The sequence below is a fragment of the Pinus tabuliformis genome, chromosome 4_2, assembly GCF_031772625.1.
Source record: "Pinus tabuliformis cultivar Carrire ecotype Pingquan chromosome 4_2, CPIR1, whole genome shotgun sequence".
NCBI lineage: Eukaryota > Viridiplantae > Streptophyta > Pinopsida > Pinales > Pinaceae > Pinus > Pinus tabuliformis.
Genome location: NC_142304.1, coordinates 603,573,271 through 603,645,359, shown reverse-complemented (window position 1 = coordinate 603,645,359; position 72,089 = coordinate 603,573,271). Strand labels below are relative to the sequence as shown.

Sequence of the window (72,089 nt, the reverse complement as noted above, 5' to 3'; positions counted from 1 at the left end):
TTGTACCAAGATACAACCCTAATCCAATATTGAAGTAACACCCTAAAGTACTTTTATGATCCACTGCACTACCTACCCAGTCTGCATCTATATAACCCATCAACCTAACACCATCACCTCAATTAAATTGCAACCCATACTCAACTATACCTCATAGATAATGTAGAACATGGTTTTTTTTTGTCCAATGTACCCTCTTTAGTTCAACCATGAACTGACTGAGATTGTTTACCGCAAAGCAAATGTTTGGCCTTGTGTTGACCATATACATCAGAGAGCTAGTAAGTTTTCTATACAAGCTGGGGTCCACTACATCCTACTATGAAGCATCTATTTTCCTCCAAATATTAATCATAGGAGTATACATGGGTTTTTTGTTCCATAGAGATAGTTCTTGGCTGAAAGAACTAGTTTCAAGGACATCTACAAAACTAATAAATATTTTTAGAAATAATTGTCTAGAGACAAATCACCTTTGTGTGTAATACTAACTTAAACTTGAAAAATAATCAAGACCCAACAGACTGGCCTTTCTCTTGAAGGTTATAAACTTTAAAATATCAAAATTTTAATGAAAAATAAGGAAGATGAGCAAGGCTTTTACTTCAGCCAAAGGAATCCAATGCTTGATCCCTGCGTAAGAAGTAGTGAGTGTAACAGAGAAAACAAGAGAAGATGTTTGAGCTAAAGATAATGTAGCACCTATTAAGACCTCTTAAAAAAATAAACATGTACTTTCTGTCAAAAATTGTAACATTAATAAATATGCACTTCTCTTAAGAGAAAGCCATCGCATCTTACATGAACTTCATATGAGGAACAACAAATTTTGATAAAGAACACAAGAGATAAACATAACATATTGTAACCCATCAAAGATTATGGAATCAATATGTATTTTTTTATTAATCTTCAAGGAAGATGAAGCATTACACCATAGACCAAATTTAGCAAAATCTCCAAACCCTTTTCATGTGGTGAAATTCACATTAAATAATACATCAAAACTTATTTTTCAGTTATCTTATAATTGTCAAACCCCTAACTACCATAATTGAATTCTCTTAATGAATCTTTTACATACAAAATTTTCTTGTAAATGAGAAATTTCACAGCTTTGAAATACTAATTAAAATAAAAGACAAAATTTAAATATGTTGTTTCATTGCCTAGCTCTTGGTTCCACTACTTCTAAAACTTGAGGTGTGTTCATCTTCTTGCATCTTTGTCAAATTACTCTATCTGGATGTGGATAATCACGAATCTCTTGGCAAGCTATCTTCAATTTTGAGTGCTTAATATAATTTGGCTTTGCCATGAACAAGGTCTTCACCAACCATAGAAGCTAAAAATCATGTTGCAAACAATTAAAAATTGTAAGGCATGCTAGCTTCATTTTTAAAATTTGTTAGCTCATTTTCATATGCCTCATTGGAAAGTAATTTCCCATTTCGATCCCAACAATTGGGAAATCTAGATCTCGTTCTCAGGTCAAATTTGTTGTTGAACAATGAGGATTCCCTTTGAACCTCTTTCTGTCGATTTGAGGCTTGAATCTAAAAAATATTTTTCTTAATAACTTTCCTTACTTCCACAATGATGGACGCCCTATCAACTATATCCAATGCTCTTAACTCATTTATAATTTTATCATTTAAATATGTTAGCATCTATTTTTCTTTTGGGACTTTATATTCTAGCTCATTTTGAATTATTTTTATGACTGGATCTGACTTTTCCAACAAAGATTTCTCTTCTGCAACAATACAAATATATTCCCAAATTGAGTGTGTCACCTATACGATTTCCTCCCAAATTTTCCATTTTTCTTCCAGCGAGGAGGCATTTCCCATCAATTTGGCCTTCAATTTATTGATTTCTTCTTGAGTAACTTTTTTTTCATGTTTCAATTTGTTTTCCTTTCATTTTCTAAATTGAGATGCCTCTCTTTGATATTCAATTGTTCTCTTTCTTCTACCAAAGTTCCCTGCGTTTTTCTCAATTCAACCTTTGAGAGCTTTAGATTAGCAAATATCTTAGATAGATTCTCTAAAGGACCTTGGTAATCCATGTCAAATGGAATAGGAGCAATACAAACATGGCTCTAGAGGGAGTGCTCCAAAATATGAACCTTCTTTTGTAGCTTGGTGACTTCATTGTTCCTTTGTATAAGTTATTCCAGTAATTGTTATTTCTCCTTTTCTACTTGGAAAAGTTATGTTGTTTGGACATGTTCACAACTTGGAATCTTCAGCTTTATCCTTAAGGATTTCACTTATGCTTCTCTATTTTGTAACAAAACTTTAATTTCCTCTCCATCTGAGGATCAATCCCCAATTCAAATATCAACTTCATATATTCATCTCATTGGATTTGTTTTGCTCTGGAATTTTCCCTCTCTTGTTTCAACGAGGTAGTAAATTTTTCAAGTAACTTTTCTGCTCTAATTTTTGTTAGGGAATTTTTGTTGAGATACTATAAATATTTCTCCAACTTGTCTGTGTAGATTTATTTTGTTTGCAAAGGTATTTGATTTATATCGATAGATAGGTTCATAGCTTTAAAATATGGCCCTGCTAGAATCGACTGAGCGATGGGATGAATGAATGATAGCTTTAGTTGATTCCTTTCCAGGTCCATCACTGAGAGAAATCTTGTTTGATAATCCCAAGTGGATCGCATTGACAATTGAGAGTTAATATCCTTTGCTATTTTTTTCTCTTCTTTGTAATTTGTTGATATCCTTCTTGCAAAATTTTATTTACGATGGAATCTTCCTAATAGAATGTTCTACCATTTCAAAAGAGGTTGAGAAAGAAATTATCCATTCAGGATTCTCTAATTTCATCTCAAAATCGGATTGTTATGAAGGTTTTTCCCTCAATCTAATTTCTAGATTTCTAATTTCATCTTCCCCTTGAATCTTAGCCTGTTTTCTGCTTGTTGATCTTCCATCTCTATATCTGATTGTTCTATAGATGGTCTTTTTAGAATTTTATCCTTCATTGCAGGAGTTTCAATAGTAATTTTTGTTTCCTTGAAGTTTCATTTGAAGGTTGACCCAATGGATCGCTAATCCAAACTTCTTGATTTGTTAACTTCTCTAACTTTAGCCGATTGTCATGAATGTAAGGCCCTGAGCCAAATTTCAATATTCTATTTGAAATAATATGATGGGGATCATACTGTCAAGTGTGACCTTTTGCAAAATTTAACTCCATCATTTCGTCTATCTATCCCATAGCTTGTCTAGTATTAACAATGAGGGTCCCACTGCCTTCTCAAGTTTGAACATGTACTCTTTATGCTTAGGGACAAAGTGTACTTGATGAACATTTAAACTGTGTCTTATAAATTCCAAGGAAAAGATTCTCATGGGAAAAAAAAGTACTCGGAGGTGGTAAGGTTGTACTTCTACTCCATATAACTTGATCTTTGTGTAATCTTCAAATAGAAACCATTTTCCCACTCTTGTTTCCACATTGAGTTGTAAATGTTCATTTAACTATGGAAAAATTCTAGGAATAATTTGATCATTTAGGATAATAAAGGCCACATACATAAAGGAGGACAAATAATGAGAAAAGGCTTTGTTATGCTCTTTATTTCTATTTATATGTTTCCATTTAACTATTGATTTCAGTTGCTTTTGTGTATCTAGCATACTCAAATTGAGAAGGTTGAACTTGTCAACATGCATATATAGAAATATATGAACTAGATATGAAGGATATCTAAAACATATGGTATTTTGAAAATGTTAAAACTGGAAGTTGATTGATTAATCCAAGTAATTAGGAATATATAGGGTAACTCTGAGTTGTAAAATAGACTGAGAAAACATAAATCTTTTTCATTTACAACTCTAGTATTGTCCTCTCCGAAAACAGATAGAATGACAACCAGGGCATCCTAAGCAATTTCAAAGAATAAGGTCCAAGGATGATGAGACACGGGCTAGGGAATTTGAGATCCTGAAGGAAATATCAGTTTAAATATATTTTCTTTATTTCTTTAGGGTAGAGCTCCATAAACCTGGACCATTGTTTCATCAGAGAAGGGTTGTAAATTTTCAACAATAAGGAATTGGAAAGCATTACAAATTAACTTTGGGAGTAATTTAAATGACATTTTCATCCTTTGCGGATATTATCAAAAAAAATAAAAATAAAAATATTGAGAAACAAAAAAACAAACAAAAAAACCTTAATTTAAATGACATTTTCATCCTTTGCGGATATTATCAAAAAAAAAAAAAATAAAAATATTGAGAAACAAAAAAAACAAACAAAAAAACCTCCCAACCAACTGATAAATTCAGGAAATTCATTGACAGCAGGGACAATTATATGATACAACGTTCATTGAACCAAATACAAGAGGTCATTTGACTCATTATGGCATTCTAAAGCTTATTTTTGGATAACTAGGAAGTCGAATGGAGACCATGGATCATGAATATCTGACTCTGACTCTTGATCAAATAATGGAATTGTACGGAGTTTAGGATTAGTGGACTGTGATTTCTTCATTTTAATCATTTTAGAATACACAAATAAAAACCCGATTAGGTAATAAAGTTTAAGAATACCCGACAAAATAATATATTGTGTATGAGTTGGACAACCAGGGTGGCCACGGAATGTTACAGCGAACCAAACAATTTATCAGTTCAATCCTTTGGTAGCATATGGAAAAATGACTGACATATGGGCACAAACGCTGCTTTTTGCTTTTAAATTTTGGTGGGAGTATATAACTTAACGGTCTCCAAATGATGGTAATTTGGTGTGGGAAAAACCTAAGATGCCACCTCAGCATCCAAGTGTATTGTTACATGACTGGCTTCTAACGTGGCAGGCTCGCTTGATGTAAAATGTGTTAGCATACAGGTGGATGTGACATGTGAGATGGCTTGGCACGGGCTGCATGGCTTTATTAAAACCAATTGCAACATATGTGAGGTCCCCCTGGGTAGTTTCAGATGAATAGAGGGAAGGTCCCACTTTTAATTTCATTCATAGATCTCGAGATCAGTTGTATTCCCAAACAACACAATGCAAGGCCTACCCTTTAAACTCTGAGAGGGTGAGGATCCTCGCCTCCCATCTGACAGCTATGGTTGCAAAAGTGTCCAATGATTACGCCATGAGCTTGCGCACCTTTTTAAACTTAAATATTTTGTGGACCATATCCACTTTCATATAAATTACAAGTGCGGCGAAACCTAGAACTTATGCCTTGACATAATGATACAAATTTACAAATTTTTGAAAATCATGTTTTCTATTGATTTTTTTCTTTTCTTTTCTTTTTTGGTTTTATGTAAAAAATTATTTTATTTTTTTGTTTTTTTCATTTTTTTTAAATAAATTATTAGAAATTAAATAACAAAGCAATGAAACACATAAAATATTGTGGAAAAATAAACACATAAAGACATAAAACAAGAGATACATATATACATGGTTCAACCAATTTGAGCTACGTCTATGAGAAACATTCAGTCCTTCCAATATACAACCTACAACAAATTTGTTATAATTTCATCTTCACTTTCGCACGGCCTCCTCTCTTTTTCTTGCATAGAAAAATACACGGCCACAATAAAATTTCCTAATATAAATCGAGGGTTTCCTTCTATGGAAAAAAACCCTAAACTAGCATCAATTCAACCGTCAGATATTCCACCTAATGAACAGCACAAATTGACTACAAAATTACAATATTTTACAACGTAATTTTTCATCTAATTTTTCTTCGAGGGAATTTCCCCTAGACCCCCTTAGTAGAAATTTGTGGGGGGGGAATCCCCCCACACACCCTCGTCAGGGACTGGGATCCAAACATGGTTGAAAAATTCCACTGAATTAGAAAGATAATCATGCTCCACACCTAACAATCTCCCACTTGAAGACTAATCATATCAACGCCATCAATTCTTCACTTTTTAGACAATGCTTCCACTCAGACCTAGTTTTTTCTCATCTTCATATTCACATTTGAAGATAATTGAAACTGAGCAAGAACTCAGTTTCTCCCTGGTTACAACCTTTGTTAACATATCTACAGGATTCTAGCTAGTGTGTATCTTTTCTAGCTTCAACTATCCATCTTCCAAAATTAATTGTATGAAATGGTACCTGAATTGTATATGTTTATTCTTGGAATGAAATTTTGAGTTCTTTGCTAGATGAATGGCACTCTAGATATCACTTTATAACCTTCCAATATCCAACTTCTTGCCCAATTCAGCCATAAACATTTGTAACCAAATCATTTCTTTACTAGCCTCTGTAGCAATAGCATACTTTGCTTTCGTTGTTGAAAGTGCAACAATGTTTTGAATTTTTTAAACCCGACTGACAGTTGTTCCACCTACAGTAAACACATACCCTATGGTGCTCCTCCTATTATCTCTATCACCTACCATATTTGCATCAACATATCCCTATAGAATAGTGTTTAAACCTCCAAAATAATATGGGATTATTGGTACCTCTCAAATACCTAAGAATCCACTTCACTACCATCGAGTGCTCTTTTCTTATATTGTTCATATACCTACTCACAACTCCCATTACATATGCAATATCAAGTCTTGTTCATACCATTGCATGCATTAAGCTTCCAACTATTGATGTGTATGGAACTTTAGACTTATAATCCAGCTCTTCCTAAGTCTTGGGACACATCTCCTTATTTATTTTGAAATGCCTATCCAGAGGTGTACTAACTGGTTTTTCATTCTGCATATTAAATATTTCCAACAAATTTTCTATGCACTCACTTTGAAACAATGTTGATTTTCGATTTTTCTTGTCTCTATTTATTCTCATACCAAGGATTTGTTTTGCAGCACCCAAATCCTTCATTGCAAATGAATTAGCTAGTTTTTCTTTGAACACATTTATTTCCTACATGTTAAACCCTATAACAAGCATTTCATCTACATAAACTAGTAATATAATATAGATTTCATCATTTGTTTCTCAAGATAAACACAGTGGTCTGAATGACATCTAGTATAACCTTGTTCAGACATAAACTTGTCAAATTTTAGATACCACTGTTTTGGAGCCTGTTTTAAGCCATACATACTCTTATTCAACTTGCACACTATTTTATCCTCCCCTTGGACCTCATACCCTTTTGGTTGTTTCATATAGATCTCTTCCTCCAAAGCCCCATGGAGAAAGGTTGCATTTACATCTAGTTGTTCAAGATGAAAATCTTTTGTTGCCACTAGTCTTAAAATATTTTTAATTGAAGTCATTTCAACAACAAGAGAAAATATTTCTTCAAAGTCTATACCTTTCTTTTGTGCAAACCCCTTCACCACAAGTCTATCCTTATACTTATTGTTTCCTCCATCTTCTTCCTTCAACTTGTAAACTCATTTATTCTACAATGTTTTTTACCTACAAGCAATCTGACTAAGCCCCAAGTCTGGTTATGTACCAAGGATTCCATCTCTTCTTTCATGGCTTGCTCCCACTTTTTCATGGTTTCTACCTGCATTGCTTCTTCATATTCTTCTAACTTACTAGAATCAGTGAAAAATACATAATATAATGAGGAGAATATTGTTCAAGGGATCTACTTATCTTGGTAGATCTTCTAACAGCACTAGTAAGAGTTTGAGGTGCCTATTTTTGTTGTTGTTGTTGTTGTTGTTTTTGTTGATCATTATGAATTCCTAACACCTTTACGTCATCTATGATCTCATCAAGCATTGTGTATTTTGTGTTTTTTTTTACTTGTTTCTTTCCGTGCAACTGATCTTTGTATAAGACCCTTTCATTGAATACCACATCTCTACTCCTGATGATTTTATGGTTTTCATAATCATATAAGCAATAACCAAAATCATTAACACCATATACAAAAAAATGTACACTTCTTTGATTTTTCCTTAAGATTTGTTCTATTTTCTTTATTAATGTGGACAAATTATTCACAACCAAAAGTCTTTAGGAATGAGTAGTTTACCTTATTACCTGCCCATGCCTCCTCTGGAATAGCTCCATCCAAGGAAATTGAAGGCCCCCTGTTTATTAGATAAATAACAGTATCTATAGCATCTACCCAAAAATGTAAGGACAAACATGCATGCAATATCATACACCTTGCACACTCAATTGTTTTGTTCATCCTTTCTAACACACCATTTTCTTGTGGTGTTCTTGGAACTATCTTCTCTCTACGAATTATATGGTCTGAACAGTAATTATCAAACTCCTTATTGCAGTATTCACCTCCATTTTCTAATCTAAGACACTTCAACTTCTTTCTTGTCTCATTATCAACCAAATCTTTCCATTTCTTAAAAGTATCAAAGACATCATATTTATTCTAAATACAATAAATCTAAGTTTTCCTAGTTGCATCATTAATAAAAGTAACATAATAGCAAGAGACACTAATAGATTATACCTGAGTAGGTCCCCATACATCTGTATGCACAAACTCTAATTTTTCGCTCTTCTTTTCTTTCCCAGCTCTGAGAAATATCACTCTTATGTTTCCATAAACACAATTCTCACAAAAATCCAAATCAACATACTTCAAATCTGGCAACAAATTTCTTGAGTGAAGAATTTGCATACGCTTCTCACTCATGTGCCCAAGCCTATGATGCCATGGTGTCATATATTCTCTTTTGGAGATTAAAGCATTAGCAAAATTAAAAATAAAATTGCATAAATACAAGGTGCCAACATTTTCTCCTTTTACTATTACCATGGCTCTTTAGTGACCTTCAAGGTTTTGTCTATAAATGTAGTTACATATCCTTCACCTCCCAACTGCCTTATTGAAATTATATTTTTCTATAGATATGAAACATGCCTTACCTCCTTTAGCATCCATTGGTTTTCATTTTGTTGCCTTATAAATACCTTACCCATTCCAATGATTTTGATGAACTTGTCTTAAATCTCCTTGAACATATCCATGAAAATGTTTCCTATCAGGTGTAGCATGGAATGAAGTCTCTAAATCTACCACCCAGAAATCATAAATATTTACTAAGTAAATAATTAGACCATCTTTCAACACATCACCTATTAAATTTGCTTCTTGATTTTTCACTTGATGTCCATCTCCTTCTTTTCCCTTCCAAGATTTACAGTCTTCTCTTCCCACATTCCCGGCACACTATCCCCGATCTGGATTTAGATCTACCTTTCCTTGAATTACTATGATATCTTGAGCTCTTTCCTCTCTCTATTTTTCTTCCTCTAGTCTCTACAGTAAAAGCATTACCTATTGTCTCACCTGAGATTTTCCATTGCATTTTCTTGCTAAGGATAGCAACAACAACATCATCAAGCTTTAAAGTACTAGATCCAAAGATAGAATTACTAATGTCCATTACTAAGTCATTCCAACTTTTTGTCAATGAGCACAGAAACAAAAAATCCCTAACTTCATCATCAAAATTTACCCCTATAGAATTTAACTTACTGGTAACTGTGTTAAATTCATTTAAATGATCAACAACAAATCCACCTTCTCATATCTTCATATTAAATAAAAACTTCATAATAAATACCTTGTTTGAGGCTAAGGGTTTTTCATATAGTTTGACCAATGTTGTCATTAGACCTTTTGTCATCCTTTCCTTTGAAATTTTGAAGGCAACCAACACTACTAGGCACATTCGTATTGTCCCTAGTGCCTTTCTACTAAGAATATCCCATTCTTCATCCATCAAACTTCTCGGCTTCTTTGCTTTTATGTTCAATGGTAGGTAAAGATTTTGTTAATTTTTCATAAGGTTATATTGTTCTTTTCTTTGATAATTTAATTTCTTCATTAACACATTACATTCACCCCATAACATCATAACATTATTCAGATTTACATCATTATTCAGCAGCATATGCAACTATGTAGAAAGAACAATATCATCATCATCAATGTAGCAGAACATAAAAGAACAGTAGAAGAAAATTATTCACACACAAAGACACCAGGATTGGTCAGAGACCAGGGAAAAACCCACTATGGGAAAACCCTTGTAAATTCTTCTTCTTATAGATTTTCATCAAACAATTCAACAAAAGAGAGTACAATGATCCATATCTTCATCTATGCAACTTACCAGCAAAAACAACTACAACATCCATGAAGTAAACCCAACAAAGCTTATACTCAAAATATTGATTTTAAAGTTTGTACTAAACTATCACTGGCTACAGTCAACCGTTGAACCCTGTAGTTACTGAGAAAAATCTTCAGATAACTGAGATTCCATATTTTATTTCTTGGTCACATGGAGGAGGAGTCATCCAAGTGACTATAACTATCTGGTCACCCTCTGAAACACTACAAAGAGCGACTGTGATCGGATCTACCCAGATCTGTTTCTGAGCTTCGGTTGCACCCTTCAAGATGTTATGTGAGCGACTATATCAGCCCATTTGTACCCTTAAGCCTAGTGATCGAGTGACTAGGGACGGATCTAATATGTGGCGAGCGAGCAATTGTGGTTGTGAAAACCTAACTCTCGGTCGCATGCACAGTGAGTTTTTCGTGCGACTAAAAGGATCCAAACGCACAGATGAGCTGATTTGAGAACTATTGCGGTCGAGATCCTTCTGTGTTTTTCTTAAGACTTTGGCCTAAAACCTAGATTTGAAAAGCAAGCTTCAGACCTTGAAATCTCACCTCATAGAGAACCTATTCATCCGTGGACGAGCCTCAGACCTTTGCGAGCCAAAAAAAACAAGATAGAAGAGTGACTCATGATTGTGACCAAATGAGATAGAGGGCACTTGTATTTATAACCTTCCAAGAGATTCCACTTTTTTTTAGGGGAAAAATTATCAAATATTCACATCTGGGTTTTTATTCATAATACACTTTCCCTTATTCGATTTGAATGATAATTAGGTCTATTTTGGTCCTCTTGAAAAGAGTAATTCAATTAAATTATTATCTCCATCAAGTGAGATTTCCAAAGTGGAATTTGACCACAATTTCATACTTTTAACACTCCCTCTCGATTAGGGATAATTCCACCTGCATCATGTCATGTGAATCATGTCATCAAATCATATTTAATCTCAAGTATCTCATCATCTCGTATCATCATTGATCATCTCTTGCTCATTCTTTCTTATATCTTGATTGTCCCTGCTCATATGTTGAGTATTCTCGAATCTAGAAGATTAATTTTTCATCGAAGGGGAGCTAAATCTACCACCCTCTATTCATCAGGCTACTACCCAGAATCTCTGTCAGCGGGCTACTACCTGGAATATTTGCTAGCAGGCTACTACCCATCATTTCTATCAGCATGCTACTATCCTGGAATATCAGCAGGGAGTCAGATCTACGACCCTCATCATCATCGAAGAGCATATCATCAGGGAGCACATATCAACCTGGAACCACATCGGGGAGCTACTACTCAACCCGGAATCTCATGGGTGTTAGAAAATCAGAAAGGCTGAAATATTTTCTTATACTTCACAATTAATTGTGATGTTTTTGACTTCTTATTAGGTTTCTTTATATATTATTTCTTTTAGTTCATCAAGCAGTTACAAAGCAATATCATATAAACAAAGGACACCAGATATAGGCTCACAGTCAGGGGGAAACCCATCTCTAGGGTAAAAACCAATCAATAATTATTCCTTAAATAGTTTTCTGGAGATATTCTAAGACTTTGGACTTTGACACAAACTTTCCTCCATGCCATGTCAGCCTTCCTCTTCTCTTGCAGATGATCCTACTTGACCTCACAGCAGTAGGAGGACTTTCTTGAACCTAGCAATTTCAACCTTGCTTTGGAGACTTCAATCTTCACTGAAAGACTTCAATCTTCACATAGGAACTTTGATATTGGCCCAATATAACTTCCTAAGGCAGCAACACCCAGCACCAGCAACTTCGACCTATACTTTGATCTGGTAGTAGCAACACATGGCAACTAGCTACGACATCAACAAGAGAAATTTGATCTTCCAAACCAGGGCATAAGATGGAGAGATAGATGCACCAAACCTTCGATCTTCCTCCTTTCCTTCTCCTAGAACAAACTCTCACTTCCTTTTCTTCCTTCCTTTATTTCGCACTTTTTCCAACTTCAAGAGATATCGAACGAGCTTTTGAGTGTGTGTGCTTCAAATGGAGTTTGAACTGCTTCATTTATAGTCCTTTGATGATGTCGAATAGCCCTCTTGAAGCCGACTTGATCATCTTAAGGCCAACTTTGTGTGGAGACAACATAATTCATATTTGACTCAATACTTAATCTTTTTACATGATTCAAAATCCCAAGAAGGGTCTCTTTAAAATTAAAATGACTATATTAACTAAGAATAAATCCTAGAAGTCCTCAATTGGGACTTTGACTTAAAACATGATGACCCAAGCATGAAACCCATGCTTTAATACGACATAATAATAATTATTGTTATTATTATTTTCTTTATTATTTTGACAAGTACATTACATGATGACTCAAATACATTAATGAAGACCGAACCTAGTTACATTTTCCAACACTCCCTCTTAACTAGGGAGGTATTCATTATATAAAAGTACAAGGATGATCTCAACTATATGAACCATGAAGAACTTTAGGCACCACAATTCCATGGACTAGATTCCTGACCAGGGAAATCTACCCATAATTCTGTCAACAATTTATGCACTACAATGGCATGGACTAGATTCCTAACCAGGGTAATCTATCCATAGGACTCTCAACATTTTAGATATCGCAATGCCATGGACTAGATTCCTAACAAGGGTAATCTATCCAAATGGGACTAAGATGGACTCAAGTTTTCAACCTTTCTAGGTACCATCGAGATTACCTGCTAACCATCAACCCATAGATCCAGGTGTGTATCAAAAACAGAGCTCTGTAACCAACACCACATTTTCCAACTTCGAGACCTAGACATCAGCACGAAGTGTCAGCCAGATGTCCTCCCAGGCAATGATTCACTCACAAAGCCTTAACACTCCTTAATCCAGCAGATCAAGGATAACTAATCTCTCCCAATCAAATTAATTGGTAACCAACATGTTATCAAAACTTTCGAGAGCTTCACTTGTACAAACACAACCTCAATCAATAATATAATTTCACATGTACATAATCAAATACAAACCTTTGGGATCTTTCTGAAAACAAATGTTGCTTCTCAACACAATAGGACTATCAATCAAATCTTTGACAGAAGATTCCTTAATCATAAAATTTCCTTTCCTACTTCACATGCAGCAAGATATCCTTCAAAATTCATTCTCCAATCAAAACTATACTCTCCCTCTCAACCAAGGAGATTTCCTTTATCCAAGCTCCCTCTTAACTCAGAGATATTTCTTCTATATAGGCTCCCTCTTAATTTAGGGAGATCAACTTCTTATTTTCATCATCGGAGAATCTTTCATGGCTTCCAACCATCTCACCAAACTTATCATTACCATCACTATTCACATCATGCTTATCACACCAACGAATATCATCACCATCTTGAAGATTGTGTACCTACACAACTTCGGTAGCAAGTAACACCAAATATATAGAAGCATGAAGTTATCCATATCAAAATCTTATAATAACATAATCATTTCAATCAGATACCCAAACAAGAGACATATACTCTTTAACATCTTGCTATGGACTTTGTCATAAACCCTATACTACTTCATAACGATTTTCATTATATATAGTGTTTTAATGTTTCTTCCAAAGGTATGACATACCTTACTACAACACATAGCAAACCCTAGAAGCAATTCAAACAAATATAGATCAACAAAGTATCTAACAACTTTCAGAATTCATATGTCATATTTCCTACTAGGGTTTCATACAAATCCTATATTTCATTCATGAGAATTAATCAATCAAAAACCAATCACAACTTAGCCATCAACATGGACAACTTCCACTAGGGCTAGTTGCAAACCCTAAATTTTTCAATCAAACATCAATTCACAACTAAAAGACAGATTTCAAAAGTCTCACACAAATCTCAAATTATCACATTGTCATCATACATCAAAGATTTTTACTTCTACTAAGGTTTAACTCCAAAAACTTTGAATTTCACAAATATTGTCATCCTAGAGAAACAAACTTTGACTAGGGCTTAGTTCCAAACCCTAGGATTCAATAAGCAGGTCAACTCATACATCTAGGATTTCATCATCATGCCTAGGCATTTCATATGATGTGTTAGTCAAACACAACTTCACAAATATCAGTAAGAGTTATACAACAAAATAGGGTTTGGTCGAACAAACACACATTTCCAATGAAATAACTTCTAAGGCATTATAAGGGTCTTGGTTACACATTCCACCAAACCCTAATAAGTTAGGGTTTCAATATAAGAACATAGAAAACCCAAAATTACCAATTCTTCAAAGGTCCGGGATTTTAGACTTTATCATTTAACCCTAACAAGTTAGGTTTTCTTGATCATACCAAAATCCCAAACATGACATCATCAATAAAAAATTCAAATAGAATTTCTCAATAACCCTAAGAATTTTAGGGTTTCAGACACTAACATTAGCATACCCCTAGGTTAGGGTTTTCCAAAGAACCTGTCTAGGTTCTATAAAATCAGTGAAAGTATGAGTTGACTAGATTTATCAAGTGATGAATCACCCAAAATAAGAATCATTATGATTCAATATAGATAGACATAACAATGTCAGTAATATATTGCCAAATGAATAAACATTTAAATAATATATAAAGAAATCAATGTTTTGTATTTTAAGGCATACCTTTGTTTCTTGACAAACCTTATCTTGGGTGACTCTCTTCCATACTCCTTGAGGATATAGCAGATGTTTTCATAATCAAGACAATAGAGGGATAATGGTGATTAGTATTTAATATAATCAAAACTTAAATAAGTACATGAAACCAAAAACTCAAAGGAAATGAGTTACTTATATTTGGGAAATGTTGGGGCTCCCTCCAAAACTTGAGGGATACCTATAAACTTATAAAAACAAAAAGAATGTATTTTCCAAAAACATGATAAAAACCTATAAAATTTAAAACATCAAAAACACAAAATAGGTTATCTAAGACCACAAGCAAAGGACTTAGTAGTGTAAGTCCCTTATGTCAGATACTTTGCATTCGGATTTCTTTGGATCTTATTCTTCAATAATCTTATAATGATCTCTATCTCTCTTCTTATTCTTTGGATTATCAAGACATTCACTCTTGTAATGACCCTTCTTATGACATTGATAGCACTCTACCTTGGACATATCAACTTTATTCCTTGTTCCTTTCGATTTCTTTCCTTTGTGTTGAGCAGTGTAGGCATTTGAAACTCCTTCAGGATTAGCAACTAGTGAGATCCTTAATTCTTCTTGACTGCATATAGTCCATATTTCTTCAAAAGTGGGAGATTCCTTCCAAATGTTAGGGTCATTGAAACCAACTCTAATTCTCTAAACTTCACTTTATCAGCATCAGTGGAGTCATTTGTAGGCTTCCTTACTTTTCCTTTGACCAAGTCTAAAACCTTGTTCTTTCCAGGTTGAGATCAATCGTCTAATTCCAAGACTTGTATTTAGACATTCTCCTTGAAGATAATAGACTTCTTCCTTTGAATAATCTTTTGAATGATTCCTTGATCAAGTGCTTGAGACTTCCTTTTTCTTTTTCTTCACCAAAGCTCTAATACCATGTTAGAAAATCAGAAAGGCAAAAATATTTTCTTATTCTTGATAATTACTTGTGATGTTCTTGACTTCTTATTAGGTTTATTTATATCTTCTTTCTTTTAGTTCATCAAGCAATTACCAAAGCAATAGAACATAAAACAAAGGACACCAAATATAGGCTCACAGACAGGGGGAAACCCCTCTCAAGGGGAAAAACCAGTTAGTAATTCTTCCTTCAATAGATTTTCAGAGATATTTCAAGACTCTAGACCTTGACACAAACTTTCCTCCACACCAATTCATCCTTCTTCTTCTCTTGCATATGATCCTGTTTGACTTAGAAGCAGCAATAGTAGCAACACTTTCTTCAACCTAGCAACTTCGACCTTCGTTTGGAGACTTCAATCTTCACTGAAAGACTTTGATCTTCACATAGGAACTTTGATTGGACCAATACAACTTCCTGAGGCAGCAGCACCCAACACTAGCAACTTCAACCTATGCTTTGATCTGGCAGCAGCAACACACGACAACTAGCTACAACATCAACAAGAGAACTTTGATCTTCCAAATCAGGGCAGGAGAGAGAGAGATAGATGCACCAAAACTTCGATATTCCTCATTTCCTTCTCCTAGACCAAACTCGCACTTCCTTTTCTTCCTTCCTCTATTTCACACTTTTTCCAGCTTCAAGAGATATCAAACTAGCTTGTTGAGTGTGTGTGCTTCAAATGGAGTTCGAACTACTTCATTTATAGTCCTTTAGTGAGGCCAACTTGATAGTCTTAAGGTCGACTTGGTGTGGAGACAACATAATTCATATTTGACTCAATACTTAACCTTTTTACATGATACAAAAGCCCAAGAAGGGTCCCTTTAAAAGTACAATGACTCTATTAACTTAGAATAAATCTTATAAGTCCTCAATGGGGACTTTTATCTAAAACATAATGACCCAAGCATGAAACCCATGCTTTAATAAGTCATAATAATAATTATTATTATTTTATTTATTTCGTTGACAAGTACATTACATGATGACTCAAATACATTAATGAAGACCGAACCTAGTTACATTTTCTAGTGCTATGGGAGATATACATCTATAACCCCATATCGATCAATAGGATATCCAAACACATAGGGGAGTACATCTCAACCCTGGAATCACATCGGGATCTCATTCTCAACCTAAAGCCACAAATGGTTATCTCAACCCAATCTTATTGCCTACTAATCTTCCCATCAATGACTCTAAGTAATCATGTGGTAGAACACCTACATCATAATTGACTTGGGTTATACACCCCAAGTACACTCTCAACCTGTCTACTAAATGGGGCGCGGTACTCCCAAAAATCCCTAATTGTGGGTATGATGCCAAATGGGGTATACTCTACATAGTCCAGATAGGGGAGAATCATCTCCGACCCTATGAAGATATGGGAGCATCATCTCCAACCCTATGGGAAACAGATAGGGGTGATACCTTATTTTCCAGATTTACCTCAACCACAGGAGCCCTCTATCTTGATTCCACACCCTAGGAGCTTAAACAGGGGAGGAAGAGTTGGCTCAATGTCCTCAATCAGCGATGCTCTCATCATACTTATATCTGGTATCATCTTGATCATCATGTAGTAATGGAAGTTATATCTTGTCTCATACAGTTGCACTGTCTCAATATATGAAAGTATCTCAGTCCCAACCATATATGGATTCTCTGCCAATCGGATCCCACTCCTTTTCATCGCAATGTATCCATGTCATATCCAGATCATGCTCTGCTAGCTCTCTAAGGAGCTTCTTCATCCTGCCTGACATCTAGCCATGCTAGCAACATCGTACTCAACCTCGGTCGTGCTATGGACCTCTCATCCAAGATATCATGGAAGATCTCATACTAAAGTAGCATCCAAATGTGCTCATCAATAATAATCTCAAACATCATCAGTACATTCATGCAGCCACATATTGTAGGATGAATATCTCAGATCAAAATTGATCGCATCATGAAAGTATCTCGAAGGGTGCTTAGTGGAAACTCAATGTGTATGAAGCAGCTCAATCGACTCAGGTTCTATGCACATCATATCTATATATATATATATATATGGATGGATGTTCAAAACAGAACATCAATTTTTCAATCAACTATCAGTTTCAAAGTTAAATTCAATCGAAGTGTCCAAGGATTTGCATTTCCACTTTCCAATACTTCTTCAATAGATTCACAATATAGATTATCTTTTACCAACTTTAGAAATCGATTCATCATGCCATGATTCAATATTTCGAGCTTCAGAATCCATCTCCCTCTTACTTAGATCATCAGAGGCTCATTACCTACCAAGAGTAGACCATCAGTATATAAAACCAAATTCAAAATCAAATTTGTACCTTGGAACACTTCTAAAGTAGAGGTTTGGATCAACACATCAATTTAGCTTCACCATATAACTGTCAATGCGGACATATCTGGATCGAGGAGCTTGCTTCATACAATTCTCTCTAGAAACGTCACACTTTTCCAAACCAATATACTCAGACTCATAATATTGTACAATCAAATCAGCTAAGTCATCTCATCAAATTTTAGAAGCCATATCAAAACTAATATCGAAGTAACCAATATCACGATATCAATTCTTTAGACTAGTTGATAAGTAGAGCTTTCATCAAGTCATGACATCATCTATTGTCATGCAAACAAGTTGTCATCTATCGTGTACTATTAATCCAAACTGCATCCAGTCATTCTCATTAAAATAATACAATTCATTTTTGTCACTAGATGCAAATCCATACACCAAGGATAAGTCATGCGGGTTCCATCTTCATACTTAATCACAACTATCAATACTTCAACCATTGTGCTAGGAACAAGGAGGCCAATACAAAACCATCCATATAAGCCATTGGAAGTCACTATGCTCATATATCATTGTCATCAAGGAAAATCATCAGTATTCAAATCAAATCATATGTCATCAGGTCAAATCCCAAATTTGTTATCATAGAGAGGTATATAGCCCAAAACATTTTTCAACGTCAAGTCAAAGTTATAAGTCATTATCAAGAGTCATGTCAAAACTCAAAACACTACTCATATATATCAGTTGAATCATGTCAAACTCTTGTAGCACAAACTTTAATCATAATGACACATATATGCATTTCCCAGTCTCCTGCAAGCACAAATTCAGTCTACATATTCATATTATAGTAAACATTCAAACTTTATTGATCAAATATCTTTCTATTATATACACTTCTATAGAACTGACATCCTTTAGGAGAACATCTGATATCATGCACAAAAATTCATTTTTTATGTCCAACAAGCGTAGTTGTACCCATAGGCCTTCCTCTAAGCAGTTGGGAGATTACAGTCACACTCTTCAAGATGTTATGTGATCGATTGTGGCTTTCCAACTTCCAAACCCTAGCTCAGAACTGACACAGTGCCTTGGTCAACACCCTTAAGCTTACATCCGTGCGGCTAGGATTCTATAGTCACACCTGTGAACTTGATTTTGTGGGTAAAGGGAAACTCTCTCTTCTCATATCAGAACTTTGTTTCAGTTCAACAATGTTAGATATTTGTCTATTCATGCCCATAAATCATACTTTAATAATAAAGGATCTACATATAATGTAAATGATAATAGGATAAGATATCTTATGGAGAGATTCTCCCTCTGAATGGGAATCCACTTCAGTCATCTTCATTTATGGCATCAACATGTCTATAATGTTATCATGCATCAACAAATTTGTTAAATCATAAGGTCAGACACATCCATCATGGCCATATATGTTAGCATTCGCTACTTCACCATTACATCATGACATCAATTTTTTATCAAGGGTTAGTGTCAAATAGCTAATAGGAGCATACTTCAAAAGTCATGATCACAACATTACTTATTCGCCACGTAACTCAATCCATCAAGTTAGGGCATTCAATTTTACCATATGCCATAATTACTAATCACATCAAAAAATAACCATGGCCAACAAGAGATATTTAATATCAATCTCATTGTTAGACTTTTATCATCATGACTACCATGCATTTCACAAACAAATAGTGTCTAGATACCATCTATTAGAATCAAGGTACTAACCTTCTCAAAATGATATATGTTAGCCAAACATCAAGTATGCCACTATATCAAATATCAACATTAAGTAGCCTCATAGAATCAAGAAGTTCATTATGTAAGATACTTTTTCAACATTAAGTGCACCATTTCATCATAAGAATCATGAATTCAAATCACTTTCATATGAATGCATGAACCATTTGAGAATGAGACATTATCATCATACCTTAGCGCTTACCTTACCGTAACATTGAAACAATTACACCATGCATTCCTTGTAGTATTCTAATACATGTGCATCCTTTCATTTGACATACGAAGCTTGTAGCACTTTTTCCTCTTTTCATCGGGTGCCTCCTTATCTTTTCCAGCTCTAGATTTTCTTTCCTGCATCTCAAATGATTCTCAAGAAGGATCATGTTATTACATCTCATCAAGTAGGTTAGAAACATCCAAATACTCAAATATACATGCAGGTAGTAAAGTAATGATCAAAACAATAATCATATCTATAAGTCTAAACAAAAGTAAATACATAAAGGAGCATCATAAGTCAAGAGATACTTATCGTCAATGAGAGGTGATCCTCTCCCTATTGAACCAACATTCAAGAGCCATCACTGTCCATTGTCCATATAAAAATGTTGCCTTCAATATTTCAACCAACTTTATCAACAACCAGACCTACTAGAGACTATCCCATCTAGGGCTTCATCAAATCTGTCACAAGTGCTTGAGCATCTTCACATTGACCATGCTACATTTCATATCTCATATTTTGTCCATAAACTGGGGTTTCCTCAAACCCTAATATCCATCAAACCTAATACACATATTTCCTAAGGCTATCTTCAAACCCTAGAATTCTTTTAGGTCTCCACCATCCTCTTCTTGCTTACATCTATGGTGTCATCATAGGCGTGATCTCCATGACTTTTCTTCAGCCCATCTCTGATACCATGTTAATTTTTCATAAGGATATATTGTTATTTGCTTTGATAATTGCATTTATTCATTAACACATTACATTCACCCCATAACATCATAAAATTATTCATATTTACATCATTATTCAGCAGCATATGCAACTATGTGGAAAGAACGATATCATCATCATCAATGCAGGGAAACATAAAGGAATAGTAGAAGAAAAGCATTCACACATAGAGACACCAGGATTGGTCAGAGACCAGGGGAAAACCCTTGCAAATTCTTCTTCTTATAGATTGTCATCAAATGATTCAGCAAAAGAGAGTACAATGATCCATATCTTCATCTATGCAACTAACCAGCAAAACCAACTACAACATCCATGAAATAAACCCAACAAAGATTATACTGAAAATATTGATTCTAAAGTTTGTATTGAACTGTCATTGATTGTTTTCAACTGTCGAACCATGTGGTTACTATGTGAAATCTTCGAACAACTGATATTTCATATTTTAGTTCTCAGTCACATGGAGGAGGAGTCATCCAAGCTACTATAGTTGCATGGTCGATCTTTGAAGCATTGCAAGCGAGCGACAGTGGTCAGATCTACCCCTATCTTTCTCTAAGTTGTGGTCGCACCCTTAAGCCTGGAAAGTGAGCAACTAGGGTTGGATCTAATTTTTGGCAAGCGAGTGACTGTGACTGTGAAAATTCTAACTCCCAATCGCATGCACAGTGAGTTGGTCGTGCGACTCGAAGGCTCCAATCACATGCATGAGCCTATGTGAGATTGATTGTGGTAGAGATCCTTCTATGTTGTTACCACAACTGTGGCCCAAAACCCTAGATCTAAAATGTGATCTTTGGACCCTACAATTTCACCTCACAGCGAACCTATTCCTCTGCGAATAGGCCTCAGATCTGTGCAAGCCAAAAAAACTAAGATAGAAGAGTGTCTCATGGTTGTGACAAAATGAGGTAGAGGGAACTTATATTTATAGCCTTCCAAGATGGTCCACTTTTCTTTAGGGCCGACCTTATCAAATATGCACATGTGGGTTTTTATTCATAAATACACTTTCCCTTATCTAATTTGAGTGATATTTAGGTCAATTTTTGTCATCTCAAAAAGAGGAATTCAATGAAATTCCAAAGTAGAACTATCTGCAACTGCATATTTTTATCTATTTTTTTAATTCAAATAATCCTCCATTTGCATCTTCCATAGCGCAGTTTTTGCCATTGAATTTCTCAACCCTAAACCTACCATCTTCCACCATTTCTCCCACTCGAACCAGGAACCCTTCTTTCCTTTGAGTTTATCAACCAAATAGACCTTTAGCTTTGATACCGATTGTTAGAAATTAAATAACAAAGCATTTGAACACATAAAATATTGCAGAAAAATAAATGCAGAAAAGCATAAAACAAGACAAACATAGATATACGTAATTCACCCAATTTGGGCTATGTCCACGAAGAAACAACTAGTCCTTTTTTTATTATCCATCAAAATGAAGAGATACAACCTACAAAAAATTCATTGTAATTTTCTCTTCTCTCTCACACAGTCTCCTCTCTTTTTCTCGCACAGAAAAAAACACAGCTACAATAAGTCCCCTCATATAAATCGAGGGTTTCCTTCTAGGGAAAAAAATCCTAAATTAACATAACTTCTATTGTCAGATCTTCCACCTAATGAATGGCCTAGATTGACTATGAAATTACAATATTTTACAAGGCAAATTTTCTTCTAATTTTTGCTTTAGGGGTGCTGCCCCTGGTGCCCCCCCCCCCCCCCCCCATTAAGGAATAGCATCCAAACACGGTTGAAACAAGACATTTGAATCAAGAAGATAATCAGCCTTCACACTTAACAAAAATATAGTGCCACAACCCAGCATCCTAAATTTCTTCAAAATCTCCATAACATATCTCCCTTGACTAAAGAAAATCTCCCCATATGTATTCCATACCTCCAGACCTAGAAGATAATGCATCAACTAAAAATCCTTCATCTTGAACTCTACTTCTAAGTATCTCTTGAAGTTTTATATGAGCCTCAGTGGCCCTGTTATAAATAGATCATCCACATATAAAACGAGAATGAGAATCTCACCTCCTACCATCAAATAGTAGAGGTTTGAGTTTGCCTTAATCTTCACGAAGTCCATCTACTGCAAGTAGCCATCGATCTGACCATACTATGCTCTAGGATTTTGTTGGAGTTCATATAACACTCTCTTCAGTATGCATACATGGGTATCCTTCCCATGCATATCAAATCCCTCTAGTTGTCTTATGTATATCTCTTCTATCACTCCATTTAGAAAATCCATCATGACATCCATTTAATGAATCTACCATTCCACTTGTGCTGCTATAGAGATCATGGCCTTGATGGAAGTGCATTTGACCACTGTAGTGAAAGTATCCTCAGCATTTATGCCCTCGTTTTGAGTAAAACCCTTGGCCATGAACCTAGCCTTGTACTTCTCCACATTATCATCTGCAGCGTGTTTGATCTTGTATAACCAACGGAACCAACCACTGCCCTATCCAACTGTCTTGGTACAACCTCCCACACATAACTCAACATGATGGAGTTGTACTCCTACACCATCTCATCCTGCCACACCTGATGTTGTGCAGCCTCTTGATAACTGGAAGGCTCACTGTCAATGAGCTTGCTCATCAATGCCTTATGCCTTAAATCTATTTCTAGAGATCATATGTCCTCGGTGCTCGATCTAGGAGCTCCCACAAACTATTGTGCATCTCTCAACTTCTGAAGCACCTCTTTGTTCCTTCTTGCACTGGTGGTGGGTGGAGCCCTATGCTCCTATGCCTGTTTTTATTGTTCCACTTATTGTGAACTCTCCTCTACACCTCTACCAGTCACTGTACTCAAACTAGTGCTTTGAACCTGAGATCCATGTTCATGTTAGTTTTTCAAGCATCGGGTGTGTTCTAGCAATGAAATTTTTTGGAGAGGCTAGAATACATGAGATCTCCAAAACTCAGAAACTGTTTCTAGATATTCCACCTAGAAACGACTTAATTAGATTATTAGTCGTTTTTTAAATATTTCCCAAGTCTAAACTTAGGGAATATGACTAATTAGTCATAATTAATTAATTCATTGTGAGAATGTTCTAGAAAAGTACATGGATCGATTTCTAGTTAATCCTAGCCATCGATTACAATTTAATCTTTGTCATTAAAGTCTCAATAGAGGGTTATAAGAAGAAAGTCGATGGGGCTTGGAGAACACACTTGCAGAGTTCGATTTTGCTGAGAAATCGATTTCCAGAGTAGCAATTGTGTGTTGCTAGAAGTGATTCAGTGAGGTCGAAGCAGTGAGAGAGGGGCAGAGACAGTGAAGTCAGAGGAAGATTTTTCAGTTTCGGTGAGTACATTACAAAGAGGCAGCGCAGAGCCCTCTTGGGGATATTTCTTTTTTGCTAGGGAGAAGTCGAGACTATGAGCCAGAAGCTGGGTAGAGGGTCCAGAGGCAAAGAGTATCAGTTTCCCAGACAACAGTTAACGAGACAGTGAGAGGAGATGTAATTCTAAACTTGTGGGACACAATAACTGCGTAGGTTGACACAGTGACTGCGCAGAGGGAGCAAGGAGCAGCTCAATTCGAGTTGAGGTCAATGTGGGATCACCTATGGAGTGAGAATTTTTTCTCACTAGTTATTATTGCCAGTTATTTCTCTGTTTGGATTGCTAGTTTAAGCATCCATAGTTTGTACTCATATTTTCACTACTGCATAATATTAAAACCCTGAGTTTCTGCACCAGTTTTCCCGAGTTTGGTTTTTCCGGGGACTTAGTCCAAAAATAATGGTGTATTTTGTGTGCGTGCATCAATTTCTTCCAACGTTTTTTTTCTTCCATAATATTTTATTTGTGAAGATTGAAGTGTATTTAATTCGATATTTGTCGTAGAACACAACAAGTAAATTGTTTAATTGAATTAACATTAGTTGTTGCAATAGGATTCGGGGTTAGACGAAATTGCACATGGTACCAGAGTGAAGATTATAAGCGTGATGAATATGGCCTGAAGCCATTCATAGATGCAGTGGTAGTTACCCCCACAGATGCATATCAGTTGAAGGAATATCGAAAGTAGATAGTGAGGAAATAGAGGTTGATTCTTGACAGTGTTCTATATGACATTGTATCACACATATCGAGCCAGGGAATTCCCAAGGAGATGTAGGATACACTTTCCACGCTATACCAAGGCACTTCTGAGTAGCGAAAGATGTACTTGGAGGAAAAGTTGAGATGCACCAGGATGCAGAAGGGGGAACGCATAGACCCCTACCTCACCAGGATTTAGGAGATCTGGGATCATCTATCAGCTATTGGAGCAGCACCTGAAGCCACATAGCTAGTACGATTGGCACTCAACAATGTCTCTGAGGAGTGGCAGGTATTCGTCCAAAGCATTTTGGGTAGAGAAACCTTGCCAAGGTGGGATAGGATGTGGGTCGATTTGCAGCAGGAGGATTTGAGGCGAGGCTTAGTGAAGAGCTCCATCAGTGACAGCATCAGTGGATTGAAGCAGGTGAAGGAGGAGGAGAATGTGGCCCTCTCAATGAAGGGTCCTAGTCAGGGACAGGTGTTATAGACATATTTGGGCACTGCAACCCCAATCACATATGTCCATAAACCAAGGGCTTATAAAACCCTAAAATTGTTGTTTCATACCCTAAAGGATCAAGGTCAACTGATTACATCATTTCCCAGAAGTTCTCCTTGAAAAATTGCTCAAAACTGGTCAAAACTGGACCATCTCACCTGCTCCATGTTGAGGGTGCGATGCATCTCACCTATTACACACGGGGGGTGCGATGCATACTGAAAAGTCCTTCTATAGGGTGCGATGAGCAAGAGTAGACAAATGGCAGAGGCATTTTGCTAGGTGGAAACTCAGAGAATCTTCTAAAAACTGCTCATGTGACACTTGCCTCTCTAGATTCGCCCAGGGATGAGTAAGAGATCATGAAATCTCCAATTGGAACCAAGAACTATCAGTGAAATGACACTAATAAAAAACCCAGAAGCTGACTCACCTCTCCGCAAATATCTATATATGGATCCCTCATCCTAGAGATCCAAAGGCTGGAATTTTGTAATTTGTAAGGAAGTGTTGTTGGTTTCTCTTTGAAGACATTGTATTGTTGGGTGATCTTGCTTTGTATGAGGTGAAAAGGGATTTCATGCTGGGAGGATGATGCTGGATCAAACAGCTTGGTTGTAATCCTCTCTTCTACTACTTCTATCAATAAAGCTATTTGAGTTTTCCTCCATATACTTGTGTATCTCTCAATCTTGTATTTGTACATGCATTTGTATGGTTAATGTACATATGATCCTACATTTTTTATGGTTATAGATCTCTATGCTTTGATGGTATTTTGCTTCTTTGACTCTACAAGTGTTCTTTGAAGCGGGACAAGTGAGAAAGGAGTGGAAAAAGCTCTATCAAGGGAGAGAGGAAACAAGCAAGGAGACTAGAGAAAGACTAAGGTTGGTACTCTCTGCTTCTCTCTCATCTATCTCTCATAAAGGAAAACACAAGTAACTTTAGTTTGTTTGTTTCTAAGATAGCTACCCGTCTTAGTGGGACTAGAAACTCTGAATGGGCACTAGTTTTCCCGCTAACAACAGGGGGAGCAGAGGAGAAAGAATGACCTGTCGAAGGTCAAGTGTTTTAGATGTGGTGAGTTTGGCCACTACAGCACCCAGTGTCCTCTCAAGAAGAAGGACAAGGAGGAGAAGCAGTACCAATAGGCAACATTAGCAGATATCGATAGGCTTTCCTCCAGGCTGGAGGAAGACTTCGCCATGTTTTTTGACATGCCCCCAGAAGTTAAATGGGGTGATTTGGTTTTGTAGCCCCACAGTGCTACAAATGGGCAGGATTCTTGAGGAGGTCAACCTCTTGAATCATAACCTTTCTACAGGAGCCCACATTATTTCAATAGCAGGATAGATCAGTAGCAGTAGATGCAGTCAGATGCTAGAGTGACAAATTCAGAGTCTAGTTGCATGTCATATGCTGGGGAGCGCAGTGAAAAGTTGGCAGCAGTGCAGTTGGCATAGTGCAGATTCAATAGCAGCGTAGATGCCTCGGTGATAGCGCAGATATTAGTAGCAGTCAGATACTCAGGTGACAGATGTATCATACTTATCACAGTTGATTCAGTATTTTGGGTGCTTTTCAGTTGTAGATGTTGTCGTTGCAGCAACAGCATATGGAGATGGAGTTGCAGTGTTGGAATTAGTTCGACAGGGTTAGAAGAAGCACAGATGCAGCATATATCAGATTTGTGCAGTAGTTGGTGGGCAGAATCAGCGAGACATCAGTAGTGTGACAGGAGATGACGCAGAGACAAGGTGTTTCTACAGAGGGCAACAACATTAGAACACATTCCCCACTAAGAGAGAATGTTATCTTTTGTAGAAGCGGATGTGTTCTAGCCAAAAAAAAATTGTGGAGAGGCTAGAAAACATGATATCTCCAAAACCCAGAAATCGTTTCTGGAAATTCCACCTAGAGATGATTTAATTAGTTTATTAGTCGTGGAATATGACTAATTAATCAGCATTAATTAATTCATGGTGAGAATGTTATAGAAAATTACATGGATAAATTTCTAGTTAATCATAGCCATCAATTACGATTTAATCTTGGTCGTTGAAGTGTCAACAAAGGGTTCTAAGAAGAAAGTTGATGGGGCTTGGAGAACACACTTGTAGAGTTCGATTTTGCTGAGAAATTGATTTCCAGAGTAGCAACTGTGTGTTGTCAGAAGTGATTTAGTGAGGTTGAAGCAGTGAGAGAGGGGTAGAGATAGTGAGGTCGGAGGAATATTTTCCAGTTCGGATGAGTACATTGCAAAGAGGAAGTGATTTCCACAGAGAGGCGACGTGGAGCCCTCTTGGGGAGATTTCCGTTTTGCTGGGGAGAAGTTGAGATTCTGAGTCAGGAGCTCGGCAGAGGGTCCAGAGGCAAAGAGTATCAGTTTCCCAAACAACAGTTGACGAGATAGTGAGAGGAGATGCAATCCCGAGCTTGTGGGACGTAGTAACTATGTATGATGACGCAGTTACTGCGTAGAGGAAGCAAGGAGTAGCTCAAGTCAAGTTGAGGTCAGTGTGGGATTGCCTGTCGAGTGAGAAATTTTTCTCACTAGTTATTATTGCTAGTTCTTTCTCTGTTTGGATTGATAATTTAAGTATCAAAGTTTGTACTCAGATTTTCACTACTGCATAATATTAAAACCCTCACCTGCTACCCCGGCTTTCCCAATTTGGGTTTTTCGGGGACTTAGTCCAAAAATAACAGTGTATTTTGTGTGTGTGCATCTATTTCTTCCACCGTTCTTATTTATTCTACAGTATTTTATTTGTGAAGGTTGCAGTATATTTAATTTTATATTTGTCGTAGCACACATCAAATAAATTGTTTAATTGAATCAACAAATTATAAGAATTAACATCAATTGTTGCAATAGGATTTGGGGTTAGCCAAATTTTCACAGTTCATCCCGTAGAGCTTCTGCTGGCTCACTTTGACATTAGAGAAATTTGGAAGTCAAAAATGGGCCTCAAAACAAAAATGTACAACAAAAATAAAATTTATAAGAACCAATAGGATTCAATATGATTATTTCAACCATGGAGGATGATTCACCATTTTTGGAGTAAAAAGGTTAAAAAAAAAAAAAAAAAAACTATTTTTTCAACTCGTATTTTCAACTTATCTCCCTATGATTTTACTCAAATTTCGAGTGGGAGCACTCATTCGTTGCAAAATTTAATTTTGCATCCAAGTAATAGCCATGTTGCATACTTTTGATGGAACCTACTACACAAAAAAATGTGAAATACATGAAAAAATGTGATTGCAATCACATTTTTTCATGTATTTCTCTTTTTTGTGTAGTAATCACATTTTTTCATGTATTTCACATTTTTTGTGTAGCGGGATCCATCAGAGGTATGAAACATGGGGAATCCTTGGATGAGGAATTAAATTCCACATCCAATGAGTGCTCCCGCTATAAATTTGAGTAAAACCATAGAGAGATAAGTTGAAAAAATAGTTTTTTCCCTCCAAACTTAATGAGGTAATCTAATCTTATTTTATTATTTCCGTTATTATTTTATAATATTCCTTATGAGGCCCATTTTAGACCTCAAAATTTCTCTAATTTCGACTGCGGACAACTCATGAAATCTCCTTAAAGCTTTCCCCTCTTGGAATTCCACATCCCATCTAACGATAATCTTCCTACTACTTGGAATATAGATCCTCTATGCCATGGATGTTTCATTGTAGCCAACAAAATAATCCTTCTCAGTAGTCGAATCCAACTTGGTGTGTTTTTCATCTAGCACGTGACAATAAGTTATGTTGTCAAAAATCCTAAAGTTCCCAACTTCTAACTTCTATCCTGAAAATGCCTCCTCGAGTGTCATCTTCCCCAATGCCTTGTGAGGAATCATGTTCTAAATATATAATGTTGTACTACATGCCTCTACCCATAGAAATATAGGCATGTCCTAGTCATACAACATTGGCCTTGTTGGTTCAACTATCAACCTGTTCTTCCTCTCAGCAACCCCATTTTGTTGTGGGTTATATGGAGTTTCCCATTCTCTCTTGATGCCCTCCTTTGCAGAGAACTCCTTGAATTTTTCCCCACATACTCGCCTCCATTATCTATACGAAGCACCTTTATCTGATTTCCTGTCATGTTCTCCACAAGAGCCTTAAACTCTTGGAGACAAATCAAAACTTTGTTTGTTGTCTTCAATAACTATATCCAAGTCTTCCTGGAGTGGTCATCAATGAAATTCATGAAATACTCATAACCCCTTAGATATTTCGTAGTCAATGGGCCACATATATCAGAACGTATTAACTCAAGCACACCCTTGGCTCTACTGTCACTCCTTGGAAATGTCTCTTTCGCAGACTTCCCAAGCATGCACCCTCTTCACAAATCATCATGTTCTATGCTTATTTCTAGAACTCTTATCACAGTCTCCCTGAGCAATTTGAGCGATCCAAGATGGATGTGTCTCATCCTCCTATGCCACAATTCTACCGAGTCTTTTCTACTATTGTTCCTCGCTAGTTCCTTTGGAGCATCCAACTACAATTTGTATAATTTGTTGCTCCTTACCCCAAAAATTTTCACTGATTTTCAATCTCGGTGCTTAATTTACACCTTCGGTCCTTGAAAGTATACATCATATCCCTTATCTTGAAGAGAATAAATTGAAATTATGTTCATGCATAAACTTGGCACATTCAACACTCCTGTAACATTAGTAATATTCCCTGACTCCCTCTGAAAGGTAACTATCCCTCTCCCAATTGGCCCTGCACTTGGAATTATTTCCCATTTGAATCTGGAAGCCAATCTCCTCTTCCTGGTAACTGGAGAAGTATTCTCTAACCCCCATCATGTGACATGAAGCTCCATTGTTAACATACCAGACGCTTATGGATGTAAAGCTAGAGAGGCAGGTTATGAGAGTGAACTCATTTCTAGTCTTGAAGATAGCTCGTCAATATTATATGAAGTTGTTGTTTGTTGCTTACCTTTCTTCTTCTCTTCATTCTTCTTTTTTTTTGGACATTGACTAACATAGTGACCATTATGACTACAACCAAAGCACTTGATTTTATTCAAGTCCTTTTTCTTCTCTACTCCCTTGGACCCTTTGTTAGATCCCTTCTTGGTCTTTCCCTTTCCTATTAGGGCCACAATCTCATCATCCTCACACTTTTAGGGCTTACTTCTATTGTTGCCACTAACAAGACTCAGTGTAAGTTCCTCTTGTGAGAAATATCCCCACAGTCGATCCCAACTCGGTAGTGTATCTTTTCCATTGATCACCTGAGCGAACATATCCCACTACTTTGAGAACCCATTCAAGGACATTCTCACAAGTTCATCATGAGATAATTGATCTCTAACAGTTTCTAACTCATCCTTGGCAAGTTTGAGCCTAGTGAGATAGCTAACAACGTCTTCACCTTTATTCATCCAAGTATTTCTCAACCTCTCCCTTAGAATCAGCTTCATATTTACAGTAGTGTTCCGGAACAAATTTAGAATAGAATCCCACATCTTCTTCATTGTATCCAAGTTTGTAATATGTGGAACAATATGATCCTTAATCGGCTCAAGGATTATTCTCCTTACCTTAGCATCTTCCTTCCAGTATGCAAGAAGTTGTCTTGGATCTGTCGATACAACTACAACACTAGTCAAATAATATTTGAGATGATTCTCTTCCAGAACAAAGAAATTTTGGCTTTCTAAACACCAAAGTTAGAAGCTCCATCCAATTTGTCCTAACATCTCAATCCAGCTAAAGCCATTTCTAAAATCCGTCAAAAAATAGACAAAACACAAATAAATTTGGAGTTCAAATTAGGTTCTACAAAACCTCGATTTATCTTCTTGTGCCCTGCGTTGATCCCCTTCTTCCCTCAAATTTGCGCTTCACTAACCTTGCTCTAATACCATGTGAAACTTTGATTACAGTCATTGGTTATTGATCTTCTATCTTTGCATATTATTTTTCTTCTAGAAATTCACGGCAAACACTGAAAATAACACCACTGCAATTTTACAAATAAATAATCATAGGGACTGAGAAAATAACACACAAAATTTAGCACCAATATTTTTGGACAAATTGTCCCTGGAAAAATCCCAAAGGGAAAACCAGTTTTGTAGATGAGGGTTTATATCGAACCACCGAAAGTAAGTTGGCCCTTCTAATTCAATCCGACCTCTCTTTGTGACCTTGAATCGATCCAACTGGTGTGTTCTAGCAAATAACTCAACCTATCTAGAAACTCGCACTAACTGGGAAATTAACTCAGCCTCCACTGGAATTTCAAACTTCACTGGAAAACTTGGATTCTCTTATGCAAATCGATCCCTCTGGAAATTCCACACTTTCTTTGGAAATTTTGCCTCACTAAATCAATTTGCATTCGCTAGATAAAATTGGCCTCTGTAGATAAATCTATCTCCCTCTGTCACTGAGAAGCTGGAAATCTCTTGAAGAATCCTTCTCTAGAAAAACAATCTCAATCATTGTTGATCCCTAGTACTAGTGTCTCCCATGCTATCATTGCGCCCTTTCTAACACTACAAATATGTTCTTCTAAACTCTTTTGAATAATCTCCAAAGGCCCCATCGATCTCCTCTTATAATCTCTTGTTGACGAATCAACGGCCATGATATAACTCCAATCAATGGCTAAGATCACCTCAACTTCTAAAAAAACACTTTTCTAGAAGTCTCTAGAGAAAAATTGATTTGTCTCAATTAATCTTGATTGATTAACCCAGTTCCCGAAGTAAGAATTAGGGAAATAATAAAAATTAGCTAATTAAGACAATTTCACTTGGAAATTTTTTCTGGGTATTGGAGATAATTAATCCACTTGTGTTCCTTAGTCTCATGGACACCATTTAAGACTAGAACACCTATTTGAGCTACAAAAACTAACAAAACAAAGGATTTGAGGTAAAAAGTAACTTAGATTGTAGCAATGTGGTAGGAAAGGTGGGCTTAAGAGGAAATTCTATGGAAATATAAATCAAGGGTTAAATGGTTAAAAGGGGAAAGGAACTCCAAATTTTTCCATACATCCATGGTTCAGTGTAGACAACCAAATTGAATCTCTTTTATTATTTATTATAAATGGAATCAGTTGGGAAACCATCATAGTATTGAAGAGGAGCTTAGATCCTTCTATAAGAAGCTTCTTTCATAACCTATCTTGGATTGAATACCATCAATCGGGAAAACAACGCAAAACATTCCAACCTTAATTACACCTTAACAAAAAGCTTACCTAGCTAGAAAAATATCTATGGCAAAGGTGGAGCAAGTAGTAATAGAAATGAAAAAAGAAAGGCTCCAAGTCCAAATGATTTCACAATTGATTTTTTCAAGTATGTTGGCCAATTATTAAGAAAGATGTATGGGAGCTCGTGTAAAAACCAAGGACAGCCTCAATATTTTCAACCTTGGACATAACCTTCATCACCTTGGTTCCTAAAGACAACAAAGGTGAAAATTATTCCTCGTATAGACCCGTAGCTCTATGTAACATTATTTATAAAATTATTTCCAAGGTTATTGCTAACATATTGAAGCCTATGTTGCCCAATATCATATCCCCTAAGAAAATTGGGTATGTCAAAGGTAGACAAATTCTTAATAGCATTATTTGAACCCATTAGTTGATGCACTCCTTAAATACCACTAAAAATCTTGGCATGTTTAGCAAACTTGACCTTTCTAAAGCCTTTGATTGCCTTAGCTAGCAATATATGTTTCAGGCTTTATTTGCCTTTGGATTTGCAAAGAAATGGACCTTTTGGGTCATGACTCTTAATCCTTCTTCCCTCTTATGATCAATGGCTCACCCTCTACCACCTTTTCACTCTCAAGATACACCCCACAGGGAGATCCTCTTTCCCCATTCTTTTTCTTTCCGTGAAAGAAGTACTAGAACATGCCATTAAAGTTGTTGTGGCCAATTGTAAAAGTTGAGGTCTCAATATTCACAATGAGGATTTAGCTACCTATCATTATAAATTTGTGGATGATACCGTGTTTCTATGGAATCCTTCGGCAAGAGAGGTATTAATTGTCAAGAAAATTATGGACGAACTTCAAGTTGCGTCGGGCATGGAAATTGACTTCGATAAGTCACATATATTTTAGTTCAATACTCCATTGCCTATTAAACTACACATTTCTAGAATTATCGACACCCAAAGGGGTTCCCTTTCATCTAAATATCTTGGTGCCCCTCTTTTATAAAATTCCCCCTATCATGTATCATGGTGAAGAACTCTTGATCAAGGTTGAAAATAAACTTTCAAGCTAGACTTTTAGATCTTTAAACATTGTGAAATGGCCAACTCTTTTTAGCATTTGTAGTTCCCAACACTATAATTAAAAAAATCAAGGACATCCAAAGATCCTTTTCTTCAGGAAGGATCGAAATTGGAAAGGAAGTGAGAATTCATCACCTGGGACAAAATTTGCAGGACTAGGCTTAAGGGACCCTGAAGTTCTAAGTAAAATTTTAGCCACTAGAACTTGGTGGTGGCTTCATTCTCCTAAGGGGCTCTAGAGTAAACAATGGATAAGGAAGTACACACCTGGAATAGAGGATCACAACCTCTTAAGACTAGAGGGGGGGGGGGGGGGGAGGGGGGGGGGGGGGGGGGGGGGGGTGTTCTTGGAATCATATTCCTAAACCTCAAAATGAAGAGCATCTTTATGAGCTCAAAAATTGGTTAATTCAGTAGGGATAAATCAAGGTTGTAGAGTATTGGAAATTTTATGATGAACAATAGGGGTGGAGACAATGGTTTCCCACATATTAGTGGATGTTTATAAGGAATAGAGACAAATCAGGGATCATGTGGCCAAAACTTCAGGGAAGACATATCAAATTCCAATTAGGTCTGGAAAAATTACGATGGGGCTATAAATCTAGTGGGAACTACAACCTAAAATAAGCTTACAACCTATTCATGAATTACTTTGAGCTTCTAGATGATCAAATTTCGAATAAATTTCGGAATCTAGAGATTTGGTTGAATGTATTTATCTTCTTATGACAAGTTTCCCATGGCGAAATTCTTCCTAGTGATAGAATGCAGAAGTGTGGTTTTCAAGGCCCCTCCTTTTGCCACCTATGCAGAGGTGAAGAGGAGTTTGCAGAATATTTGCTTAACTCTTGTTCCTTTGTGTCGGTGCTTTTGGGTAAGAGGGACTCCACATTTAGGAAGTATAATACAGTAAGAAGTAGTGATCCTTCCACCATTTCAGAATGGAGGGGTTTTGCATTCTCTCATGCCATAGTTAACGGGGCCTAGAAATTGCTCCCAAGATTTCTCCTTTCAGAAAAATTGAAAGAGTGTAATAGGAGAATCTTCAAGAATTCCTAGAAGTTTATGGAGGAAGTTTAGCTTAGAATCCTCAATTGCATTGGGGAATCCATCGTACCCAACAATTGGTCCCCCCAACACTAGAATTGCAATGCGGAGGAAATATAATTCTTCACTCTTTAAATATCTCCCTAACTCAACAATTTCACTTTTTTTTACCCCCTCCTCAGAAATGTAGTATCCATACTAGTTGGTCACCCTCGCATGTGTTGAATTTTGTAGCTATATTTGATATTCGTAATCTATATTTTAGCATTTGTAATGTATAAAGAATTTGTATGACATGTTCTTCATGTCATTTTATTATTTATCCTTTGAAAGAATTATTATAAGACATGCTTTTCATGTCGGATCTAAAAGAGAAAAATTTGAAATTTGAATTTTGAATTTTGGGCTCCAAAATAATCAAGTTGACCCTCCCTCAAGACAAGTCGGCCCAATGAAGGGACACACCCATTCATGAAGGCAAAACACTATGTAAAGGCATTTGACCTCCTCCACGCAAGCCACGAGAGCTACATTCGACCTCACACAAGTAATATATCTTCTAGGAATCCAAGCAAAGGACAGGAAGGATTAAAAGGATGAAGGGCAAAGCTCATCTTAGTCGCTCTCCCTTTCCTAGCTTGCACGTGTGTTTATGGGCAGCATATTCTAGGCAAGCCGAATTTCTGGGCCGAATAGGAGGCTGAATTTCTGGGTTTCTGGGCAATTTCAGGGAGACCGAACTTCAGCCTAGGGCAAATTAGATCAGGACGAGTTGTTGGATTTATTGGAGGCTTGACTTGAGGGTTGTGGACTAGGTTTGACCATTAGCTTGTTAGCATAGTTTACTATCAGCATTAGATGTATCTATTGTTGAACTGAAGAATTATCTAAGGAAAAGGTTGTTGGGATTTTCACCCAAGCGGGTTTTCCCAGGTTAAATCTTTTGTTCTTTTTTTGCATTGTGATCTCCACTGTCTTTATGGTTATATGGTTGAATTTCTGGTGTAATTGCTAAATTATAAACTGGAATTGTTAAAAGAAGATCTATATCATTCGAAGTAATTATCAGTGTTTCATAAATATTGTGCTTGTATATATTGCACTTGAAAAATCAATAACCTGTAAGGGTTAAAAGTTAAATTTCAATGGACCTTCCAAAGGCAATCCTGGGCCAACAAGCTTTGGCCAAAATTTTTGAGATGTCAATGGAAACACTATAAGAGTTCACACAAGGCCTCTCAACACAGATAGCAACAACATGGTTGAGTTATTTGTTCTAGAATATGGTCACTCACTTTAGTTATAACAATTTGAGATTCATCAAAGGGGACTCACAAATGATAATAGTTATGGTAAAAAAATTACAGAATGGTTCACCCTCTTAAAAAATTGCTTAGTGTTGGAGATTGGAAAGATGTGACTCAGTTTCACTATAAAAATTTGATCATCGAAGGGACTCACCACTGATAATAGCTATGGTCAAAAAATTGCATAATGGCTCACCTTCATCAAAAATTCCTAAGAGTTGGAGATTGGAAAGATGCTTGGAGTGAGTTCTCTCTTTTCTATTAAATATCTCTATCACAATCCCTTCACATATTCACAAATCTGTTGACACCTAATCCTCTGCGATTGGGTGAATTTGTGTAAATAGTTAAATTAGGAATGTGAACAGTCATCAGGAGATGAACTGAGCAGTCACATCCTTTGTATATAACAATAGCTACCTAATGAAATAAATCGAATCAGTTTTCTGCCAAACTGGAGTTACTCCTGGCCTGACATGGTATCAGAGCCAGCTCCTTGTTTTAGCTATTATGCTCCTGTAACTCCTTTGTCCTGGCCTCTGCCTCTGCCTCTGCCTTATTCCCCTCAGTCCTGAAATAACCTGCCTCTGCCAACGCTGCACATCTGTCCATACTGTCCAGACAGAAGCGTTGTACATTAAATTTTTTATAGCGTTGTCATTACTTTGATTCCTTAGCAATCGATGTTTCCTTGAATCTGCGTTGAATGTTGAATGGTGTATGTTGAATGAATCTGCGTTGAATGCGGTATTGAATCATATTAACACTTGGTATCAACGTTGTCCCAATTAATGTTGCGTTTCCATTTGAATGTGATAATAGTAACACTGTCCCATCTCTGTTGAATCATAGTAACGTTGTCCCATAGCATGACTGTTCATCTCCCGATGCGAGTAACGATGTCCCATATGTTGAACCATTTTAATGCTGCATTAAAATTTTTTGTGAACACCTTTGTCTTCATGAATAGCTTGAACGCCTCTGTCCAGAGCGATTAATGTCCAGATCGATTGGTATGCGGTGTGATATGAACGCCCCATTGATACAATGTGAGATGATATGAACAGTATAGAACCAGTTGTGAACATTGTGGGTCTGCGGCTATTATTTGTGCGACCAGTTCCGGAGGTATTCTGAAACTGTTCAACGAAGCATTTACAACGTTGAATGCGGTATATGGTATATACCGTTGAATGCGGTATATGGTATATGGTAATAAAATATGGTATATTGAATGCAGTATATTGAATACGGAAGGGTTTTTGCATTCCCATTTGAATACGGTATATTGAATGGTATATATTGATTGGCATATGGTTGGACAGCGCATTTTTTAAGTATGTCTTTAAAACGTCTTTAATGTTGTCCCATATTTTTTAACGCTGCCATATTTTTATTAGTGGCTTCAAAGTCTAGAGAATCAAAGGGATTTATGGTGATTTTTTAGTCTTTTCAGTGAGCTTTGAAATTGTGATGTCGTTGTTGCACCAACTTTGTAGAGCTCGCGGTTGATTCCGTTGCTGCTCCAACTTTGTAGAGCTCGTGGTGAATGATTGATTATTGACTGTGATATGAATTAAACAACCAAAATTATTTCCCACAGAAATTTTTGAGTACAATTTCACTGTATATCAGCAGAAGTATTTTTTTACAGAATGCATTCAATCATCTCTATGGTAGGAATAGTTCTCACTGGCAAGGAGAACTATCCTGAATGGTCCTGGATGATAAAACACACCCTCATCTTCAATGAGTTGTGGAAAGGAGTGTGTGTCGGAGAAGGAGACAATGACCCAGTACAGCCTACATTAGACAAAGAGCTCGTCATTTGGGAAAACAAGAACAACAAAGCCTATGCATTAATCGCAACATCTGTAAATGAAGAGGTGAGTCGCCATATTTCATCATATTCAACTGCCTTTGAAGCTTTACAAAAGCTGAAAGAACTCTATGACTCACATTCTGCACTTGAAGTTGTTCAGCTCATGATTAAACTCTTCACTCTTGAACTGAAAAATAATGATCCTCTTGCTCTTGCATCTGAAGTAAAGTCTATAATGCATGATATCAAATCCACTAAGGTTGAGCTGGATATCCCTCTTATTGCTTTTCTCAAGGCACTCTATCCTACTTACTCCAATTATCTTGAGTCTTTACAAGCAAATGGAAATCTTAAAGATATAACCTTTGACTCTCTTGTGAAAAAGTTTGTTGAAAGAGAGAAAGCCTTTGGAAAGAAGACAGCCCCTGAATCTTCTGAAGAGACTGTGTTCCTTGCTCATAAAGAAAAGCATCATGCTCAAGATTCTACAAGAGGAAGAGGTGGACGAAGAGGAAAAGGAAGATATTTCAGAGGCAGGGGGGGCAGACATTCTCAAGGAGAAAAGGCAGACTTACACTGCATTCGTTGCAAAAGAAATGGATCACATGATGCCTCTACATGCAAGCTACCATGGGACAAAATTGAGCAGAAAAGAAACCAACAGAAAGGTAAAACTGATGATACAGACAAAGGTAAAGCACCTGAATCCGCTCACTATATTGAGGCACAATGTAACATTGGAGTAAATGAAGATTTGTTTAATGCTTCACTTGCTTCTTCGAAAAATGATTGGTTGCTTGATTCAGGAGCAACCTGTCACATGACTCATAGAAAAGATTTTTTTGAAGATTTCACTGACAATGTTGATGGAGCAGTATACTTTGCAGATCAGTCAAAAATCAAGCGATCAGGGCTTGGCACAATCAGGCTTAAACTGCCTGGTCTTCCAGACTTTCTTCTGGATCATGTTCTATATCTCCCACAACTCAAAAGGAACTTGTTGTCCTTGGTCCACATCCGCCAGCAAGGTCACTCCATTCATATGTTTGATGGCAAGCTTGAGGTAAGAAAAGCATCTGACCACTCACTTGTCATGAGGGGAATAGAAGAAGAAAGGTTTCTCAAACTGCAAGGAACCTCTGCTCATGCACAACATTTCTCATATATTTCTCATCATGAAGAAGGTACACTTCCATCAATTTTATTATGGCATGCTAGATTTGGACATTTAAACTATGACAGTCTCCGCTTATTGAAGAAAAATGGTGTTGCTGGTTTGCCTACAATTCCTAGGAAACATAAGCAATGTGATGCTTGCATTCTAGGAAAGCATAGCAAACAGTGTTTTCATGATTCACATTCAAGAGCACATAGGAAGCTTGAACTCATTCATTCAGATTTATGTGGTCCAATGCCTGTTCCTTCTGCAAATGGAAATAAATATATCATGACATTTATTGATGATTACACCAGAATGTGTTGGGTTTATTTATTGAAGAACAAATCTGATGCTTTTCAAACATTCAAGAATTTTCATAAATGGATTGAAAATGATGCACAATCTCATATTGGGTCTATTCGCACTGATAATGGAAAAGAATATACATCAAATGAATTTGAAAACTATCTTCGCCAACATGGGATCAAACATCAAACAATTGTGCCTTATAATCCCCAACAGAATGGTGTAGCTGAAAGAATGAATAGAACAATCTTGAATATGGTACGATCCATGCTTTTCTTCAAAAATGTAAAGGTAATGTTTTGGGCTGATGTTGTTCTATGTGCTGCATATATAAAGAATAGATGTCCATCTAATGCTATAAGAAACAAGACTCCTTATGAATTGTGGTATGGACATGTTCCTTCGGTAAAACATCTCAGGATCTTTGGTTCCACCTGTTATGCTTTGATACCAAAGGTACATAGAAACAAACTTGGTGCTAGAAGTCGTAAGTGTATCTTACTGGGGTATTCAAACACCTCCAAAGCATACCGCCTCTATGATGAAGTAAATAAAAAGTTTGTTGTATCTAGAGATGTAATTTTTCTTGAATCATCCAAATCTGACAATGTTGTTGAGCGGCAACTTGATCGCTTGGATAGATTCGCTAAAACAAAATCATTTCAAGAATTTGATAATCAGATTCCACATCTTGAAGGGGGGGTTCCTATTCTAGATCAACATGTGGAATCTTCTTCTGAAGAACACTCTCCCCGAATGAAACTCCAACAACGGATGATGCTTTAAGTGATGTAATTGATAGAATTGGGAGACTCAATCTTGATTCAGTCCCGACTCAATCTTGATTCAGTCCCAACTCAATCAACAGAGCAGCCTGGACCATCTCAGAAAGGTCCCCAAAGTGGCTGACAAAGACACTTGAAAGTGTTCATCCTGATGAAATTTGAAAAACAGGAACCAGAAATTCAAACCGACAAAATGGAGGTGATGTAGATGACTCTAATTCACCTGTTGATATGGATGTTTCTTATGATTGTGAATTAAACTTGTCTACAGATTTTGAACCAACTTCCTTCAAAGAAGCTGCTTCTCATGATAAATGGAAAGAAGCGATGCAAAAGGAGTATGATGCCCTCATAAAGAACGGCACTTGGAAGCTGGTTGATCCTCCATTTGGAACCAAACCAATTGGCTGCAAGTGGGTCTACAAGAACAAGTACAAAGCTGACGGCTCACTTGACAAGCACAAAGCTAGGGTTGTGGCAAAAGGTTTTGCACAAAAGGAAGGGGTCGATTATGAGGAAACTTTTGCCCCCACAGCAAAATGGGCCACCATCCGGACACTCTTTGCACTAGCAGCTCAGAACGGTTGGAAAGTCCATCAAATGGATGTAAAAACTGCCTTCTTGAATGGAGATCTAAAAGAGAATGTTTTTATGTCCCAGCCTGAAGGATTTGCTGTGAAAGGACATGAACATAAAGTATGCAAACTTGTGAAGTCCTTGTATGGCCTCAAACAAGCACCGCGAGCCTGGTATGAAAAACTAACTGAGCATCTTCTGAAACTCAACTTCAATCATTTTGATCTTGATGATGCAACTTTATTTGTCAAGAAAGTTGGCAAAACAGTTGTATATCTTGTGGTATATGTAGATGATCTTTTAATGACAGGGAACAATGAAAGCTACATTGCATCCATAAAGAAGGAATTGGGGAAAAGTTTTGAAATGACTGATTTGGGCTATGTTCATTACTATCTTGGCATTGAAGTAACCCAACATCCAAAATCCATATTTCTTTCTCAAAAGAAATACATTGGAGATTTGTTAAACAAATTTGGCATGACAGAGTGCAATCCTCTTTCTACTCCAATGGAACAAAACTTAAAGCTCACATCTATTGAAGGAAAGGAATTTGAGGATGCAACAAAGTATAGACAGCTTGTAGGAAGTCTCATCTACCTCACTACTACTAGACCAGACATTTCATTTGCTGTTGGAATCCTCTCCAGGTTTATGCAAAAGCCTTGTAAGGGACATTGGTCTGCTACAAAAAGGGTTCTAAGGTACTTGAAGGGAACTCAAGACCTTGGAATCAAGTATACACAGGTGGACGACTTCAGCTTGATTGGATACTCTGATTCAGACTTCGATGGAGACAAAGAAACTGGGGTATCTACTTCAGGATATGCTATGAGTCTTGGATCAGGAGCTGTCTCCTGGAGATCACGCAAACAATCAGTTCCAGCAGATTCCACAACAGAAGCAGAATACGTGGCAGCAGCTGAAGCAACAAAAGAAATTGTGTGGCTCAGGAAAATTCTTGAATATTTGCAGGTAAAACAAGTACAATCAACTCCACTCATGATTGACAATACCTCTGCAATAAAGTTGGCCAAGAACCCAAAGTTCCATGATCGTACAAAGCACATCAATACTAAATATCATCTGATCCGACATCATGTTGAGGCCAAAACAATCCATCTCCGTCATTGTTCCACAAATGAGCAAATTGCAAACATCTTCACCAAAGCGCTTGGAAGAGAAAAGCTTGAAAGATTCAGAACGATGCTTGGACTCACCAACATCCCTTTAGATTAAGGGGGGGAATGTTGACACCTAATCCTCTGCGATTGGGTGAATTCGTGTAAATAGTTAAATTAGGAATGTGAACAGTGATCAGGAGATGAACTGAGCAGTCACATCCTTTGTATATAACAATAGCTACCTAATGAAATAAATCGAATCAGTTTTCTGCCAAAGTGGAGTTACTCCTGGCCTGACAAATTCTAGGAATAAGGTGATGGATAAATTGGCCAATGTTGGGGGTTCTTTGGAAAATGAAGCATTGGATCTCCCATGGACTAAATTTAATAAGAAGCCACTTAGGTCACAATGCATGGAGTTGGTGCACATCGATATATCACCCACGATGGGTGCCCATTAATGCCTCATTATTGTATATAGTGTGTCATTTATACAGAGCACAAGAGAGGACTAGCAATCCTTCCACCTACCATACAAGGTATCACGCTTAACACTCAAACTATGAATTAGTTTATGGTTCTAACATATGTTTATTACCTTTGTATTTTTTAAACATTCAGTGTCTTGTGACATATGGAAAGACATTCATTCCAATGGATAATTGTTGAATGGAATTTCCAATCCTCGTATGGAGTTGGCATGCAAATGTTACCATTTATCAGTGGATTCTAGGAATCCTTACAAGCACCACAAGGCATTATTATATCTAGTTGCTAAATTTCCTCTAGTTTTTGCAAAAAGTAAAATTTATAAATGGAAAGGCTTCCATCAGACCATCCTCTGCTTCAGGCTTTGTTGTCAATTAGGGCAATTATTTTATAGTTTTTTCTTTGTATGTCCATGTATGTCAATCTATTGGCAATTTCTTCCCCCAATGAGTTTTGATTTTGTTTGGGGAAGTATTGGGTTATCAATGGGTTGATGGGCTCTAGTTTTCTCTCATTCTAGTGGTTTGGTTAGTTTTTATACTCATCACAATCTAGGGCAAGTGTTCTATTCCACTAGTCAAATCTACCTGAAGTTCTTTTCTTATTGCACAGTGTTATGTTTCATCGTCATTTTGAGTCTTGGTTAGGGTTCATATTTTGAATTCTTGGTTATCTATTATCTTACCGGGTATTTCCTTTCACTTTCAAGGTGTGTTTCTTGGTCGAGGGAGATATTTGGGACCCTTCTACTCCCCGTGGTCGGAGGTCTAAGTCTATCACTTGTATTCCTTGCATTGATCATGCTTTTGTCGCTTGGGTGCAGAAAGCCCTACAGGGATGTTCTTTTGCCTTCATGTTAGTCGATGTTCTAGTCTCTTTAGGCATTGATGGTGCCTCCTAGCTCGGTTGAAAAGGAGAGGCCCTCATTGGAAGATCCACCTTCTCGTTCCATTCAAAGGTTTTTAGCTCAACTATGCAATCACTTCCTTGCTCCTTATAATCCTTGGTGGATGTGCTCTTATAATCGAGAGAATCCCTAGATTACCATCTACCTCTCGCACTCAACAGGGTATAGAGCACTCAGCTACGATTTATTACAAGAACAATGTATTATATGAATAACCCACCTCATATCCACAAGGAAATTGAAGAAGTAAAAGAGGGAGCTCATTTAGAACATCGTTTTATACCTAATGTAGATGTGGTAGAACAAGTAGGCTATTGAGTTCTGGATATTGGTTATATGAGGACCAAGAAGACTTGTTATTTCCAAGCAGTTGATGTGTACTAGCAGATTAAGACAATAACGGATAAGGTTCTAATTGAGAGCTTTGAGTAGTAGCAAGAACATTGGAAGAATTGTAGAGGCAATTTGAGAAATTAGAGCACAAAGTCACAATGTAAGCAAAGAAGCTGCTCGATATCGAATTTTTAGATCCTAAGGAGGATGTTCGTCCGCCATAAACCATCCAAGTGAACCCTACCACTACATAGATGTTGGGCAATCAATTTTTATTGTTTTCTTTTAATCATGTATACAATCTTGTTATTCAACTAGATATACTAGGCTCTCAACCCTGACGCAATAAGCATAGTCTCTATGATTGTAATTTTTGGTATCTAAGAGATTTGCAACTCAATTTCAAGTTTTTGAATGGCCCAAAGACAATGATGTGCTACTAGTCTAGTTTTCCTTGTGGCAGGCCAGTAGGGACAGAAAGACATACCTATTTAGTATCTCTATGATCTTTTATTAATACAAGTTGCCCAACTTACACAGATAAAAAAAGCATTAAAAAATGAAAATTACACCAAATTCCAATGAAAAACACCAATAAGTCACTCATTAAACCATGCCCTTATCTAATATCAAATAAGTCAAATGTTCTTTGCGGAAATTCCAAATAGGACATAAGTGCATTAAATTTTCAAAGGGGTTCTTGGTGTGTTGATGCTTGACTCAGTTTATTTAAAGACACTCAAATATCTTTCTTCCTCATTCATTCTTTTACAGGTGATTATTATCTCATCATGGAGTCTCTTGTCCCTCTGGTACTTTTCCTCCACAATATTATCTCCAATATTGCAAATTTCTGTTGCAACAATATTGAGCAACCAGGAGAGTAATGCAGAGGTAAATGGTAAATTCTCAAAATTCCACAACATAATTTGAAAAGAAGAAAATCCTCAAAAAGCAAGGTGAAACAAATGCCCAAACCTCAAGGCCATTGACCTATATGTCGGTACCCAATGGAGCAGCAACCTAACCTTTCCATTCCACTTGATATTAAGTTTTACTTGTCTTTATTTTCCAGCATTCTCAGTGTTGCATTGTCATCCCTATGGGGATCTTATAATCATTAGCCTTTTCAGACACTTTGATAATCGCCTTTATTTAGAATCACTTTTTCATAGTCGATCATCAAACCAATGACCTTTATGGCAAGTTATTAGTTGTTCGGTCCCATCTCTTTCACACAACATCTCCCAATATTATTGCAACTCTCTTTGAAAATATGAACTTGATTCCCTCAGAACACCTAAACCTTTATTCATTTAAAACATCAAATAAAAAGTAAATTTACATATAAGTTTGTATTAAAATTTATTTGAATAAACTAAACTAAAACAAAACAAAAACCCTCTTCTCCATCATCATTTCCATCCTCATTTCCAAGGATATTGGTGACTTTCTTAGAAAGAGTCCCCCTACCACCCTTAAACAATGCCTCAATGCAGGACTTTTTATAAAGCCATGAGATTGGTAATGATAGAACATTAGGTTTCACCCAAAGTTATTATATGAGATAATCATGTGTCTCACACCAGTGTAAGTAGGAAACTTTGTTTTCGTGTTTCTTGTTCTCTCTAATTACAACAATTGTAATATAGTGAGACAACTTGGAGTGGTTGTTTTTATCTAGCTAAGTACTGACAGCTAAATTATCTCAAATTACATCAATTGTAATATAGTGAGACAACTTAGAGTGGTTGTTTTTATCTAGCTAAATTCTGACAGCTAAATTATCTTTGTTAGTTGACATGTAATATGTATATATTTTTTAGCTTCATACCAGCTTCTATTTACAAAATTAAAAAAGCTCACCAGATAATATTCAGGTTGTTTGAATCTAGTTAAAATTTAACAGCTGAAATGTCTTAGTTAAGTGACATAAATGCTAAAAATTAAAAATCAATACAAAAAATTTTAGATAATAAACAATAGAGAACCTTTCGATTCTATCAAGTATCACAAGTCTCTGCATTAGAGAGCAAACTATTCACAATATTTTCTCATTTTCTCACCTCATCTTCACTGGAAAGAATGAAAAGAGAATGAACAAACTCCCACCCTCATCCTCACTAAAGAGAATGAACAAATATGTACCCTCAAACTCGCACCTTCTAAGAGTGGGCAAGAAGGGAGAGTAAATATTATTTATAACATTTGCTCACTCTTCGCTCATTTTATTAAAATGCGCACAACTCTACCCTCTAATGCTCCCTCTCTCCTCTCAACCCTGTCCTTTAGATGATATGCTCCCTCTCTCCTCTCAACCCTGTCCTTTAGATGATGATTAAAGGAAGAGGGGATGATAATTAAAAGAAGAAGTGAGGATATGCTCCCTCTCTGCTCTCAACCTTATCCTTTATCCTTTAGATATTTAGATGGTGATTAAAGGAAGGGTGAGGATATGATTTGAAATAGATTAATAGGTTTTTAGACGGTGATTAAAGGAAGACGTGAGGATATGATTTGAAATAGATTAATAAGTTTATAGATCTTTAGATGATGATTAGAGAAAAAGAGGTGAGGATATGACTTGAAATAGATTAATAGGTTTATGGGCTAGTAAACGCATGATTTGAGAAAGATTCATAAATTTGCAATGTTATAGAAGAGCTCAATAATGAGGATACCTCTCTCCTCTCAACCCTATCCTTCAGATATTTAGATGGTGATTAAAGGAAGAGGTGAGGATATGATTTGAAATAGATGAATAGGTTTTTAGACTGTGATTAAAGGAAGACGTGAGGATATGATTTGAAATAGATTAATAGGTATGATTTGAAATAGATTAATAGGTTTATAGATCTTTAGATGATGATTAGAGGAAGAGGTGAGGATATGACTTGAAATAGATTAATAGGAAGAGGTGAGGATATGACTTGAAATAGATTAATAGGTTTATGGACTAGTTAAGCATGATTTGAGAATGTTATAGAAGAGCTCAATAATGAGGATATGATTTTTGATGTTAGAGAAGAGTTCAATGATGAGGATATGATGGATATGATTTTAAATGTTATAGAAGAGCTCAATGATGAGGATATGATTTTAGATGGACAATTTAGATGGATTCATAGGTTCTTAGTCTGCAATCGATTCAGAGGTCAAAGGGTAAAAATAAAGGTAAATAGGTTCATAGGCAATTGCGAGATTCGTTTGTCTGGAGATACGTTTGTCTGGAATATTGTGGGGAACTCGATGAAATCAAACAAATTTGGTCGTTTACTCCAACAATAATCCGTCATCATTTGGCCTATGAGCATGAGTATTGGATGTTCATGATGAGTGATTCGACGTATAAACGAAATGTTTCATTGAGGAGAATTTGCACAAAAGCACATATCGAGCCATTTTAGATAATTAAAATATAAATGCCCCTGTATAGATGATGGATGACGTCACTTATTTTATAGTCGTATATAAAGCAACCGTCTTAATATGTCTACCAAGGAGTTCCCCCACACAGATCAACTCAGATAATGTTCATAATAAGGTTTAATGTAGATTATAGAGCTTTGCTTTCTTGGCTTGATCGATGTTTGGAATGATGGTGTGTATTCATACATTTTCATCACACATCACTGACAGTAAAAGGGATTCGCAAATCTATTCAAACACGCACACACCAATAACTCTCGCACATATCCCTGGGAATTCAAATCTTATCAACTCTTAATCTTGGCTTGATGTAAAACAAAATACACTGATGTTTTCAACGTTTGAATACCTTATAACTACATTTCAGTCAGACTGATTTTTAAAAAGTAGGCACACAAGATATTATATTTTAAATTAAACGAGGTTAAACTGCAGAGACAACCATAGCACGTTCAAAGAAAAATCATCCCAAGAAAACAACATACTCAGAATATTAGTTGTATTGCAAAATCTTCAAATCTTTTTCTTCTACAGAACCTAAAAATCTATCATCCAGCGAATGCACTTGCAGAGATGAAATTTAATAAGCTGTGCATTTCTGTACATATGCAAAAATTGCCACTAAACAGGAAACATGAGATATAAAACAGTAGTACATAAAATACTATCCTTCGCCAAATGTACTTACAAAGATATGAAATTCTATAACCTGTGCAGTTCTGTATATACAAAAATTGGATACTAAATAGTTAAAGACGTCTTTGAGCATCTAAGACGTAACACAATAGTTGTACTATTTTAGGATGCATAAAATGCAAACTGCCACTATGGTAGAAAATATAGCTAAACATCTAACTTTGCTTGGCTTTCACTGAGCTTGATGGAGGACTGCCAGATACCGATTTCCTGAATTCTTCGTCAAACGCATCTAACATCTGCCACCCATCATCGGAGCCTGTCTTCACATACTGTTGCTTCTCTGCTTCTACAGGATAGTTTGAGATTTGGGGACTTGCACCCTGGCATTCTGTATCTGTTTCAGCCATACATCTTTCCACTCCACTTGTGAGGTAATCCATTTCATCATTATTAATACGTAATAAAGGGAAACCTGTGCAAGGGACAAACTCTGCTAATCTAGCAGAACTTGTAGTAGGAATTAGGTTGGCAACATTATCAATGGACTGATACAGACTGCTACGCAGAGACTGTGCATCTTGTGAATCAAGGCTGCAACTTCGCATGCTGAACTTTGACATATTGATATCATCATTCCCACCATGTGTCCTTAAAGAAAAAGATCCAAAAGTATGATCACTGGAAGCTGTCCAATGCCCATCCATGTTCTGACATCTGGGAGGTGCAGCCAGGTTTATATTCAAAAATCCATTTGCAAATTTAGTTATACCTCCATCCATCTGTTCTTTTAACACTTTGACATCTTCAGATAGAACAGATACTTCCCCTCTACAAAAATCAGCAGAACCATCTTAATCAAAACCATTATAGACACAAGTTTGTCTATTAGAAATAATAAAGTACGCCTAAACTGGATTGACAAAGAACCACAGCACCATAACTTCAGCACACCAACGTGCAAGAGAAAATGAAAACACAGGCAGCAGAAATACTCTAAAGAATAACAAAACTTAAAAGCGTTGATGAAAAAATCACTTACTGCAATGCATCGACCATGTGGCCACAATCAATTAGGGACTCCCTTAACTGCACCACACACATCCAGATTAGTGAAAAACAGATGCAAAAATTGCGTTAGAATTTGAAACCACTAAAGGTGCCACACACCTTGGTGTTAGTTTCTGCTTCTTGCTCAAGTTCCCTAGAATCCTGTGCTACTTTAGCCATCAGGGCTTCTTCCATGGAAAGCACCTTTCTGGCATTTTCTTCCTTCCTCATTTTCTCCTCCTCAGCCGCTTCTCTCTCTTTTCTTGCAGCACCAATTCTTGCTTGCAGATTTTCCTGAATCTGCTGTTTTGTATCTCTGTTAGCATATCAGAAAACTTGGAACATACTTGGAAGCATTAGATTAAATGCAATAAACATGTTTATGTTAACTGAGATTCTAAACTTATAAATCAAAAGCAGACCTAACGACGCTATTTGCCTATAGATACGATGGACATGTACTTTTACCATGTGCAAAACTTAAGTTCTATAAAACCCACTCCAAAAAATTGCAGAGAGTATCAAGCAGAAATCAAAATCATTTTACCAATAGGTGGTTTTTTTCTATTTGAAAACATAAATTAATTTTCACTGTACACTGTCTTGAAGGATTCATTTTAAGCTTAGAATACAAGTTTGCCTGATCATACATGTTGCAGGGCTGGAATTAGAGTAACCATCGAGGCCTACTTTTCCTAGTTGGGTTTAACTTAGGTTTTTGGGTTCTAGACAAAGATCATAGCAGATTTTAACAGGCTTTAGCCCACAAAGGAACGAACATTTTTGGCCTTTCTATATGGCTTAATTTTTTATTATACATTTATAGGCACGCACAGATCCAGGACAGCTACGCATGAGGCAGAATTATAATTTCTCATAAAATTCTTTGGAAAAACAGAATGATGGAAATCACGACCAGCAATTGCTAGGTTACCAAATATAATCAATGCCCGAGTCAAAAATTTCTTTGAGGTGACAAAATGGGGTGTCTTCTCGCAGCTAAGCTACCAGCAATGTGAAATGCATCCAAACTTTTCTAGGCATATGGTAGAACAATTTATCAAGCAAAGTTGAGAACCTTTTCAAATGCATGAGCGGCACACACAACCCATCTCGCTAAAGGGGCTTATATTTGAGAGAAGAAAGAAATTTGAAAATTGTATCAAATTAACAAAATCTAAAAAAAGAAAGCAATGTACATATGGTAGGGTTGGCACCTCGTCAATCATACTAAATGCTTTATCTTTGTCAGCTGACAGTTGTGCCAGACGAGATCGAAGTTCTCGTGCTTCTGTGGCTAGAATTGCTCTCTCTCCATACACCTCTCCCGCATGCTGTGAATTCATAAAAAACAATTATCAAACCATGGTCATTAAAGTGCTTACTTAAGTGGAAAAGGTTTGACAACTAGAAACATGTGAACCACCATATCATTGGTTTCTTTTGCACGTGACAGCATTTTCCTCAACTCCACGACCTTGGACAAAATGTCCACACCACCTTTTGCTGCCTCTTCCTTAGCACGTTGAGCTGCAGCCTCTTCACGGTCTGCTTCTGCCCTCAAGGAGCGAATTAATTCCATAGCTTCCACCAGCATTTCCTGTATCAAGCACCATTGTTCCGCTATGATTCCTTATTAATGCTTATGCAGCCAGTAATTAATTTGAAATATTCAGTCACAATATGAACAAGACATAAACAGAAAAATGGATAGGTTATAGGTCAACAGTTCTATTTATGTTTCAATGTGTTGTTCACAGTGTTCTAAATGTCAGAACCAGTGGTGAACCAGCCAATTCACAACAGAAAAGTTCAAGGCCTAGTTTCATGCTTGAGACATTGAACCTACTGAAATGACCAGTTGATAACACACTGGTTGTCCATCAACGTGTGGTCATATTTGGAAGGTCAGGACATCTAAAGGTCAAAAAATAAAAGAGCCTTTTCACTATCTGCGCTTGATTTTCTGCCATTTTTACGTGAAGCTGCACAATGATTTATAGTTTACTCGTAAAGCGAGGAAAGGAAATTCCTCACATACTTAGAAAGGGTATAGAAAGTGGAATAGTTTACAATAGATGTGCACTGGTTTATGTTTAGTGAAAGGGAAGTCAGCAAGGGTATAGAGTACAATAGTTTACAATATATAGTCAAGTCAATCACCAGCAAAAGATTGCATACCTTCTCTTTCTTAGCCTCAGAAACAAAACCTTCCAGTGTATCAACAGTTACAATCTGGCTGGAGCTGGAAGTCCGACTGCAAGAAAGTGACTCATGTTCAACAAAACCTTCCAGTGTATCAATATTTACGATTTCACTGGAGCTGGAAGCCTGACTGCACGAAAGTGAACCATCTTCAACACTGATAAATGAGCCTGTATCTAGCTCCACATTCAGGGTATTGTCATTTTTGAACCCACCCGAGCCAACAGAATCATGAGTTATCAAAATAAGAGGAAGACTGTCCATACTTTCTTTATAGAAGGACTCAGCTGTATTAAGAGATTTGATTAGTCCCTCGACAACTGAAAAGTTCAGTTGGGACTCACTTGTCCTTACCACCACTTCTTCAGTGCATTGATTTGCTTCTTCATAACTGCTAACATTTGTGGCATCAGTACAAGGAGGTTGTTCTATTGGAGTATCTGAAACAAATGTACTACTAGCTGCAGAGTTTATTGCCACTAAGTTAACCTCAGTACTTTTTGAATCGCTGCCACATTTGTCAACATTGACATCTTCAAGGATGTTCCCATCCTCAAACTGTATTAAAGATTTTTCATTGCAAGACAGCTGGTCACCTTTAATTTCACCCATATCATCCAAATGAGGACTGAATCCTTTGTTTTCAATTCTAGTTTGAGATTGACTAGAGTTGAACTGACTTGATGAACCAGAGGTTTGGTTGGTGTTTTCGTCACAGGACTGATTAGGTAGATGTGAAAACATTGACGCAAGAAAAGCACTCTTTTCCATGCTATCAATAGTTTCCTGGTCAGTCAAAGAATTAACTGACAATAAAGAGCTCGCATGTTCTTCATTAATTTTAGTTTGCATTAGATGAGCAACAATGCGTTCACTATCTGATCTTCTATCTGCACAGTAAAAATCAAAATAAGCCTAATGTGACTAAATAAACCTCCCTACATAGTACAAATATCATTCACAGTCAGAGAATAAAGCATGCAAGACTATTGAAAATAAAACCCACTTTTGCAGTAGTATCACGTCAAACATTTCTTAAATGCAAAGACAAAACAGAAAATGAATGTCAGCATATATATATATATATAAAACAAGAGACAGCACAGGAGCAACAATTAGAATACAGATCATTGTTAGTAAACAAATTAAGTTCATAAAGAACAAAATCAGTGCAACTAAGTAGTGAAGATATCATCTAAAAGCATTTAATATACAGTATCATGAAAAACAAAAAACCAGTGCCAACCTGTCAATATAATTTCATCATACACCTCTGACCATCTAAAAACATATAAGAGACAATATCATGAAAAACAGAAAACCAGTCCCAACCTGTCAATATGATTTCATCAGACACCTCAGACGCATCATCATCAGATATAGAGCCGCAAACAGATAAATGAGATGAAATTGGTGCCAATTGCTCAGAACCTGAATGATAGTCATGCTCAGTAATTGGACCATCCACAATTCCACGCTCACTATCAAGTTCCGCATCAGCTATTTGGTCATTTTGGTTAGGAACCACCTCATTAAGGATAAATTCCACAGCTGAATCAACATCATTGCGGTGCTCCAGGGCAACTGCCTTGATAATACGTTCATCAACCTACAAACACACATGAAAGCATTAAACGTCAACATTCAAAATACACAAGAAAGATATAGATTCTGTTTGAATAAGATAAGGAAAGATTTTCCAGTGCACCATGAATAAGCAAGCCGTCAATTACTGTTTGGATTTTTAATCAGAAAATGTAGGAACTGGAAAGAATGTGGCTTATATTAGAAAAAATAAATGAAAAAGATGATCTTTATCAGAGGCCTCAAAAAGGTATTACTATGCAAAAGAACATATATCCTTTTGAAACTAGACAATGGGTGCATATTAGATGCTAGGAATTTAGAATAGTCCACACATAGAATGGCATGCTCCAGATCCATATTGCCGTCAATGAAGCTACACAGAATAAAATATCCCAGGAGAAAAACTGCAACTAAAATGGAAAAGAGAAGGAATATGCTATTGCAAGGAACCACAAGACATGTAGAATCACTTTGTGACAACCAAAAAAGGAGATGATGACAAAGAAGTGAAAATGTGAAAAACTGGGCATGCAACAAAAAAGCTCTACGCCGCCTAGCAAGACTTGGAAAGTACTACCATCAAACTCTTCTGCAGAATATAATATCAAATTTTTGTGCATAAGCAAGTCATCTTTTTTCTTCTGTGCAGAGAACATCACTTATGAGCCTAGAACCCTAGATCTCAGAATTGAGGTTTTACAGGGAATGAAAGGGGCAACTCCTATGCATAGGATTGTGATTTGGAGCTTATCCATATGATTCATTTATATACTTTACACTGCCACACACACAGAAAAAATCTTTATCTCCAGAGGTAAAGTTTAAGCTTTTCTTGATGAAAGCAATTATAAACAAATTGGCATGCTTATAAACAAATAACATTGACTTTATTTCTCAGCACCATGCCTATAGGGAGGCTCATTGCCAAATCGTGTTAAATTGACATTGATAGCAGACTGCAGTATTTAACAAATTACAAGAAAGTTTTAGACTTACCTGTGGGAAAACTTCACGAAGAGAGATGAAAGATGCCTTCCAATCCATCACTCCTCCTGAATGTACTCTTGCTGTAACAACATATAAATCCATTACCTTTTAACAATATATTCCATTTCTCTGATTAGAATGGATAAACAATCCGTGCATTCAAAAGTATGGCATGCCTGTATATTCTTGGAACAAAATAACTAAAATTGATAAATATCATTTAGAATTGGGTTCGTACCTATGGACTATTAAAGATATCCTAGTTCAAAACATGTACTATTGTGGTCCAGTTTACATTAAGCCCATACATATGAGATCCAGGATACTGTATTCCTCATCTTCCATGCATAAATTCCAATCAACACACTGTCAAGCTTCGAGATTTACCGAGCTGTCAAACTGAATAATTCAAAAAGTCCAATGTGCTTTTCCACACTGGACAATCCCACACCCATCATTATAAAAACTACAGTCCCTGATATGTTGACATTAATGAGAAAGAAAAGATACAACCATGCAAGAGCTACTATGACGTATCCATCTGAATTTGAACATGCTTAGGATGCATTAGCAAACAATATAACTTATATCAAGTAGCAAATTATGTGGACCAAGCATTCAATGCCTGATTTCAGATAAGGAATGAAGAATATCAAATATTAGAAATGGATAAACATGCATACAGGGCTGAAACAGAAATCAAATCCCACTAAGCGGTCAAGTGATTTGATAGCAATTAAGTTATTTGATCCCAAACGAAAATGACACCATGCCAGTGCAGTAAAAGAATTATTTGACTGCTTTTCTCACAATTCAAGGTTGGTCAATATTTGAATTGAAATTCCTTGTGGGTTTTTCATATTATGTTTAGAGTTGCTTCTTTTTAAATCTCAATGTATAAAATTTAAGTATTACTCATTTCATGAAAATGAATTATTTGTCATTTTTCAAATAATGTCAGTTAGACTTGGTATTTGGCCCAAACTGCCTTATATTTAGCATAATGTTGCTATAGATCTCGCTTGTTTGGCTCTTGGCATGGTGTGTAAAGCAGAAAAGTTGTTAGTTTTCACAAAACCTGGAATACTTGACATTTACATGTTCTGCTAAGGACAAAAATCTTTAGCAGCTACTTGAATTGCAAGTCCATCCATTAACCTATGGAGCACAAAACTTCAACATGAACTCTTGCTACCTTAAAAAATATATGTACAACTGTGATTTTTGCAGAAAAAGTACAGCACTAAAAAGCTTTTGCACTGAAAGGGTTATTGCAAGTCCCACGGTATCACCCACATAGTTGTAAAATATGTAATATGCTATGTTGCACTGGTTTTGGGGATGGGAGAACAGGGGGGACGAGGGAACACGTCCCCAAAACGGCTAGAGCACACCCCCAAATTTTCAGGGGACGACAGGTTGGGGACAATATATATATATATATATATATATATATATATATATATATATATTAACATTTGTATCAAGCTTGTAAGTATAACAAGCTATAGTTTATAGTATTATGCACAACCCTTACACTCGCCAATTAAAATCTCAAACAATTTAAAAAAGGGTTGAGTGATATTCCATTATTGGCCACCAGACATGAGCTTTAGCTTTAGGAAACTTAACTGTAACTACTTTCAATTTGTAATGAGGTCCATGAACAATATATCAAAGAGAACTGTCTTTATAGCAGCTTTTTCTCCTCATATATCTTGTTAACGCTGACTATGTTAAACATAAAAGGCATTCCCTTTTCAATAGGTTTTGCAAATTTTTAACAGTTGTGTTGAAAACCACTTTAAAACACTTTGGTTTTTTAAAGATAGTTAATCCTTCTAGTCGGCCTCATGGAGACAATTCGACCACATCGAAACACTATATATAAGCTAGACACTCGGCCTATTGGGATGTGAGAGATCACCATTCAATCTGCAATCTTCTAATGAAAAACAAAGTACAAAGAGAAGTCTTTAAGTTGAAAAGAAGATATAGATCTTTATCTAGAAAAGAGCCAAATTTCTATATTATTCTGCCACACATGTGAAGAGGCTATTACAGGAACAAGCTATTGAAGGACGTGAATCCCTGGAGCAGGAAAGAGACCAAAAATCTTTGAAGCTGATAGAAGACCAAAATCTTTGTGTTTCCCTATCACATGTGTTACCTTGAAAATAATTGCAGGGACCAAAGATGATAGATCAAATTGCAGAAGCTACAGGAAAGAAGTGACGAAATTCTTGATGCCTACTTCAGTTAATGGCTGACTTGGTGGATGGAGGAAGTCTATGTCTCTGGTAAAAAAGGTCAAGTTTCTCTCATTTTGTTTTGAATCTACTAGTGGAAGTGTTTGACTGGGTTTTCCCCTTCATAGGGGTTTTGCCATGGCTGAGTGCCTACATCTTGTGTTATTTTCTTGTGTTTGTGAACTTCATTTGTTTGGAAATTATCTTGATGATCAAGGAACATAATAATATCAAAAATAAGTAATATGACCTCACAAGAAATTATCAAAGTAAGAGGACTCTAGTTATTAGAAGACCTAATCAAGCTGCCCTAGATTTCTCAACATGGTATTAGAGCTAAGGACAATGGAACAAGGCAGCTAATAGATCACTTGTATGGAAAAGGAAAGGGGTTTTAAGTCAAACCTTGAAGACCGAGATACTTAAGAGAAGAACAAATTTTAAATTACTCAAGTCTAGGCTTGTTTATGAATCAATACCTCAGTAATTAGGCCGCAAGCCTAAGCCAGAAAACCGAAATAGTAAAGGGAGCCAAAAAGCACAATATTGAAAATCAAAGGAACCAAGCAACAAGCCTAAACAAGGTTGAATCTCTCAAGAAGAAGAGCAAGTGTCTGGGCATACATCTAAAGGGTTTGAAATTTCCACTAAAATCTGAGTTCTGTGCATCGATTTTTTAGATCATCTCAGAAGTCCAAACTTTGTGAAGGTCTTTACGCAATTATAAGGAGATCAAATTTACATAAGTGAGGTGTCTTTGTGGCCAGCAAAGGAGTTTTAGGAACCATACAAAATCATTCTCAAGCCCTAGTAAAGAAAAGGACTAGATCTATTGTTGAAATAGAGAAAGGGAAGATTTCTATTTTGAAGATCTATTTAGATCCACCTTGAAGCCACAGTCATCCTTTGAAGGAGCCAAGTTTCTAGGAAAGAAGGATGAAGACCTGTGCACCTATATATATAGAAAGGATGAATCCCTATCAGAGATATTGAAGCTGACCTTGAAAGGTGAAGAGAATTTCTACTTTGACAAACATATCGGATTTAATTGACAAGTTGATGGAGACCTAGTCAAAGCGTCACATTCAAAATTTTATATCAACCCTTATCAAGGACCTGTAGCAGCTCACTAAGTTGTAACACACCAAGGAAGTGTCCAAACAGCATCTACTGAAAGAAGTATCCAAACCCTTTCTTAAGGAAGGCTGCAGGCATATCAGTGGTCTAGATCTATTCTGTGACCAGCTTGATACAAGCCTATTATAAGAAGTCTATTAAAGAGGAACCTAATCCACAATCCTTGTCTCAAGAAGATGCTACAATTGGTCCAATGATGACATTGACTTCAACATGGCAAATGAAACATCAATCCTTCAAGACAGAGGTCTGTATAACACACTCAACTGTTACAATTCTAGCATGAAAAAGTTATAGGGTTCAGCTGCTTCTAGGGTTTGCAAGTTTTATTTTATGATAAAGATTGAACATATGAAAAAACCTTACCCTTATATTCTAACTCATGATATACCCGAGACTTATAGGTATTTGACAATTCTTTATGAAAAGAAATATTGAACGTTGTTTTGACATAAAGCCCTAGAACTAATTAAGGGTTCATACTCAAAATTCCTTGAGATTCATTCAAGGTAATGAAAAACCTAGATAGTCACTGTGCTATTGTACAAGGTGATGAAAACCTTAGATAGTTACTATGCTATTGTACTTGTATATTTTAGATATGCTTGTCAATAAAGACTGCAAGGATATATTGAAGGAAGCAAAAGTTGGATCCTTGGGCACAAACTGACCCATATGGTAATAGACCATGCTAAAAGGGAGTCCTTCAATAAGGAAACCCTACAAGGTTTGTAAAAAGAGCAACTCAAGGTACGTTCAAAGTTCACATGATTTATAGCTAGTCTTCCTCACATAAAAAGGTACAATTATTTTTGGAATTTACTATACATTACTAACTCTCTCATGTCCAAGTTTTTGAATCATAAGGATTCTTGTTTGGGTGATTAATCTTTAGATTAAATCTACCCTTGTCATATTATCTCTTACCATTTGTTCTTGTTGATAAAACCCTATCCTTTAGGGTTCTCTGTAAAACCCTAACCTTTCAATGCTTAGGGTATGCTAATAATGAAACCCTAGTCTTCTTAAGGTTTGTTGATAAAGTCGAGAACATATAATGATATCCTACTCTGTTGATGTTTATGATTTTAATAATGTTCTAATGAAACCCTAGCCTTTGAGGGTTTGTCAATGATATCTAGGTTATTTGATTGAAACCCTAGCTTGGTAAAAAAATTGTTAAATGACTAACATTAAAGTTTTGATGTTTGAATCTAGGGTTCACTACAAAAATCTAGTAGTGATTTGTATCAAAATTCTAGGGCATGATAATGGAACCCTAGATGTAAAATGTTTTAGTTGTTTAGTATCTGTAACAAAACCCTACCTAAGGTTGTTGTAAGAAGGTTAATGCATGAGGAATAACTTTTGTTGATTGTAAACCTAACTAGATTTAGGTTTTGGATATCTAAAGTTTAATTGATTTAATAAAGTTGACTCCATGCTCTTGTACATACATATTTGTGCTTGGTTATACTTGTTGTTGAAGGCTTGCAAGTACATAGCCTTCAAGATGGTGAAGACGCTTACCTCATTTTTTATAATAATTTGATGATGATATTAAGCATGATGGAAAGAGGGAGGTATGAGAACCTCAATGACATTAAAGTTTACATTAAATTTCAATAGATGACCTTGTTTCCATGTGAAGGAATAATGAAGTTTTGAAAGGTCTAAATTCTCCAATGAATTGTTGATGCAAAAGGAATGTGTGACTAGAAGAATAAGATAGTTGATGGACTTGTCCCCAAGTGACTTGGATAAAGGAAAGTGTATATCTCCCTAATTGAGAGGGGGCTTGAAAAAAATGAATGACTTGATGAAAAGGCCATGAGGATGTTTGAAATAGGAAAATAGTTGAAGCACTACTGACGGTTATTCATGATTGATAAAGTTGTGAACAAGGCTTGGATGTTTTTGGAAGAAAGTGTTGAGTCTGAGTTTGGTGTTGTTGTAGAAGAAGAAAGCTCCTAACGAAGATGTATTTAATATTATGATGACCTAAGCAACATCAAGGCTTGGATGTTTTTGGAAGAAAGTGTTGAGGCGGAGTTTGGTGTTGTAGTAGAAGAAGAAAGCTCCTAACGAAGATGTGTTTAATATTATGATGACTTAAGCAGCATCAGTATATTTGAGAAACCTCGAAGATATATATACATATATATATATTAAAAATGTATTAGTAATTGGGGTTGTGATCACACAGGATCTCTCCATAAAGAAAGTTGAATATTGTTGGAAGCATGCTTGGACTAGTGGATATATCTGATTTAGTTTATGGGGAGAGATGAAGCTTCTTGGGCCGACAATACGCTTGCGAGAACAACTGGCCAACCTGTGATGATACCTAGATCCTGAAGTAGGGAGGGTAGCGTTGGTCTTGGAGCTTTGACCTTGGGTGCATGCCTAGATCCCTAGGTTGGTGTTAGAGCTAAGGCTTGATGGTACCTATAGTGGCTAAAGCTTGGAACACACCTTAGTCCCACTTGACTAGATACCTTGATCAAGCATCTAATCTGTAGCACTGCGTGTGTCGTGACTCTTCGTGGAACATATCAATGTGAGATCATCCTTGTACCTATGTATATATGTAATTATGAATACCTCCCTAGTTAAGAGTGTTGAAGAATGTAACTAGTGTCGATCTTCATAATTGTATTTGTCAAAAGAAAGAAAGAAATTTTTATTGTTAAAAGAAATTAACTTATTAAAGCATGGGTTTCATGCGTAGGTCAATGGTTAATAGGTCAAACCTCTATTAGAAGCTTCTAGGATTATGTCTTCAGTCATTGTCATTATTATTTTATTCTAGGCCCCTTTTGGGATCTTTGTGTCAAGAAAGAAAAATCATTTTTTATACATATTCTCCTCCTCCACCAAGTTGGCTTCTTAATCCTTCTAGTTGGCCTCTAAAAAAGTGGCAAGTCGGCCTCATGGAGACAATTCGACCACATGGGAAGACTATATATAAGCTAGACACTCTACCTACTGGGATGTGAAGGTTCACAATTTGATCTGCAACGTTCTAATGAAAAACGAAGTCTGAAGAGAAGTCTTTAGTATTTACGTTGAAAAGAAGAGAAAGATCTCCATCTAGAAAAGAGCTGAATTTCTTTATTATTCTGCCACACATGTGAAGAGGCTATTATAGACAGAGCTATTGAAGAACGAGAAACCCCAAAGCAGGAAAGAGACTGAAAATCTCTGATAGAAGACTGAAATCTTGGTGTTTTCCTGTCACACATGTTACCTTGAAAATAATTGCAAGAACCAAAGATGATAGATCAAATTGCAGAAGCCACGGGAAAGAAGTGATGAAATTCTTGATGAGTACTTCAGTTAAGGGCTAACTTGGTGGATGGAGGAAGTCTCAGTGTCTGGTCAAAAAGGCAAGTTTCTCTCAATTTGTTTTGAATCTACTAGTGGAAGTGTTTGATTGGGTTTTCCCCTTCATAGGGGGCTTTGCCCTGGATGAGTGCCTACATCTTGTGTTTGTGATCTTGATGATAAAGGAACATAATAATATCAAAGCACAGTAATATGACCTCACAAGAAATTGTCAAAGTAAAAGAGATCAAGTTATTAGAAGACCTAATCAAGCTGCCTTAGATTTCTCAACAGATGGTGGAAGCACCAAACTTGAATGACACCTTGAAACCCAGGTACAATATGTAAAAGTTGCGATATCCAAAAACTGAGAGAGAACAAGAAAAATAACCACAAGGATTAGGCTTTTAAAACATTGTATTCTCTGTTTTCTTGAAATGGAGGTTGTTTCTTGTAATTTTACCATTGAAAATACAATATCCAAATCACCAGAAATCCAAATTGAAACCCATCATACAAAACCCATGTTTTGAGCTGCAATTTGTACAAAAAAAATTAGATTCAATGCATTCGAAAAATAATGAAATAGGAAAAAGGATCATATTGTTCAATCATCAATGTCCATAATTGTCAAAAATGACGCTATATGCTTAATTTATCCTTGAAACCTTCCAAAAACATCCCTCAAAATCTGACCAGAAAACCCATTAAATCTGCCAAAAACATCCATGAAATTTGTCCAGAACATCCCTGAAATCTGTCTAGAATGTTTTGGGGACAGCCAGCAAGTCCCCGAGTCCCTCATGAAGTTCTCAGTAGTCTGGGGACGTTTCCTAAGGGTCCAAAAGTCCCCAGAACAGGGGAACGCAGGATACATGAGTGTTTGTGGGGGGGACAAGTCCCCGTGCAACATAGGTAATATGTATTATTTTTATATTGTATGTGCATTGTAAAATATAAAAATATTTATTTTAACTATCTCTAGCATGCTAAGGACAAAAATATTTAGAAGCTACTTGAATTGCAAGTCCATTCATTAACCTACGAAACACAACTTCAACATGAACTCTTGCTAGCTTCAAAAATATATTTACAATTGCATTTTTTGCACAAAAAGTACAGCACTAAAAAACTTTTACCAAATTACCATGGTTTTTGCAAGTCCTGCACTATTATCAGCATAGTTGTACATCGCAGAGATTGTTCTCATATTCTTGTGAGCCTAGTATTTCGTAATTACTGTCTAAAATTATAGGATGAAAAAGGCAGCCTAAAAATCAACAGTCAAAAAACCAACCTCAATAGGCATATATATCTGATTCCGATTAGGCTAGATAAAATTCCAATGTTAAAACAATTTATGCATTGAACAAAAGCGTGCTGACCATGAAGACTGTGACAGAGCATGATTCCATGGATGAGAATGACTGCATGAGACAATGAATCATTCAATTTTTTGGATAGTGAAGATAAAAGTGCGGTTTGATCATGGATGGATAGTAGCTACGAGTCATAACATTTTTCCTTTGAAATTCTGCAATGCTCTCCACTTACAGAAAACTGTGAAACCCTGATTTTAACTCTTTGCTAGTGGAATACAACCAGACAATAAGGCTAGATCAGTGAAAAAATTGTGAAGACGCCGCATTGGCATCATCAAAACCACTCCAAAGATCAAAGAAATGTGTAATGGGTGCATCATAAGATGGGAGCGACAAGGTCATTTAGGTACTCAACTAATTGGGCATTCCTAGTTCCAGATAACACATTCAAAGTCAAACCCTTCCTCGTCCCAGAACTGTGATGACCCTGCCATCTGGCCCGATAACTGCTTTCTGCTTTTTCACAAATTATAATGTCTAGAATTATAAAATACGATTTCAATTTGTTTATCAAAGGCGTCTAATCAATCAAGTCTGTCACTGTATCTCCCCCCCTCTCGTACACAGGAAAATATTATATATACCCATACCGAGTTAGCCCGTCTATTCTTCATACAACAATTGTCATTTTCGATAGAAAGCATGCTAACCATCGAGACTGTCAGACAACTTACATTCAAAGAGAGAGATAGACCCAGTTTGGTAAACACGAGATCTCAATCACCTACAGGGCTCACTGTCAGGGTTTGATTTCGTTTAATTTTCAATCCACCGAGGAAATTCAAGAAAAAAAACACCACTGCCCAACGACATGTACAAATACAGAAACAATGAGCATAGCACGTTATCCTATTAGAGCATAAAGGCCACAAAAACCCTAAACTTACAAGAAAGAGATAACTCAACGATTTAAAAACCCAAATTCAGCTAGACCTGGCCGCTAAAAGCCCTAGACCAAGGGTTTCCAGATCGCAATCGAAAACTATGCATAGAATTTCACCATCCAAATCCAATGAATTACGAAGTTCCCAACAAAAACAGATCAAAATCCATGATCAACAGTCCATAAAATCAGTCATACTTCACCGCTCAAAACCCTGACTCGAGAACTTACACTTTCAAAAGCAAAATAACGCACAATTCACAGATTCACCAACCAAATTTCACGAAATTCAACCATTCCAGAACAGATCCAACGACATATCAAAATCTGAACTAAAGTGAACATGGTAAGAAGAAGAAAACTTACAGAATAGCTGGGGTTTATTAAAAGAACGAGAGACAGCCTAGCAGGAACAAACAATGTGCATATATCGACTATAGGCGTCCAATCCGTCTGAAACATGAGGCTTCACGTTAGCAAATGACAAAAAAAACCAGCGTTCTTCATGCTCCAATTGAGCATTTGGATGGTGAGTAAAGACAGTCCACATTTATCGTGTACTTATATTTTTCCATTTTTCCTACCACCGTCAATAGATAAATCGACGGTAGATAAATACCCTAGTGTTTATCTTTGAATTCTTGACAATCAAAAGTTTCCTCCGTGGAAGCCGCATGCCTTCAAGAGAGGGCAACCTGACATTAGATCGGGATGGTGGATATTGTTTATTTTAGGGTTTATTATTGTTATTGGATAATGTGTCATGATTGTGATTTATTTTGGACATGCTCCCTAATTTAGTTATTTTTTGGCATTTTTATTTTTTTATTTTAAAGAGTGAGAAAAATCTAGATTTTAAGTAACTTAATTTAATATTAATCGGTTTTTTTGTTTTTTTCGAAGGTGGCAAAACCTATCAAACTCAGGTGTCAAACAACAGTGAGGACAGCCATCTCTGGCTGCTATCCGCAAATGTCGGTTTGACTCATCACTGTTATCAAGGAAAACCAACCTGTAATAACCCGCTGGTGGTCCGTAAGGGAGCAGGCTTTCACTCCTGCCAGATGCCTCTGGGTCTTGGGCCGTTAACCTGTTTCCTTACGTCGAGGAAGACGAGCTCTTAGCCAAGCAGAAGCAGTTTTGGGTAAAAACTTAATAATTTAGATATTATTAAAAGTATTAACAAAAATGTGTAATTTAAATATGAGATGTTTTTTATTTTTTTTCCAAATATGGCGATATGAAAAAATTATGAATCTAAATTGTTTAAAATGTTTTTCGATTGTGCCAATAGATTTGGCGTCCTTTGGCTATGGTTTTGCATAAGAAACTATATAAAGTTTGATTAAAAAACTATATAAAGTTCGATTAAAAAACTATATAAAGTTCGATTGTAAAAGTGGATATATTTGGAGTAACTTAATCAATAAAGGTTTTTTTTTCTTAATTTCATATATATATATAAAATTTAAAAGTCAACTAGGTTTATTCGGGAGGAATGTGGCATAAACACGCTCAATTACTCAGAAAGAATCATATTTATTATTATTAAAGATAGAAGATGATTACAAATTGAGGGAGGCCCCTGGCTTTATACCGCCCTGGGTGCCTCTTGGTGAATGGGCATGATCTTTGATCATGCCCTTTGCCTAATAACTACTTAACTAACTAATTTTTATATAACATTGCCTTCCTCCTAGAAAATGCTTTGTCCTCAAAGCATACGTAACGACGGATGTTGTTGACGAAATGCTTCAGTCTCCCAAGAAGCTTCTTCTTCTGGTAAGTCCTTCCACTTGATCAAGTATTCCTTGATTACACGAGATCGAAGCTTCTTTTCTCTGGTGGATATGATTACTTTTGGTTCTAAAATGACCCTTCTTTCATCATCTAAAGATGGAATCGTTGTTTGTGCTAATTGATGGTCGTCCAATGCCCTTTTAAGGCAGGGTATATGGAAGACATTGTGAACGGCTTTTATCCGGAAGGCTTAAACTATATGCAACTTGGCTAATCTTTTTGTTGATCTGGTATGGTCCATAGAACTTCAGTGCCAATTTATTTTTTCCTTTTTGTTTCAAGGACAACTGCTTGTATGGATGGAGCTTGACAAATACCCATTCTCCAACTTCAAATTCTCTTTCAGTTCTGTTTCGGTCAGCTTGTTGCTTCATATGGTTTCTTGCATTATTTAAATTTTCTTTTAGGATTTGGACGATTTTTTGGGTTTCTTCTAGTTGGTTTTTAACAGCTGGTAGATTTATCTGGACGATAGTGAGATCCTTCCATTTTGGAGGTTCTTACCCATACAAAGCCTGGAATGGAGTCATTTTTGCTGACGTATGATAAGTAGAATTATACCACCATTTAGCGAGATGCAACCACTAAGCCCACTTATTTTGTTTTTATGTAGCGTAACAACGTAGGTAGCCTTCCAAACATTTATTGACAACCTCCGTTTGTCCATTTGTTTGAGGGTGGTAAGCACTACTAATATTTAGGTAGGTTCCTATATGGTTGAACAACTCTTTCCAAAAGTTACCCTTAAATTGGCATCTTTATCACTCACAATGACTTTCAGAAAACCGTGTAATTTATAAATATTTTTGTAGAATATCTCAGCGATTTGTTTAGCTCAGTTTGATTTCTTCATTGCAATAAAGTGAGCATATTTGGTGAGTTTGTTGACTACTATGAAAATCTTATCCTTGCCTTCAGATACAGGTAATCCCTCAATAAAGTCCATTGATATTTCTTCCCATTTCTAATTCGAAATGTTTAAGGGATGAAGTAATCCAAAGTGTCATAATATTTTCACTTTTATTTCTTTGACATGTGTCACATTCCGCTACATACTTCTGAATATCACGACTCATCCCATTCCAAAAGAATGATTGATGTGCATTGCAGTAAGTTTTAAAGAATCCTACATGTTCGGCTGGTGGTGAATCATGTGACTCCTTAAGTATCTTGGATTTAAACTTGGAGTTTGAATTCAGATAGATTCTTCCTTTGTACCATAGAATTTCATTCTTCCATTCAAATTTTGAGTTGTCTAGAAGGTTATTGATTATCGCAATTATTTCTGGATCCTTAGCATACTCACTTCGAATCTCATTAAGCCATTCAGGAACAACAACCGAGACTGCAAGTAGTGTTGGTTCTTCGTCTTTCCTAGACAGGGCATCTGCTACTACATTGTCTTTTCCCCTTTTATGTAGTATCTCCATGTCAAAGGTGGCAATTTTTTCAATCCATTTTTGTTGTTCTTCAGAAAGTGTTTTTTGTTGAAGGAGGTGTTGGAGACTATTATGGTCTATTCGAATGGAGAACTTACTTCCCAAAAGATATTGTCTCCACTTAGCCAGTGTGTGCATAATAGCAAGCATTTCCTTGTTGTATGTGGACTTAAGATGTTCTCTTTTATTGAGCTTCCTACTTTCAAAAGCTATTGGATGCCCTTCTTGCATTAACACTACACCTATAACGAATCTGGAAGCATCACACTCGATGATAAATGGTTTAGAGAAATTTGGAGTTGCCAATACCGGGGCATTAGACATAACTTCTTTCAGTTCTTCAAAACGCCTTCCTACTTCCTTATTCCATTGAAATGAATTCTTCTTTAAAAGGTTTGTTAGAGGTGTAGTTATATGTGCATAGTTTTTAATAAATCTTCGGTAATATCCAGTCAATCCTAAGAACCCTCTTAGCTTGGATATATTAACTGGTTTGGTCCATTCCTTTATAGTTTTGATTTTATTAGGGTCCACTTTTACTCCTTCATGGGATATAATGTGTCTGAGATATTCTACTTCTTCCTTTCCAAAGGTGCATTTAGATTTCTTGGCGTAGAACTAATGATCTTTCAGTAGTTTAAGAACTTTATCCAGATGTTGTAGGTGCTCCTTCTAAGTTTTATTGTAAATTAAAATATCATCAAAGAATATTAATACAAACTTCCTAAGATATGGACAGAATAACTCGTTCATAGTGGCTTGGAATGTTGTTGGTGCATTGGTTAACCCAAAGGGCATCACCTTAAATTCATAATGACCTTCATCTGTTTGAAATGTCGTTTTTGGTATGTCTTCCAACCTGATTCTGATTTGTTAATAGCCTGACCTTAAGTCCAATTTTGAGAAGTATTTTGTGCCATGTAGTTCATCCAACATTTCGTCGATAAAGGGAATTGTGAATTTGTTTTTAATCGTTATTTTGTTTAATCCTCTATAATCAATGCATAGCCTGAATGATCTGTCCTTCTTCCTTGCCAATACCACTGGAGCAGCATACGGACTCTTACTTTTCGATATGATCCCACATTTTAAAAGGTCTTGGATTAATCTCTCAATTTTAGTCTTTTGGTGATGTGGATATCGATATGGTTTGATGTTGACAGGGTCTGATCCTGCTTTGACTTCTATTGTATGCTCAATTTCCCTGTTAGGAGGCATTTTCATGGGCAGGTCTTGGAATACCTTTCCATGCTTCTGAATTAGCTCTTGTAATTATGGTGACTCTTTGTTGATCATACTTGCAGATAACATTTCTAACTAGTGACATTGTACTACATAAGTTGGTGCTCCTTTCTGAATCGTCTTCATCATCTAGGATGATGACATGATTTGATTCTCTGGTGCTTGGAATCCGTATAACTTGTACCTTTGCCCTTCCCAGTTAAAGTTTATGAACTGCTCTTGATGGTTGCAGAGTAAGTGCCTAGGGTTCATAACCATTGGATACCTAAGACCACATCTACTCCTCCTAATGGTAAAATGAAGAACGGGGATTCTAAATTAAAGCCTTGAATCTGCAATTTGACCTTCTGGCATTTCCCTACCTTTTCAATCTTCTTATAGTCAGCTACCATCACCTTCATGTTGGGTAAGGGAAATGAGATATTTTTTAGTCTCTTTGCCACGGTTGCATTCTAAAAAATTGTGGGTGCTACCTGATTCGATGAGAACCACTACGTTGTTCTTCTTTATATGTCCTTTTAATTTAGAGTCTAGGGTTGTGATATACCTGTTGTTGAAAATAGCAACAAGAAATGCTAAAAATAGAATTGCTAAAAATAGCACTGCTATAAATAGTAGTTCAACCTTGATCTTTGCAACAATGGATGGAAAAATGGAAGTGCTAAAAATAGCATTCTATATATAGCATTTCGGGATACCTTCCTATTTTAGTCAGTCCCTAAACTAAAATAGTGAAGTAAAATTCGAATTTGATCTTAGCAGTTGTTTGTAAATTAATTAATTAATTCATCTTGAGTTAATTAGTTGGATAAAATCAAACATGAAGTCTATGTGGGGACATGCAACAGTTTCTCCATTAATTGAGGAATTTATCCATCAGTTAAATAGATAAGGATGAGTTGTAATATTGAGTTGTAATTAGCTGACTTAGTTAACTGAGTCAAGCCCAGTTAGATTAATTCAAACAGTTCGTTGAATTAATGTAAGTTCAGTTAGTTAATGCTTGCATGCATGTAACTACTGCACTTCACATAACTAAGTATTCTCTCATAAATAACTCATGCATGTCAGTTCAGACAGAGACCCGATTGAGATTAGATGGAGGGGTAGTGTACTATCAGTTGCTAGAATATTCCATTGTGAATATTCCTTGCATGCAGAAGGAATTCTTTCCTTGAGGATTGCGTAGTTACTTCTTCAGGTTTAGTGAGTGTGATGAGGTCAATTCACACATGTGACATCATTGGACCCCAAGAAAAATTGTGCAAGGAAATAGGAGGCTTGGAGGGCTTAAGGAGGACATATACTATGTCTATTTAGTTGGTGAGTTGTATTGTTTTGATTGCAGAGAGAGCAAGATAGCTTGAGAGCTGATTCTTTTTGTAACTTGAACAAGATTTCCACTTGTATGATAATACAGAGTTGAGGTTTTAGGCTGAGGCTTTCCCTGGGATATTTCTTCTGTGTTATGTGTGATTGATTTCTCATTCTCAGTTATATGTGTTCTCTTGATCTTGCTCAATTCAATTAAGCTTCCGCAAAGTGTTGTAGAAGTAGATCTTGTATTGTGTTTTAGTATATTGCATAATATGTTGATCTACAGTGGGAATTTCTACACCTGTCATAGCTGATAGTGACACTTGCAGAACGCTTTCATCATCTAATTTTGGATGGAATTCTGGGGCATCTTCTACTCCTTCTATGTCTAATTCATCATTGTTTGAATCATTAATTGATTCACAGTTATATAGGTTCTTTGTTTCATTTCCTTTATCACACCTATGTTTAGGGTCCCACTTCTCTCCACAATGTTTGCATTTTCCTTCTTTTATCCTTTGCATTTCCACATTATATTTTTTGCCTTCACGAAGATGTGGTGGTACGTATCTTATATTATCCGTATTCACAGACTTGGGCATTCTTCGTCTCGAATATACTTTTTCTAGTTTTGACCATAGTATTTGTTCAAATTTCTTTTCAACATCTTTTACTTTTTGTCTTGCTACTTCTATTGACGTAACGTCATGAAGCTCAAGTTATACTCATAGATGAGTTTTATGTCTAGATATGTATGATTGAATTAGACGAAATTTTGCTAACCTAGGTACTTGTGTTGCTAAGGTCTCCCATTCTCGAGTGTACTCATCCACATTTCCTTTTTGTCGCAATCTGATGAGTGTTGAAAAGAACTCTTCTTCCTTCACACCTTGGAATCTTTTAAAGAATGCATCCTTAAATTTTCTCCAACTGATGGCGATTGTCGTCTTCTTCCACCACATATACCAATTATATGCTTCACCTTCCATTTTCATGGAAACGTGTCTAATCTTTTCATCATCATTGTCAATATCGCGAATCTCGAAATATTCTTCTACTTTATTCAGCCACGCAACGCTGCATTTTTCGTTACCATCGAATTTGGGTAGCTCGATTTTTGCTCTTCGTTGATACGTTGCTAACGGTGGAGCGAAAAGAGGGTATTGATTGGTGAATGTATTCCAGAGCTTCTTATTTGAAAAAGTCGCATTACTATTTCCTTGGTGGTGTGTGGATGATTTTTTAGGAGACTCCTCTTTTTCATGAGAATCCGCTGAATTTGTTGAATCTGATGAATTGTGTTGTTGATTACATCCATCATCTTGGAGTAGTTGTTTGGGTGTAAGCTTCATCCTTTCACACAATGTGTTCAGCAACGTCATTGTCTGATTATATTTATTTCAGATTCGATATAATTTTGCCCGAGCTGTTGTTCTATTCGATTTGTTGAATCCTGTAGCTTCTTGATATCATCGGAATGTCCGATAACCTCAATCTCGAGATCAACTAATTTTTGGTTGAAATCATCGGAGTGGCTAGTAATCCTATTCTCCAGATCAATCATTTTTTTGCTGAAATCGATCATCGTCATCAACGACATTGAACGGGTTTGTGGGGGTGTATATTTTTCCGCCAACTTTAAGTTCCTTTCTTAACCTGAACTAATTATTTTTTCTATATATATATCTCTATATATATATATATATATATATATATATATATATATATATATATATATATTATATAAAGTTTTATAACTTTATACTATATAGTTATTAATGCATGATGTGCTGGACGGACAATAGGGACGCGACAGAAAGGCAATCAATAGATGGCGGAGAAGAACACATGTAGACGGTGGTGAATATGGGGGCGGTGAGAGATAGGGAGACAAGGCGGAATAGGATGTGATAGAGGATGAGGCGAACAGAGGACAAGGACGAGTGTGGAGCGATATACGTAGTGGAGAAGGATGGTAGATACGGACAGGGCTGCGGCTATGGACAGGGGCTGCAGATAGTAAGTGCGTGATCATGGACAACAATGTCGTTTGAGGTTGGACACGGACAAAGTGGCGTGGAGGAACTTTTGCATAGCATCTTGCTGGAGAAACAAACGCCTCTGATACTAGATGGCACAAACACGCTCAATTACTCAGAAAGAATCATATTTATTATTATTAAAGATAGAAGAGTATTACAAATTGAGGGAGGCCCATGGCTTTATACCGCCTTGGGTCCCTCTTGGTGAATGGGCATGATCTTTGATCATGCCCTTTGCCTAAAAACTACTTAACTAACTAATTTTATATAACAGAATGATTGGGATTCTCCCTACCCAAGTTCAATTCCCGCAAATGACATGATGAACTTTGATGTAATGGACCAAAATATGTCTATTCATCCTCCTATGGAATATATAGATATGTATGTCTCAAAATATATATAACTTAGAAAAAAAATAGATAATTCAATAAATGTATTTTTTCAATTAAGATAAAGTTTTATTTTCATTCTTTTTATATTTCAATACTTAAATTATTTTAAAAGATATGAATTGAAAAGAGATAAATTTAAATTTTTAGTGGAATTTTTGTTTAATTAAATAATGGATATTCTATTGCCTCACAAAATCATGTTAACTAAGTACATCAGTCTTTTAGCCATCATAAACATGTTTTCTAGCAGGTGGTCTCAATATTCCTAGTGAGGAGCCAAATATTTTTGACCACCTACCTATAGAATAATTGTTCCAAAATTCTAACAACATTAACAACTTTAGCATAATTACAGTATCTACTGTCAAATTACAAAGCACGGGACTATAAGTAGGCATATCAAAAGTTAAGAGTCTGATGAGGTGACCGGTGTTGGATCGTTAGCACTGGGTCTTGGTGAACCTGAGATAGCAGAAATACACAAAATGTGGTGCTCAATATGATCCAACCTAGCATCCATTCGTTCAAGACATACCCATTGGCTTCGCTAAACTTGTTTAACATCTTCAAGGCTTGCAAAGATATTGTATCTTTCTTCTTATTTTTCTGTTAAGACTCTTCTAAGCAAGGTTTTCATCTGCCAGTATAGTGATATAGCATTAAAATATTATTTTTTCCTTCCCCTGATATGACCTAGGGTCAAATATCCGTTGTCCAACTTCGTCCATGATCTCAAAGTTCGAGAATGTATGCCTTTCTCTAGCTGACAGGGTTTCCAATTAACAAATTTCATTATGGGTATCCAGGGGGACAACCAAATTAAAAGTTGCAACAGCCTCTTGAGCTTGCTATTGGCTCGGTTTCGACCCCGGGGGACTGTAGCCTCCTCCGCCCCTCCCAGTGACTTCTCATCTGTTGATGTTTCATATTGTTAGACAAGCTTATCCTCTTAATTATAGCACAGAATTGGACAGGTAGTGATGATTACAATCAAGACCTTCATTAGAAGTAGGATGGTGAAGCCCAAGAGGGACAAGACCTGACTCCAAAAAATGAGAAACTAACAACAAGAAATAAGGTGAGACTGGGAAATGTAGGGATAGGAAATTGGAAAAGAAAACCCACCCCAGCATTGAGACTAAACCCCACTATTACAATTGCCCTAAAGATACAATGCCAATGCCAACACTAGAAGCCAACTCCAAAATTAAACACCAGAAACTAGGCCCAAAAGCCAATACCTTAAACCAAGTATAATACCAACAACAAGATGATAGTTACGAGAGAGATTTAGAGTTTTCCATAATCCGGTGATCTCATTGGATCAAGGGCAACCAGCAAAAGAAGATCCATGTGTGGTAGCTACGATGAGAGCACCTGAGCCATTGTGGTCTTTAGCTAGAAAGTTTCAAGTTCTCTAGGCAGATTTTCTTATCCCCAAG

General features: G+C 36.4%; 1 protein-coding gene across 3 annotated transcripts; it reads right to left on the bottom strand.

Moving 5' to 3' along the window:
* Positions 1 to 47,584: 47,584 nt before the first annotated feature.
* LOC149170734 (uncharacterized) lies at positions 47,585 to 63,056 on the bottom strand. 3 transcript variants are annotated; one of them, XM_089424008.1, is made up of 10 exons: positions 62,779 to 63,056; positions 53,673 to 53,772; positions 53,444 to 53,514; positions 52,193 to 52,469; positions 50,837 to 51,750; positions 50,082 to 50,255; positions 49,873 to 49,989; positions 48,776 to 48,958; positions 48,648 to 48,694; positions 47,585 to 48,436 (listed from the first exon to the last, which is right to left on the bottom strand). In XM_089424008.1, the coding sequence occupies exons 3-10, from the start codon at positions 53,489 to 53,491 to the stop codon at positions 47,821 to 47,823; spliced, it is 2,376 nt and encodes a 791-aa protein (XP_089280134.1). In that variant the 5' UTR covers positions 53,492 to 53,514; positions 53,673 to 53,772; positions 62,779 to 63,056; the 3' UTR covers positions 47,585 to 47,820. The 3 variants fall into 3 exon arrangements, with proteins under 3 accessions (XP_089280134.1, XP_089280133.1, XP_089280135.1); XM_089424007.1 differs by lacking the exon at positions 53,673 to 53,772 and having other exon boundaries at positions 62,779 to 63,055; XM_089424009.1 differs by lacking the exon at positions 53,673 to 53,772 and having other exon boundaries at positions 48,776 to 48,955; positions 62,779 to 63,054.
* Positions 63,057 to 72,089: the final 9,033 nt, after the last annotated feature.

What these genes read in the sequence shown, in the direction of transcription:
- LOC149170734 (XM_089424008.1), bottom strand. Translation starts at nt 53,491, where the DNA reads ATGGATTGGAAGGCATCTTTCATCTCTCTTCGTGAAGTTTTCCCACAG. An exon ending in CTGAGGCTAAGAAAGAGAAG is followed by an intron (nt 50,256 to 50,836) that starts GTATGCAATCTT and finishes TGCTTGATACAG; the next exon opens with GAAATGCTGGTGGAAGCTAT. An exon ending in CAAAAGAAACCAATGATATG is followed by an intron (nt 49,990 to 50,081) that starts GTGGTTCACATG and finishes ATGAATTCACAG; the next exon opens with CATGCGGGAGAGGTGTATGG.